This window comes from Scyliorhinus canicula, unplaced genomic scaffold (genome assembly GCF_902713615.1).
Source record: "Scyliorhinus canicula unplaced genomic scaffold, sScyCan1.1, whole genome shotgun sequence".
Classification (NCBI taxonomy): Eukaryota; Metazoa; Chordata; class Chondrichthyes; order Carcharhiniformes; family Scyliorhinidae; genus Scyliorhinus; species Scyliorhinus canicula.
In genome coordinates, this window is record NW_024055654.1 from 97,219 (window position 1) to 168,769 (window position 71,551).

Genomic DNA, 71,551 nt, shown 5'->3' on the forward strand with positions numbered 1-71,551 from the left:
AATATTTTATCCTTACCTGGTCTGGCCTACATGTGACTCCAGATCCACAGGGATGGGTAATAAATGTTGGCCCAGCCAGTGACACCCACAAATTATTCAAATAAAATCCTGGTTACTCCAGTCAGTCAATCCGGGAGAGTTGGCATCCGGTCCAGGCTCGCAATGCACAATAATAATAATAATAATCGCTTATTGTCACAAATAGGCTTTAATGAAGTTACTGTGAAAAGCCCCTAGTTGCCACATTCCGGCGCCTGTTCGAGGACCCCGCCCCTCATTCACTCCAATTGCTTGGAGGACCAGCAGCTCCAGGTCAGTCTTCCAGTCCCACCCCTCCTCTTCCTATTGGTCGTGAGCTGCCATCAATCACCTGGGCATTGTGACGGTACCAGATGGTGAGAGCGGCCACAGGCTCAGGCTGACTCACTGATTGTCCAATAATAAGTGAGAGTCTCAGTGGGACAATCAGACAATAATAGTGGAGATGGGGCCCAGAGGGGAAACAGCAAAGGATTCACTCACTTTGAGAGTAACAAACAGTGTCTGTTCCCTTAATAAGAGTCAGGCTGCAGTGTGTGTGAGTGAACACATCATTGGATCAAATGTAGAATCATGGAATCCCCTCAATGCAGAAGGAGGCCATTTAGCCCATCGAGTCTGCAACAACCCTCTGAAAGAGCATCCTACCTTGGCGAATTCCCCACCCTATCCCCACAACCCCTCCAGTGACAATTTAACACAGCCAATCCATCTAACCGGCACATCTGTGGACTGCAGGAGGAAACCAGTGCATCCGGAGGAAATCAATGTATAGACAGGAAGAATGTACAAACTTCAAAAGTGACCCTAGGTCGGAATTAGTCACAGAATCTGCAGTGCAGAAGGGGACCATTCAGCCCATCGAGTCGGCACCGGTATTACCTGATCTGGCCAACTCAACTGGTTAATTCTGAATTGCACTCTGAAATTGTCTAGCAAGCCACTCAATTTAAGGGCAATTAGGAATGGGCAACCAAGCTGGGCTGCCAGTGACACTCACATCCCATAAAGAAGAGAGAAAATCAAAGGGCTGTTTCCAGTGCCGGTTTCGAAGGAATCAGTACTGGGCCCTTCACTCCTGGTTACATCATTGATTTGAAAGTAAATGTAGGAACATGAATAACAAGTTTACATGTGACACAAAAATGATTAAACACTTGATAGTGAGGAAGAAAGCTGGAGGGGAAACAAGGCAAAGGATTACATGATAAATGGCAGGACAGGACTAGTTAGGCCAGAGCTAGATTCCTCTGCACAGGAAGACTGCACTAAAGAGAGTACAGAGGAGATTTAACAACATCAGCCAGAAATTGACAATGTTTGCTCTGAGGAAAGTTTGGATAAACTGAGGCTGGTTTTTTTGGAACAGAAAAGACTGAGGGGAGACAAAAATGAAATTATGAAAAGCAGCCCGGCTAGCTCAGTCGGTAGAGCATGGGAGTCTTAATCCCAGGGCCGTGGGTGCAAGACCCACGTTGGGCGCTTCAGCTTCTTTAATCTGAGAAGATTGAGCTGAACTGTTTTATGGGTGGCACAGTGGTTAGCACTGCTGCATCACAGCGCCAGGGTCCCGGGTTCAATTCCTACTTGGGACACTATCTGCGCAGAGTCTTCACGTTCTCCCAGTGTCTGTATGGGTTTCCTCCCACAAGTCCCGAAAGACGTGCTTGTTAGGGGAGTTGGACATTCTGAATTCTCCTTCTGCATACCTGAATAAGTGTTACTACCAGGGGATTTTCACAGTGACTCAATTGCAATGTTAAAGTAAGGTAAGCCTACTTGTGACAATAATGAAGATTATTCTAAATGTATAAAATTCTGGGGGATCATGGTGGTACAGTGGCTGTGTGCCTGTGTGATGGGGATCCGGGTTTCATCCTGGCCCCGGGTCACAGTCTACAAGGAGTTTGCACATTCTCCCATTGTCTGTGTGGGTTTCACCCCCACACCCAAATACATGCAGGTTAGGTGGCTTGGCCAAATTAAATTGCCCCTTGATTGGAAAAAAACATAAATTTATATATTTTTTAAATTCTGAGGAATTGAAATAGATTGGATAGGAAGGTCCTATTCTCTTTGATTGAGGGCTACATATAAAAGGGGGCAGAGATTAAGGGAAGGACTAGGATGTTTAGAGGGTGGTGAGGATCTGTGATATGCTGCCTGAAATTATGGCAGAAAGCCTCGTAATATTTAAAAAGTAATTTGGTAAGACATTTGAATTGATGTAACTTAAAAAGCTACAGACCATAATCTGGAATTTTATTTTTTTTAATATACATTCAGAGTACCCAATTTTTTTTCCAATTAAGTGTCAATTTAGTATGGCCAATCCACCCAGCCTGCACATCTTTGGGTGGTGGGGGAAAAGCCCACGCAAACATGGGTAGAATGTGCAAACTCCATACGAACAGTGAGCCAGAGCCAGGATCAAACCTGCGACTTCGGCACCGTGAGGCAGCAGGGCTAACCCACTGTGCCATCATGCTGCCCTCACAATCTGGAAATTGAGATTAGGCTGAATACCTACTTTGTAGCCACAATGAGCTGAATGAAATGCAACAGGAACAATAAATTTTGATAAAATCCGGGATAGTAATTCTCACTACTAACAAGGTCAGCAGTTTGCCCAGTTTAGCTGCCAAGTATGCTAATGTGGCAATTTTAAAATGTAGCTTCACACATAAGAGTACAACAGCAGATTATTTAACTTCCCCAATGTGATCGGTGTAATTAGTCTCAAATTTAACCTGGAATGGTCATTAAAAGTTTTCCAGTCACTCTGATATCTGAAATCTTTGTCCTCAGACAGAACAAACTATTTTATCTCCAAATGATATTCAGGTCTTGATGAATCGAGTAACTCAATCAGATGATGATGATGTGATGTTTGGTTTGAAGTTCCCGTTGGCAAATCCTCCTGTTTCTAAAGGAATTTCACTCTCAGTCCAGGAGAGAAATTAACAAGATTCTCTCCTCCGGCTTCCGGTTCATGGATGCCCGCGCATGCGCCTTGCTGCACATTTCCGCTGAGAAAGATGGCGGCCGCGCAGGCGCCCTGCGGCATATCGCCCACGAAACAGATGACAGCCGTTAACAGGGGCCGATCAGAGAGAAAAACACCGATGCGGCTGGCACATGCGGTACAAACAACGAACGTAATCAAAAGTGCTGGAACCAATTTATCACCCTGAGGAACAAAATGGAATAATGGCGGATAATGCTACCCGGAATGCCCGGCGTGATCGAATACACCCTATCTCCATCTCAGGAGTCAGAACGCGCAGGCGCCAGTTGCCCCGCCCCCGGAAGTCTCCTCTCTGTGCGGAGCATGCGCGGTGCAGCTCCGGCCTGAGCGCAGCCGCAGTGAGAGTGAGTGCGGCTCCCAAAAGCTGAATGAGAGCCGCCGCGAGCGGGGACAATGGTGAGAACCCAAACCCCCCCAATAAGACCCATTGGTTTTATTGTCAGTCTGCAGACAGGAGCTGGAGAACTGAACCCAGGCAGAGGAGCGGGAGGGAGAAAACTGGGAGTGGAGGAAAGAAATGATGCAGATAGTGAGATGGGTTTGGATTTCAGCCCAGGGAGGAGGGAGAGTGTGTGGGACGGGGATTTACAGCTTTGGAGGAACAAGAGAGGAAAAGATGTTCCAGAGAAAACTAGAATTGTCTGTTCAGAATTTCTATCCTGGACTGACAGTGATGACTTTTGTAAAGTCCTTTTACAGGATATTGGAAGTGGAGGATTGGCCGACAGAACCAAATATCACATCGATATCTGACAGCCACTCGATTAATCAGGAGCTGAATATCATCAGTCTTTGAAACTGGAAGGAGAAATATTTGTCTCTTCCGTTTAAGGAAAAAAATGTCAAAGATCAGTGTGACTGGAAAAGCACCGAGACACACACACACTCGAATGAGAGTGTTTCATTGCACTGACTGTGGAAAGAGCTTGAACTAGTTACACAGCCTAAAAGAAAATCACACCATTCACAGCAGGGAGAAACTATACTCCTGCTGCGTGTGTCGACAAGGCTTTAAGTGGGAGAGACATAAGGACACGCTCACCATGGAGAAACCTTGGAAATGTGCGGATTGTGGGAAGGGATTCAGTTACCCATCACAACTGGAAGTTCATCATCACAGTCACACTGGTGAGAGACAGTTCATCTGCTCCATTTGTGGGAAGGGATTCACCCATTCATACAACCTTCTGACACACCAGCGAGTTCACACTGAGGAGAGACCATTCACCTGCCCTGTGTGTGGGAAGGGATTTACTCGGTCATCCCACAGTGTGACTCATCAGCTTGTTCACACTGATAAGAGACCATTTACATGTCCTGACTGTGAGAAGAGTTTTAAATGTAAAAAGGATCTGCTGACACATCAACGTATTCACACTGGAGAGAGACCGTTCTCCTGCTTCGTGTGTGGGAAAGGATTCATTCAGTCATCCCACCTGCAGACACATCAACTTGTTCATTCTGATAACAAATTTTTTAACTGTCCTGACTGTGAGAAGAGCTTTAAAAACAAAAAGGATTTACTAACACACCAATATGCTCACACTGGGGAGAGGCCATTCACCTGCTCGGTGTGTGGGAAAGGATTCAGCCGTCCATCTGCCCTACTGAACCACCAGAGAATTCACACTGGGGAGAGGCCATTCAGCTGCTCTGACTGTGGGAAAGGATTCATTAATTCATCCAACCTTCTGATACACCAGCAACTTCATACAGGGGATAGACCGTTCACCTGTCCTGAATGTGGGAAGGGATTCACACGTTCATACAATCTTCTGACACATCAGCAGGTTCACAATGAGGGGAGGCCGTTCACTTGCTCAGTGTGTGGGAAGGGATTCAGTCAGTCATCCAACCTGCTGACACACCAGTGAGTTCACAGTGGGGAGAGGCCGTTCACTTGCTCCAAATGTGGGAAGGAATTTTCTCATTTATCTTATCTTCTGAAACACCATCGCATTCACACTGGGGAGCGGCTATTCAACTGTAATGTCTGTGGGAAGGGATTTACTCAGTCATCCCACCTGCTAACACACCAGCGAGTTCACAAGAAACCACAAGGTTTAGATTATACCCTTATTGATGCTGTTACTCATGTACAGGACTGAGTAATGTTCACTCTGACAGTCTTAATCTGCTGATGAGGTTTATTATTCTGAATAAATGTGTTTGAAACGTTGTTGCAGATTTTTGTCTTTCCGAACTGAACATCACCTGTCTGGAGCTCAGAAAGGACAATCTGGGGGAGGATCACACGGCAGGAACAGAACTTCAGCCTGGACACAGTCCTTCAGGGTCACACTGAGAGGGACAAACAACACTTGGGTCTTTCTCATCTCTCTTCACTGACAGCAAAGTCCCCGTGTGGGTTAATCCTGAGGCATCTAAGAAATGTGGTCCAGCCGCTCTCTTCCATATCTCAGAACCCCTAGACACGGAACAGAAGCTCCTTTACAACAAGTCTGCGTTAAAATAGCAGCTGTTAACTGCTGGGACAATTAGACAACAGTTTCATTCCTGGATAAAGAAGGAGCTGCAATCTGTGTCCAAGAATGCCCAGTTTTATTGATGTGTGCTTCCCACATTCTGTCCTTTTAAATAAACCTAACCCCTACGGGCCTTTAACAATCAGAAAAATAACAGAGAAAAGGGCGGAGCTGTGTCTGCCCCTTTAACTGGGAGCTGAGCAGTGTCAGAGCCCCGACTATTCCTTTAAGAATGAGTGATGTGCTCAGCTGAAGATTCCTATTGGCCGTTTTCTGGGTGATCTCCTTATTCTGATCATTCTCAGTGATCCTCGGGTATGTGAACCTGCTCTCCTGTCTCTCATTCACTAGGCATCTCCCTTCTCTCTCAGTTTCTCACTTCTCTCCACTCTCACACTCACTCATTCCACATACCTCCCACCTCTCTCTATCTTTCTCTCTGACACTCTCTCCTTTAACCTTTCTATTTCACAGAGCGCCTAAATTCACTAAACTTTTCTCTCTCTCATTATCTCTCTCTGAAGAACACACTGAACCTCTGCGCTTTCTTTTTTTTCTTTTTTAAATTTTAGAGTACCCAATTAATTTTTTCCAATTAAGGGGCAATTTAGCGTGTTCAAGCCACCCACCTTGCACATCTTTTGGGTTGTGGGGGCAAAACCTATGCAAACACGGGGAGAATGTGCAAACTCCACACGAACAGTGACCCAGAGCCGGGATCGAACCTGGGACCTCAGCGCCGTGAGACTGCAGTGCTAACCCACTGAGCCACCGTGCTGCCCTCCTCTCTGCTTTCTGAGTGAACATCTCATTTCTGGAGACTCAATCCTTTCTCTCACTTTCTCTCTCTCCCTGATTGGCCCTGACTCACTTTTAATCTCCTATTTTCTAATAACCCTCTTTGAGGAAAATTTAAGTTTCTGTGATGTCCCCTCATTTCTCCCAGTGATATCCTCAGTCCATCTTCCAGTTCAGTGAAAGTGTTAAAAATCTAAATAACCTCATATTTTGATGTTTAAAATTGGAATGGAGGTGAATGTAATGCTGAGGCCGGCAGCAATCTGTGTGGGTGTTCTTGATGCTGTCAGAGTGAGTTCACCCTCACAGGCAGGAAGACTGTTCACGGTGATAACATGAAACTGACGCCTGCTGTTTCATTCTCAGGTAACACAACTTCCTGTTTCTCTGCTGCCGGTTCCAAACCGCACATCTCACTTCTGAGCAGAAAATAAATCCAGGGACCACAATCTGGTGAGAACATCTGTCAGTGCGGCCTATATCTGTCCACAGAGTCAGGGCAGAGTCACACAGATCACATTGTGGTGACATTTACAAATGAACCGGTTATTTCTGTTCAGAGTCTCCATTCCCGGACAGAACCGGCTGTGTCTGACTTATTATTGTAACAGACACTGTGTTGGTTACTCTCAAAGTGAGTGAATCCTTTGCTGGTTATCCTCTGGGCCCCATCTCCACTGTTATTGTCTGAGACCCTGTGGTTTTATAAGGTTTAACGACTGTCATATGATAAAGGCAGATAATTATAACTTTTTTATTTTGTGTTTTGAGTTTTGTGAGTGATGACCTGCGATGTTTATCTCCCCACAGCAGGAGTATATTCTGCATCCGCCACTTAGTCTGGCGTGATACACGGTGTGAAAACTAAGTAAAGGAACAAACATTAACAGATGGACAAAACAAAGGGGGCTGTTCCCAAACAACAAATGGAGCACAGCCCAAAAGGAACTGGAAAGGAAACAGAAACTTAACAAAACCCATCAAATCAAAGTGTGAAAATCAGGGTCTATAAGGCAGCCCAACCCCTGCGGCTCCCACCGAGCACGGAAGGCCTTGAGTGTGCCCGTGGACACCGCATGCTCCAGGGACACCCTGCGGCTCCCACCGAGCACGGAAGGCCTTGAATGTGCCCATGGACACCGCATGCTCCAGGGACACCCTGCGGCTCCCACCAAGCACGGAAGGCCTCGAGTGAGTGAGCCCGTGGACACCGCACGCTCTAGGGTCACCCGGCCGCGAACAAGGCTGCGGAAGAGGGGCAAACAGTCAGGTCGGATGACCCCCTCGCTCGCCCGCTGCTTGGACCTATTAATGGCAAGTTTGGCCAGGCCCAGGAGCAGGTTCACAAGGAGGTTCTCCGCCTTCCCCGCCCCCCTCCTCACCAGGTATCCGTACATCAGGAGCGTGGGGCTAAATTGCAAACAAAATTCCAACAAGAACATTGTCAGGAAAGCAAAAAGGAAGTGCAGCCTGGGACAGGCAACATACACGTGCTCCACGGTCTCCACCAGGCCGCAAAAGTGGCAGGTCTCTGGGGAGGCCATGTGGTGGCTTAACTTTACTTAGTTTTCACACCGTGTATCACGCCAGATTAAGTGGATATACTCCGGTTGCACGGCACTGCCCTGTGCAACAGCCTCCACCCCAAGTCCCCAAGTTTTATGGGGAGGACGTGTCTGAAGAGGGTCCTCCACCGCCCGACGGCAACACGGCACACAAAGACGTGTCCGGACGGCGGGCGAGGGCAAGGAGGTGGAAAGTATCTCCCCGTGTTTGCGCGGGTTTCACCCCCACAACCCAAAGATGAGAAAGTTAGGTGGATTGAACACACCAAATTTCCCTTTAATTGGAAAAAAAAATGAATTGGGTATTCTACATTTATTTTTTTTAAAAAGAGGTGGAAAGTGTGCAATTGCAGGCCGTACAGGAAACCCCTTCCCGCGGTGCGAAAAGGAGGGTATTTTCACAAGGCAGCTGAGGTGGTGGGGCACCGGCGCCCGGGAGGGGGGGATGGGGGGTCCAAGCTGGCATCCACCCAGATGGGATGCCCCTGGACAACTGCACCGCCTTGTGTTTAAGTGTGCCCACGGGGCTGAGCATGACTGACTTGAGGCCTCGGATAGCTTTGGCCGTGCGCTGGACGGACACAGCTCCGCACTCCGCAAGCTCGTAGGGCATTATCCAGCCCACTCCTCCACCACCCAGCACGTCACCGATCCTGGTCACCCTGGCATCCACAGCCCTCCGCTCTGCCAGCCACTGGAATGTATATTGGCGGAGGTGCGGATTCCTGAGCAGCAGCTCCCTTACGATAACCACTACTCCTAACGGGGGAGAGCTGTGGGGCATCGCGACCATGTTCCAGACTTTGAGAAGGTCCTGGTACAGACGGGCAGTGCCAACAATGAACTTCGAAGACCTTGCTGGTCAACGAACAGAAGCTGCACATCGTAGTTCAGGTCATACACTTGGCAGAGGAAATACGTCACAAGGGCACACCATCATGGAGAAGGCTCAACGTACAGGTAACGCTGCAGACTCTGAAGGCGGAAAGTCACTACCTGGGTGCAAAGGCACACCAGCACCTGACCGCCCTCAGCAATCGGGAGATTCAAGACCTCTGCAGCGACCCAGTGCACTCCATTGTCCCAGAAAAACCGAATCAGAGTTCTCTGGATGCGACAAAGTCAGGGGGAGGAGTCAAAGTGACCAGCCGGTACCACAGCATGGAGGCAACCAGCTGGTTTATGAAGAGAACTCGACCCCTGTAGCACAGCACTCGGAGCAGTCCTGTCCAGCGTCCCATGCGAGCGGTGACCTCAGTCTCTAACTCCTGCCAGTTCGCCGGCCAGGCTTCCTCTGCTTGGTAAAGCTGGACTCCCAAGTAGAGGATGTTGGTCCGGCTCCAGCTGGAGGGCCTGCGTTCCTCTGGAAGGGGTTCCATTTGCCACGGACCAAACAGGCGTCCGGAACATTTAGTCCAGTTCATCCTAGCAAAAGACGCGGCGGAGTACACAGCCTGGCACTCTTGCATCCTCCGCAGGCCACCGGGATCAGTGAACATGAGGAGCATGTCATCAGCGTCAGCCGAAAGAACCACCGACGTGGTTGGTTCCTGCAGAACCAGCCCCAACAACCTCCTCCGCAGGAGGCACAGGAAAGGCTCCACGCAGAGAGAATAAAGTTGGGCGGACAGGGGGCAGCCCTGACGCACTCCTCTCCCAAAGCGAAGGGGCGCCGTCAGGGACCCGTTAAACTTAATCAGACACTCCGAGGCGGCGTACAGTAATCGGAAGTGCGTCCCGAACCCGAAAGCTCGCAGAGTCCCGAGCAGATACTCGAACCCACCCTGTCGAACCCCTTCTCCTGGTCAAGGGACAGGAAGGCGCTCGACATATCAGTTCTCTGCTTTGGACTCGAGGAGCAGCCCCAGATTTCTCCAGATGTCCAGGTCCAGCCGCGCACAGTCCCGGTAACCATGATGCTTTTCAAAAATGCCCGGAAGGGATGAGGGGAGACTCGGTGCCGGGCATGAGGCTGCCCTCTGCCTCACTGCAGACAGCATCTAAATCCTCCTCCTCACCCACCACTGAGCAGCATTCCTCCTCCGAGCAGTCACTTCCTGAGCCCGAGCCCCCGTAGCAGGCGCTGCGGGGCCATCGACATGCCCTTGACCCAAGTAGGCCGGGGCTGGTTTAGCACAGGGCTAAATAGCTGGCTTTTAAAGCAGACCAAGGCAGGCCACCTGCACGGTTCAATTCCCGTATCAGCCTCCCCGAACAGGCGCCGGACTGTGGCGACTAGGGGCTTTTCACAGTAACTTCATTTGAAGCCTACTTGTGACAATAAGCGATTTTCATTTCATCCCACCCCCATGATCGTCCTGAGGTGGGTTCCCTGCAGCCCCCCCCCCCCCCCCCCCCCCACGATTCAGGGTCCGTGGATGGCGGCAGCTCAGACCCGCCTCCGCTGTCGATGCCGGGCCCTTGGAGAGACCACGGAAGACCCCCGGGAACAGCTCTAGGATGGAACCTGGCATCATCTGCTTGGGTGTTATGAGCGGGGAGCCTTCCTCGCCGCCGCCCGCCCATGAGCCGAATATATAAGGACACTGGTGGCTGCCGCCAGCCCCCAGCGATGAACAAAAGGAGGTGACCGGGGAGTAAAATTGTACCGGGCGGGACGAGGCCTCGGGGGTCACGTCTCCCCCCGACCCCAGGCCTCCCTGCTCAGGGGACGGCAGAATGGGCACCTCAGTGGCCTTGGAGACCACCTTGACCTTCATTTTTAACAGGGCTGGGCATCAGAATGATGGGAATAAACACAGGAGACACCCAACCCCGACCGCCTGGGGAGGGGGTAGCAAAATCCTCCGGCCCGGACAGGCGCCGCTTGTGGGGGGCAGGGTCACCTCGCTGCAGGGTCTCCACTGCTGGAGGGCCCTCAGCAGCATCCCCCCCCCTCCCTCCCTGCACGCCCAGCCCCTGGGATTGTGGCGAGGCTGTAACAGCCTCCAGCCCGGGGCCGTACACAGGGTCCCCACCATCCTCCGGAGCCTGTGTGGAGGTCTCTCCAGGCGAGGTGGCAGTGGTGTCCTGTGGTGAGGTTGCGGCCTCCAAGTTGGTTGGGATGGGCACGGGGTCAGTACCCATGATGGGGCCAAGGTGTGGATGGGCCCGGTCTGACCGCCGTGCCGTCTTCCATTTGGCCTTTTTATGCTGCCTCTGGTCTAGCGGAGGCTCCCTCTCCTCCCCCCCCCCCCCCCCCCCCCGCCCCCCGCCAGCAGCCACGGTGTTGCCAGGGGCCGGCTGCTGGGCAAAGAGGTGGCAGAGGAGAGAGGCGGCAGTGCCAGCTGTGGCCACCCTGGAGGTGGTGTTGGTGGTGGCCGTTAGGGTGGGGAAGTTCCGGCGAATATCCTCCAGCCCTCTGCAGGCATGGCACCGCAGGCCATCCACAGACCAGAACACTTTACGGTCCTTCCCTTGGTGGGAGACCACAAAGCCTCCCTCTGTGACCTCCTCCCGGGTCAGGCGGACAAAAACTGATGCCAGAAGGAGTATACATGGCGGAGGGGCAGGTCCCGCAGGCCGAGCGACAGCAGCGCCACCCCGGACCTGACCTCCCCCAGGAGGTTGAGTTGGGGAGGAGGAGCTCGGTGGGGATGTAGGGCGGGACATTTGAAATAACCACACATTCGGCGATGGACTCCAGCGGGTCCACCGCCACGTGTGTCCCGCACACCATGAGCCCCCTTTCCAGGACATGGTGGACCGTCTGCTCGGCCCGCAGGAAAAACACGACCTTGCCGTACATCCGGAAGGCGGCTACGATGGTCGAGGGGCCGAAGACCCCAGCCATCGTACGAGTGCCCACCTCGAAGGTCATGGTGGGGTGGGCATAACATTTGGCCCTACGTTGCCGTGTTAGTAGGTGGAAAGGCGAGGGCGCCGCGGAGGCAGCGGAGGGTCGACAGGCTCCCGTCCCCACAAAGGTTCTTGGCTGCCCTGCCCCTGGCAGAGTGGAGGATGCCCCTGGGGTACTGGCCATGCCCACCCCTGGTACGGTCTGGCTGTCTATCTAAGACCAGGGTAGTAGGGAAAGGATGGGAGGAGGGGGATGGACGTGGCACCACAACAGCAGGTGCCACAAGGCAACAGCAGAGCGGGGCAGCATTCTTCAGCCCTGGAGGGGCCTAAAACAATATCCCAGGCTGCCCCACACCCGCCACAGGCGGTGAAAGGCAGGCGGACGGCGCTCTTCAGCCCTGTGGGGCACAAAACAAAGCCCTTGGTCTTCACTCCCACCTCAGGCAGAGGGGCGGGAGGACGGAGGGCAGCAGGATTGGGGAGGGGGAGGGGGAGGGGCAGAGACAGGAACAATCAGGGAGTCATCCTGAGCCTGTGGCCGCTCTCACCGTAACAATGCCCAGGTGATTGACGGCAGGTCCCGACCAATAGGAAGAGGAGGCGGGTCGAGAGGACCGAGTGACGGTAACTGGTCCTCCAACCAATCGCAGCGAATGAGGGGCAGGGCCAGGCTGTGATCGAAGCATGCGCAGTGTGGGTAATGACGAAGGAGAAGGACGTCTTTTTCAGATCGGAAATTGGTGAGAGGCGTTTAACAATATGGAAGGAGCGAGACAGCACGGGAGTGGGCGGAAAAGTCGTGTAAAACTGTTGTGAGCCGCAAATCGTGGAAAAAAGTTTCCGGAACCGAGCAAAACTGCAACTCCTCATTTCAGCTCACGTTAACGGCCGCCATCTTTATTGGATGTGCAGCAGGGCGCATGCGCGTTTCTCATCTTTGTCGGGGCGATGTTTCAATGAGTGGGAGGGGCTTGTTACCCATTGTTCAGAATGGAGACAACTTGTCCATCAAACTGGATTAGTCTTTGAGTCCCAATCTCTTATTGATGATGCAAAGCGGTGGCAGAGATGGAAAGAAAAGGAAGCCAATCCTGCTCTCCGGATTTCACTGTCTCATTGGACATCCTGCCCCATGTGTCCAAAGCTCTGTGGCTCTGTTCAGCCACATGAAGACCCAGGGCAGAAATTCACAATCCTGAGTAGACGTCACCCTCAAATCAGGGGACTGCTGATGACAAGAGGGTCAGTGTGCAGTGGGGCGGGGTGGGGAGGCATGAGCTGTCATCCTGGACCAGGGAGCAGGAGGGGCGAATGTTGTGAATTTCTATCCTGGACTGACATTGATTAATTTTGGAAACTCCTTTTACAGGGGATTAGTAGGGTAGGATTAACACACAGCAAATGCAAACCAGGAGAATTGTTTATCTTTCCTGAATATCATTTCTGGACTGACAGTGATGCCTTTGTAAACTTCTTTCACAGGAGCTTAGAAAGGGATTCACAGACAGGAAACTCACAACCAATCCTCACATCAAATTCTGACAGCACCATTCGGGTTATCAGGACCTGGAGATTATCGACCTTTGTGTGTCGGCATTGAGTTCAGATCATTATCACTCTGTGTAAAATCTCCCCAGTAGATCTTGCTCCCAATCTTAAATCTGTGTCCCATAATCCTTTTACAGTCTGCTATTGAACAGCTTTTCTTTATCTTTTGCTGGGTTTGCTGTTGTCATTCCGGTGCCTGGGTCGCTGCCGGGTGGTCCGTCTGATTTCATTTGCTTTTCCTGTATTTGTAGGGGATGAATGGGCTTGGACCCGTCCATTTTAGGGTCCAGTACGCAATTGATGTTTGCTCCAAGAATCAATTGATGTGTATCCAGGTCTGGGGTGGACCCCAACAATTTTTTTCACAAATGAACATTGTCCCAGTTAGGGGCAACGACCCACTGACCACCACGCATCTCCCATTAGTGTCCGCAATGATCTTAGATACCGAAGATACTGTTTATCGATTAGAATTGCAGCATCTCACGGGCAACACGGTGGTGCAGTGGTTAGCACTGCTGCGTCACAGCGCCGAAGTCCCAGGTTCGATCCCGGTCCTGGGTCACTGCCTGTGTCACGTTTGCACATTCTCCCCATGTTTGGGTTTAGAATTGGATATTCTAAATTTATAAAATAAAAGAATTGCAGCACCTTGAGCCCTTCGTCAAAGCCGAGTGAAACACTTGGCTCCCCGCTCCGCAGTCAGGTCTGATCTCTAACCCTTAGTCAAAGCCCGAGTGAAACACTTGGCTCATCGCTCCGCAGTCCGGTCTGATCTCTAACCCTTAGTCTGCCGTGGAATCAGCCGTGAGGGACTATCCAGTAAATCTTCAAAATGTACAACCAAGAGTCCACCCAAGATGGCTGCCACACACCCACCCATACACTCACAGAGAAAACACAACAGTTCTTTAGTCATCAGGTAGCTCACCCGTCTTCCTACCCCCGCATATATCTACATTGTGCTTCATAAAGAAATTCTCCCTTCATCCCCAAACAGAAAAGCAGATTTTATCAGAAAATATCAAAACTAGATAGAGGATATCACAACACCCATCCCATCCCACAGGAAATGTAGATCTTGTCCAATACAGATAACTGGACCCCAGTCCATGCTTTACAATGACGGCATTCACCTCCTCCTGTGTCTCAAAATGGAAGTCTTTGGACTCTTATGCGAGCTGCAGCTTTGCCGGGTATACCATCCCGAATCAAACTCCTTTCTTACATAGAGCAGCCTGAACTTTATTAAAGGCTGCTCGCTTCCGCACCAGCCCGGCTCCCACATCCTGGTAAATCCTCACTGAGGGACTCCCTTCCCACACTCAGAACAGGTGAATGGTTTGTCGCGGGTGTGACGATGATGAATTTCCAGCTCACTGGGAGATCTGAATCCCTTCCCACAGTCCCCACATTTCCATGGTTTCAGCATGCTGCTGGTGTCCTTGTCCCTCTCCAAGTTTGACGATTAGTTTATGTCTTGTCCCCACAGAGAGCATGTGTACGGTCTCTCCCCGCTCTGAATGGTGTGATGTTTTTTCAGACTGTGTGACTGGTTAAAGCTCTTTTCACAGTCAGTTCACTGGAACACTCTCACGCGAGTCGAGTGTGTATCGAGTTTTTTTCAGTCACACTGAACTTGAAAATCTTTTCCGACAGACAGAACAGACAAACATTTCTTCTTCTACATTGACAGGCCAATGATATTCAGGTCCTGATGAATGGAATGATTTGTAATATCCTGCAAAGGAGTTTACAAAAGTCATCACTAGGGGCAGGTACGGTGGCTCAGTGGTTAGCCAAGGACCCGGGTTTGATCCCAGTTCTGGGTCACTGTCCGTATGGAGTTGGCACATTCTCCCCATGTCTGCGTGCGTCTCACCCCCACAATCCAAAAAGATGTGGAAGGTAGGTGAATTGGCCTCGCTAAAATTACTCTTTAATTGGGGTTTAAAAAAAAGAATTGGGTACTCTAAATTATATTTTTTTGTAAAATAAAGCCATCACTGTCAGTCCAGGATAGAAATTTTGAACATGCAAATGTAGTTTCTCTGGAACATTTTCTCCTCTCTTGTTCCCCCAAAGCTGTAAATCCCCGTCCCACACACTCTCCCTCCTCCCTGGGCTGAAGCTGGGTAGCATGTTCTGTGCTGTACTGTTCTATGTTCTATGTTCTATCTGCACCATTTCTTTCCTCCACTCCCAGTTTTCTCCCTCCCTCTCCTCTGCCTGGGTTCAGTTCTCCAGCTCCTGTCTGCAGGCTGACAATAAAACCAATGGGTCTTATTGGGAGGTTTGGGGCCTCCAGCGGGTGTTTGTGAATCCTCCCCGCCCACCTGCCAGGGTTTCCTTCCCTGCCAGAAATCAGAGCCCAACCTAGAACCATGCTAAATTGCCCCTTAATTGGGAGGAAAAAAATACATGAAGGTTCACGGCTCCACAAAGTGTTTCCAACTCCCCCCCCACCCATTTCCTTAACACAGGCATTGTCAAAGTCGGGGGCGCGACCCGCAGGTGGGTTGTGGGCAGGTGTCGGGAGCTGTCTGTCGTGGCGCTCCCAATCACGCAAATCCATGTGCAACAGCCGTAGCGGCCGACTGTTAATAATGCCGGCTGCAAGCGGCCTTCAAAATGGCCACAAACATGTAAGAAAATGCAGCCGCACTGCGCATGCGTGCCCGCTCACCGGTGCACATGCTCAGAGTTTTGCACATGCGCACCGATGAGCGGGGCATGCATTGGCAGTGCGGCAGCATTTATAAAAATCTAGTCGCAGCCTTTCTGAAGGCCGTTCGCAGCCAGCATTGTTAAAAGCCGGCTGCAGAAAGTTCAGGGAGAGTGAGGTGATTGGTTGCTTTCTGAACTTTGATGCTGATGAAATGGAAGTCTCTTTCTCAAAGAATGGTCAGTGATCCAACAATGGTTTCAACCAAGAGATGTCAAGTTTTTAATCTTGATTTTTAAACATTCCAAAACAAAGTGCCTGCAGGTCGTATTTGGAAGCTTTACCAATTAATTGATTGATTTTTAAGTGTCTTTTAATTTTTAACATTTTTAATTGTAATGTTTAGGTGAAATGTGGTGAACCTCCAATTTCTAGATTATCAAAACATTTTCAGTTTCTGCATTTTTTTCCTGTTAAACTTTATCAAATAATCCCCCCAGAAAAAAAAAAGCCGGCTGTTGCCAGCGAATTTGCGCAATCAGAGACGCAGAAGATTTTTAAAAAATGATCTGATGTATTCTTCCTGCCTGAAGAAAGGCAGAGAGCAGGTCACGCCCCCTGAACATTGACATCACGGCTTTGGACACGATTGCGAATCCTCCATTTTGTCAGCAGCAAACAAGGTCAGAGAAAATGGTGGGTCGCGAAGGTCGGTCGGCGTGGGTCGCGAAGGTCGGCCGGCGTGGGTCGCGAAGGTCGGCCGGCTTGGGTCGCGAAGGTCGGCCGGCGTGGGTCGCGAAGGTCGGCCGGCTTGGGTCGCGAAGGTCGGCCGGCGTGGGTCGCGAAGGTCGGCCGGCGTGGGTCGCGAAGGTCGGCCGGCGTGGGTCGCGAAGGTCGGCCGGCTTGGGTCGCGATGGTTGGCCGGCGTGGGTCGCGATGGTCGGCCGGCCTGGGTCGCGAAGGTCGGCCGGCGTGGGTCGCGAAGGTCGGCCAGCGTGGCTCGCAAAGGTCGGCCGGGTTGGGTTCCAAAGATTGGCCGGTTGATAAAAATGGGTATCCAGAAAAAAAGTTTGAAAAACATTGCCTTAACCGGTTGACGCATTTAGTTGACTGACTAAAAGCATGGTGCTTAGCACTGCTGCCTCACAGCACCAAGAGCCCGGGTTTGATTCTGGCCCCGGGTCACTGTCCGTGTGGAGTTGGCACGTTCTCCCTGTGTTTGCATGGGTCTCAGCTCCACAGCCCAAAGATGTGCAGGGTAGGTGGATAGGCCACGCTAAATTGCGCCTTAATTGCAAAAACAAATAATTGGTTACTCTAAATTTATTTCAAAAAAGGATTGTCTCTTTCCTAATGTTCACAATTAAAGGGGTGAGTTCCCCAGGAGATGGCTAACATTTCAGGGCAATTAAATTAACAATGGACAGAAATATCTCAGGTGTTGCTGCATGGTCCAGATTAAATATATTATTTACAGTTTGTAATAAAGTAAATGTATTATTATTTCTCGTCTTGTAATATAAGACTGTAGCTACGTTATAGATTTCCAGTCATCTCTTCCCTCAGAGGGTTGTTAGTCTTTGGATTTCTCTTCCACAGGGACCAGTTATATCTGGGGGTCATTGAATATATTGAAGCACAAGTTTGACAGATATTTTATTGACAATGGAGTTAAGGGTTATGGGGAACAGGTAGGAAAATAGAGTGAAAGCTGAGATGAAGAGGGATTTCTTCACTCGAGGATGTGGTGAAGCTTTGGAATTCTCTATCCCAGAGGAATGTGCAGCCTCAGTCATCAGGTATGTTCAAGCCAAATGTTGCTAGGTTTCTAGATATTGAAGATATCGAGGAATATGGGGATCGTGTGGGAAAATGGTGCTGAGGTAGATCGGCCAAGGATCTCATTGAATGGTTAAGCAGAGTTGGTGGGCCGAATGGCCTACTCTTGCTTCTATTATAATCTCTGTGTCCTGGTCAGGAAGCAGTGAGCTGAGCTGGGATCTGTCAATCAGCCTGAATCGGCCCTTCAGGAGAATTGGGAGGGTGAATATTAGATACAGCAGAATGAGAATGGAGGGAGATTGTGTGGGATGGAGATGTACAGCTTTGGAAGAATGAGAGAAAATTATGTTCCATAAGAACTAGAATTGTCTGTTCTGAATTTTAATAATAATGATCTTGATTGTCACAGGTAGGCTTACATTGCAATGACGTTCCTGTGAATTTCTATCCTGTACTAACTGATGACTTTTGTGAATTTAAAGGATATTGGAAGAGGAGGAATTGTAGACAGAAATTTCAAACACCACGTCTCGATGTGACAAACTCACTCGATACCTCTGACCTGAATATCATTGGCAAGAAGGAGAAATGTTTGTCCAATCTGTCGGCTTCAAAAGATTTTAAACGTGAATGTGACTGGAAAAGCACCAAGACCCACACAACACACACCCGAGTGAGAGAGTTCCAGTGAACTGACTGTAGAAACATCAGTGTGACTGGAAAAGCACCGAGACCCACACAACACACACCCGAGTGAGAGTGTTCCAGTGAACTGACTGTGGAAAGATCTTTAACCAGACACACAACCTGAAAAAACATCACACCATTCACAGTGAGGAGAGACAGTGCACATGTTCTGTGTGTAGACAAGGCTTCCACTGATTGTCCAACCTGGAGAGACACGAGGAGACCCAAAACATGGAGAAACCGTGGAAATGTGGGGACTGTGGGAAGGAATACAGATTCCCATCTGAGCTGGAGATTCATCGACGCAATCACACTGGGGAGAGGCCATTCATCTGCTCTGAGTGTGAGAAGGGATTCATTGATTTATCCACCCTGCGGAAACACCAGCGAGTTCACACTGGGGAGAGGCCATTCACCTGCTCCAAGTGTGGGAAGGGATTCACTCAGTCATCCAACCTGCAGAAACACCAGCAAGTTCACAGTGTGGAGCGGCCATTCACCTGCTCTCAGTGTGGGAAGGGATTCACACGGTTATTCAATCTGCAGACACATCAGCGAATTCACACTGGGGAGAGGCCGTTCACCTGCTCTCAGTGTGGGAAGGGATTTATTGATTTATCCACCCTACAGAAGCATCAGCGAATTCACACTGGGGAGAGGCCATTCATCTGCTCTCAGTGTGGGAAGGGATTCATTGATTCATCCACTCTGCGGAAACATCAGCGAATTCACACTGGGGAGAGGCCATTCACCTGCTGTCAGTGTGGGAAGGGATTCATTGCTTCATCGATCCTGCGGAAACATCAGCGAGTTCACACTGGGGAGAGGCCATTCACCTGCTCTCGGTGTGGGAAGGGATTCATTGATTCATCGATCCTGCGGAAACATCAGCGAGTTCACACTGGGGAGAGGCCATTCACCTGCTCTCAGTGTGGGAAGGGATTCGCACAGTTATCCAACCTGCAGACACACCAGCGAGTTCACACTGGGGAGAAGCCATTCACCTGCTCTCAGTGTGGGAAGGGATTCACACAGTTATCCAGTCTGCAGACACACCAGCGAGTTCACACTGGGGAAAAGCCATTCACCTGCTCTCAGTGTGGGAAGGGATTCACTTGGTTATCCAGCCTGCGGAGCCATCAGCGAGTTCACACTGAGGCGACGTCAATCACCTGCTCTGAGTGTGGGGAGAGATTCTGTGATTTATCCAGTCTGCAGACACACCAGCGAGTTCACACTGGGGAGAAGCCATTCACCTGCTCAAAGTGTGGGAAGGGATTTCTTGATTCATCCGTCCTGCGGAAACATCAGCGAGTTCACACTGGGGAGAAGCCATTCGCCTGCTCCCTCTGTGGGAATGGATTCACACAGTTATCCAGTCTGCAGACACACCAGCGAGTTCACACTGGGGAGAGGCCATTCACCTGCTCTTAGCGTGGGAAGGGATTACATAGGAACATAGAAAATAGGAGCAGGAAGAGGCCATTTGGCCCTTTGCACCTGCTCTGCCATTCATTATGATCAGGGTTTATCATCTAACTTAATAGCTTAATCCCGATTTCCCCTCAACATCCTTTAATTTCCTTTGCCCTCAGTGCTGTATCGAATTGTTTCCTGAAAACATACAATGTATTGGCCTCAACTATTTCCTGTGGTAACAAATTCCACAGGCTCACCACTCTCTGGATGAAGAAATGTCTCCTCATCTCTGTCCTAAATTGGGGCAGCACGGTGGCGCTGTGAGTTCCCCCTGCTGCCTCACAGCGTCGAGGTCCCAGGTTCGATCCCAGCTCTGGGTCATTGTCCGTGTGGCGTTTGCACATTCTCCCCATGTCTGCGTGGGTTTCGCCCCCACAACCCAAAGATGTGCAGGTTAGGTGGATTGACCACGTTAAATTGCCCCTTAATTTGAAAAAATTAATTGGGTACTCTAAATTTAAAAAACGATCTATGTCCTAAATGGTCTCCCCGTATCCTCAGATTGTGACCTCTGGTTCTCTACACTCCCACCATCGTGAAAATCTTTCCTACATCTGCCCTGTCAAGTCCTGTTAGAATTTTATAGGTTTCAATGAGATCCCCCCCTCATTCTTATCAATGCCAGCGAATACAAACCAAATTGATTCAGTCTCTCATGCAACTGTCCCACCATGCTAGGAATCAGCTTGGAAAACCTGCGCTGCGATCCCTCTGGAGCAAGAACATCCTTCCTCAGATTCAGAGACCAAATCTGCAAACAATATTCTCACCAAGACCCTGCATAATTGCAGCAAGATATCCCCGCTTCTGTACTCTAATCCGCTCGCAATGAAGTCTAGCATATCATTTGTCTTCTTTACCGCCTGCTGTAGCTGCATGCTTACCTTCAGTGACTGGTGTACGAGGATACCCAGGTCTCGTTGCACATTCCCTTCTAATTCATGACCATTCAGATAATAGTCTACTTTCTCGTTTTTGCTACCTAACTGGATAACCTCGCATTTCTCCAAATTATACTACATCTGCCATTCATTTGTCCACTCACTCAACTTGTCCCAATCATACTGAAGGATCTCTGCATCCTCCTCACAGCTCATCCTCCCACGCAACTTGCATCATCTGCAAATTTGGAGATATTGCATTTTGTTCCCTCATCTGAATCGTTAATATATAGGGTGACACAGTGGTTAGCACTGCTCCCTCATGGAGCTGAAGACGAGGGTTCAATCCTGGCCCTGGATCACTGTCCATGTGGAGAGAAGTTCTCCCCCTGTTTGTGTGGGTCTCACCCCGATAAACCAATCATGTGCAGGGTACGTGAATAGTTTTTGAACCAGTTTTCTGACCATCTCAATACACTACCCCAAATCCCATGTGCTTTAATTTTACACGCTAATCTCTTGTGCGGGACTTTGTCAAAAGCCATCTGAGAGTCCAAATATACCACATCCACTGGCTCCCCCTCATCAACTCTACAAGTTACACCCTTGAAGAATTCAGTAGATTTGTCAAGCATGATTTCCTCGTCATAAATCCATGCTGACTCTGTCCGATCCTGCCACTGGTTTCGAAGTGCTTTGCTTTAAAATCTTTGATAATGGATTCTAAAATTTTCTCCACTGCCGATGTCAGGCTTACTGGTCTATAATTCCCTGTTTTCTCTCTGTATCCTTTTTAAATAGTCGAATTTCACAAACCACCCTCCAATCTGCAGGAATTGTTCCAGGGTCGATAGAATCCTGGAAGATGACCACCAATGCATCCACTATTTCGAGAGCCTGAAGTACTTTGGTCGCAGATTATCAGGCCCTGGGGATTTTATCAGCCTTCAATCTCATCAATTTCTCCAACACCATTTTTTTTACTAATATTGACCGTCAGTTCCTCCCTCTCACTAAATCCTGCGTTCCCCAACATTTCTGGTATCTGATTTGTGGCTTCATTTGTGAAGACAGAACCAAAGTATGTATTTATTTGCTCAGCCATTTCTTTGTTCCCTATTATACATTCCCCTGTTTCTGACTGTAGTGAACCTACATTTGTCTTCACCAATCTTTTTCTCTTCACATACCTATAGAAACTTTTACAATCAGCCTAATTTCCTGTTTTATGCCATTCCCAACATCACCACTGCAGTTTGGGGATTTCTTTACTAATTTATTTCCACCTTGGTGTTTCTCAGCTCTACCCATTCAGATTCCACATTATCGGAGCTAATATCCTTCCTCACTATTGCATTAATTTCCTCTTTAACCAGCACTGCCACTCCACTGCCTTTTCCTTTTTGTTCAGGCCGTTCCCCTGCCCTCAATGTGCGAAGGGATTCATCGCTCTTTCTGAGACACCAACAAATTCACAACTGATTACAGGGATTGGATTCTGCTGTTATTTTTTCTGTTCTCAATTACATCCAGGACTGCATTTTGTTCATTCTGTTGGTCAATGGGGATGGTCAGAGGGTTTCTTTCTGCTGGACTGGCCAGTCTCACGGCTTCGTCTCCAGTGGGCTGATTCTCTCTGAGCCTTCTTGCGAATATCTGATTGCACATTTCACAAGGATCAAAGATTGAAAGGGTGTTTGGAGGTTAGACTATGTTTCATTACCATTTCTGTTTGGAAACCCCCAAAATCATGCCACATTGCCATGAAGATGGGCTATGGTGGTTACATAGTTCTTTTGTTTAATATTTCTTGGTGGTCCTCAAGAGAAGAAAACTATCAGGGTATGAGGGGCATGTTGTCTGAGGTGCACTGGGAAACTACAGTAAATAGTACGGTGGGAGACAGGCAATCACTAATATTTAAGGAACTATTACAGATTTACATGGGGATCGGTTAGCTCAGTTGACTGGATGGCTGTTTTGTGCTGAGTGACACCAACAGCACAGGTTAAATTCCCATACCGACTGAGGTTAGCCATGGTCTCTGTCAGTATTGATGCTGCACATTAGCCTCCACCCACCCCTTTATACCCCCCCCCCCCATCAGCATTTCCTTCTATTCCTTTCTCCCTCATGTATGTATCTAGCTTTACGTTCAATAGATTAATGCTGTTGACCTCAACCACTCGCTGTGGGAGTGAGTTCCACATTCTCACCACTCGCTGGGTAAAGAGGTTTCCACTAAAATTCTTATTGGATTATTGAATCCCTTCATAATCTCAAAGACTTTCATCAGTCTTCTCTTTTCCATAATATAGCAGCCCCAGCCTTTCCTGAGTGTTAAATGCTCTCAGTTCTGTATATTATGAATCTTTCTTGCACCTTATCCAGTGCCTCTATTTCCTTTTTCTAAATGGAGATCACCAATGTTGACAGAGCTCCCAGTGTAGTCGAACCATCGTTTTAAACAAGTTGGGCATTTCCTCCGTGCGTTTCAATTCTATCCCTCAAGAATGGAACCCTATATATGGGTCCTACACTTTAGGAAAGATGTGAAGTTCTTCGAGAGGGTGTAGAGGACATTTACAAGAATGGGACGAGAGATGAGGGACTCCAGTTATTTGGAGTGACTGGAGCAGCTGAATTTCTCTCCTGAGAACACAGCATCTGGAGAGTGGGGAATGAGGCCATTCAGCCCTTTTGGACCATGTCGGCTCCCTGTGCATGAAGCCAGTCTGTCCATTGCCCCGTTTTATCCCCGAATCCCTGTGGGTTTATTTCTCTCAATGCCGGTCCAATTTCCTATTGAAATCCTTCTGTCATCTCTGCATCTCCCACCCTCATCGGCAGTAGGTTCCAGGTTGTTTCCACTCCCTTTACATGTACACAAAGCTGCTGGAGCACAGAGGAGTCTATTTGGCCCATTTTCCTGTGCCAGCTCTTTGTACAGCGACCCATTTAATCCCAGAGTTCGACTATTTTGTTTTATTTTTCAGAATGCATCAAATTCCCTTTTGGAAGTTACAGTCCAATGAGATTCTGGCACCGTTTACAGATAGTCCATTCCAAATCACAACAACTCGCTGTGTTTTACAACAGCTAATTGTGGATATGGCGTGTCTGGAGTTTCACAGAGTATTCAAAATGGTGTCAATGCCATTGTTATGACACAAAATGAAGACTCAGTCTTTATCAATGATTCTGGTGAGGACACGGAGTGTATTATATCCTAATTTGTGAATAATTAGAACAAATGTCCATTTCTGTAAAATCTCTCACTACCACTGGACCTCCCAAAGTGTTTTAAAGCCAATGGAGTACTTTTGAAATATATTCATTGTTGTAATGTAGGAAGCTGTAAGTACGCATGTGTAATCACATTTAGTTCTAAAATTGTTATTTTCATAGTACTGTCATTAGTAACAAGGTCAAGGAAGCCCTTTTATACTTCTAGCAAGTGGCTTCCTGCAGCCATTTTCACCTTCTGTACCTTTACTATATTAACATTTGATTTCATAGCAAAAAACAATCATTAAATTAATGATTATTCAGTAGTGAACATTGATTATCATTAGCAAATTGGTGTATTGGGTAATTCTATTGCAAAGACTCGATCTTTATTTTTAAAAATAACACGATCAACCAAAATGTTTCCAGAAACTGCAGAGCTGTCAGAATTTGTTTGAAGAAATAAATTGCTTTATAATTTTGAGAAGTTACTAGACATCATATTCTGCCAAGTCTATGTGGGTTAGGCAGAGGCGTAATGGTATCGTTACTGAGCTAGTAATCCAGAGACTCAGGTTAATGCTGGCGTTCTGGGATCGAATCTGGCTCCAACAGATATTGTAATTGAATAAAAGTCTCAAATTAAAAGTCAAATGTTGACATTGTGGCTTGTTGTAAAAACCTGTCTGGTTCATTAATGTCCTTCAGGAAACCTGCTCTCCTTACGTGGCCTGGCCTACACGTGACTCCAGATCTACAGCAATGTTGTGGTTGACCTGAATGTGCCCCTGAAATTGCCTCAAAAGACACACCGTCCAAGGACAATTGGAATGAGCAGTAAATGCTGGTCCAGCCAGTGACACTCACCTCCCATGAGTGAATACTTTTTAAGAAGGCTCTTTGTTCAGTTTGAAGATGAGTAAGAAACTGTCTCTTTGATTGGATTTCATTTATTATCACTCGTACCGATGTACAGTGAAAAGTATTGGGGCAGCACGGTAGCATTGTGGATAGCACAATCGCTTCACAGCTCCAGGGTCCCAGGGTCGATTCCGGCTTGGGTCACTGTCTGTGCAGAGTTTGCACATCCTCCCCGTGTGCGCGTGGGTTTCCTCCGGGTGCTCCGGTTTCCTCCCACAGTCCAAAGATGTGCAGGTTAGGTGGATTGGCCATGATAAATTCCCCTTAGTGTCCAAAATTGCCCTTAGTGTTGGGTGGGGTTACTGGGTTATGGAGATAGGGTGGAGTTGTTAACCTTGGGTAGGGTGCTCTTTCCTGGAGCCGGTCCAGACTCGATGGGCCGAATGGCCTCCTTCTGCACTGTAAATTCTATGTATTGTTCTGCGTACAGTCCAGTCAGATCATTCCATACATGAAAAAATAAAGTGAGGATCTTGGCAGTTTGCTCAGTTCACAAAAGAAGTTAATGGCTTTGTCGACGCAGATTAATATTTTAATCACCATCCAAAAGATATTGAATGGTAATGTGTGCTCACATAGACAGAACTGAAATGGAGGAAATAGCAGAGATTTAACTGAACCACATTTTTGAAAGTTTCGGCCTTAATGACAGAGAAACAGGAAAAGCCACTCAGGGAGATGAGGAAATCCTGGTTCAGTGCGGATTTGCTGTCACCCCTCCTTTCTTATCCATGAACGGGATTTAGGCTGCAGAATGTTTCACACCAAAACACAGGGGCCAAATATAAGCAACACATAATTCACAATTCTCTTACATTTAACTCTATTTAAATTTGTTTAAAAGCTGACTGTGGTGAAACTCGACAAAGATTCATGGGATTTGTATTACCCAGTGACAAGCTTTCTTTTCTTGGTCAGTCATGTGTTCAATTCAATGGTGTATATTTCAGAGTTATTCAGTGTGAAGACTCGAGAGCTATTCAATTCAAAATGAAGTCATATATAACAAATAAATAAACTGACGTTCAACATTGAATAACAAAACATATTGAGTAAAATTGGTGGAAGATAAGAATGATGCACTGATGATTGAACAGAAAACATTGTTCCGTTAGATATTTACTGAACAAATGCTAAAGTTCAATATAAGTCCGATATCTTATTGTCTTACAAGTTGAGACATTGGTTTTAAAGGAACAGCTGTCTTCATGTGATCAGTGACCTGGCCTTCCAGCCGAACCATTGAAATCTACAGCAAGACTGTGCAGTTGAATGTTGCACAGGTCCATTGGTACTGTGCTTCCAGCTATTTCTGTAGCATGTACTGCCAACTGTTTCTGTAGTATAGCAGTTTTTACATTCGCCTAACATGTGAAAGGTGCCTGGTTCGAAACTGGCAAAAGCATTAAATGCTTTTCATTTATTTAAAATAAATTTTGAGGGTGGGGGGCAATTTAGCGTGGCCAATCCACCTAACTCACACATCTTTGGGTTGTGAGGGTGAAACCCACACAGACACGGGGAGAATGTGCAAACTCCACACAGACAGTGATCCAGGGCCGGGATTTGAACCCAGGTCCTCAGCGCCGTAGGCTGCAATACTAACCACTGCCACGTGCTGCCCTAAATGCTTCCCATACATGATGTGGCAATGCTGGCGTTGGACTGAGGTGAGCACGGTAAGAAGTCTTACAACACCAGGTTAAAGTCCAACAGGGTTGTTTCGAATCACTTGCTTTTGGAGCACAGCTCCTTCCACGGGTAAATGAAGAGGTGGGTTCCACAAACATACATAGAAAAATTCAATGATGCAAGACGTTAATTTGAATGCGAGTCCTTGCAGGTAATTTAAGTCTTTACAGGTCCAGATGGTGCGACTGGAGAGGGGGATAATCACAGGTTAAAGAGGTGTGAATTGTATCAATCCAGGACAGTTGGTAGGATTTTGTAAGCCCAGGACAGATGGTGGGTGGTGAATGTAGTGCGACATGAATCCTAGGTCTTGATTGAGGCTGTTGTCATGTGTGTAGAACTTGGCTATCAGTTTCTGCTGAGCGATTCTGCATTGCAATGCGTCCTGAAGGCTGCCTTGTAGAACGCTTACCTGAAGATCAGAGACTGATTGCCCTTGACTACTGAAGTGTTCCCGACTGGAAGGGAACATTCCTGCCTGGCAGTTGTCATGCTGTGGTTTAGCTCAGTGGGCTAGACAGCTTGTTTGTGATGCAGAACAAGGCCAGCAGCGCAGGTTCAATTCCTGTACCAGCTTACCCAAACAGGCACAGGCTTTTCACAGTAACGTCATACAGTGTCTGCATTGTCCCGCCAATGTACCATGCTCGGGACATCCTTTCCTGCAGCACATGAGGTAGACAACGTTAGCTGAGTTGCACGAGTATGTACCGCGTACCTGGTGGTTGGTGTTCTCGCGTGTAATGATGCTACCCATGTTGATGATCTGGCACGTCTTGCGGAGGTTGCCATGGCAGAGTTGTGTGATGTCGTGGTCACAATATCCTGAAGGCTGTAATTTGCTGCAAACAATGGTCTGTTTGAGGTTGCGCAGTTGTTTGAAAGCAAGTAGTGGGGGTTGTGGGGATGGCCTTGACAACATGTTCGTCTTCAACGATGTCTCGTTGAAGGCTGCGAAGATGATGTCATAGTTTTTCCGCTCCCGGGAATTCAGCAAATAAGGCTCCGGGAGTTCTTCTACAGACCCCAGGAGGCCGACAGTGAACCCAATGAGACAACCAGTGAACTGGAACAGCAGACCGAGATATCTATGGGACTGGAAGATCCAGCCAGCAGGAAGGGACTGGAAAACCCCACGCATTGAAACAATCCGATCAGTTGATTCTGCTGCTCCTCTTCCACTATTGCCTCGAAAGTCCTTTCTCGTCCAAATTCTGAACTCACATCTTTCTCCTCTTTTCCTGCTATCTCCCATCATGCTCTCTGAGCTCCTCTTGTCTCTGATACTTACCCTTTGCTCCTTTGGCTCGATTCTCATTCAACTGTTGAGCATCCAACTTCCACAATCTCTACGTTTCCATGGTATCTCCATGGAGTCAGTGTCTTTGTGCATTTCCTCTTTGGACAATCAAGTGAAGCTTCGTCCTCACACAGAACATGTGTATGGTTTCTCCCCTTAGTGAACGGTGTGGTGTTTTTTCAGGCTGTAACTAGTTAAAGCTATTTCCACAGTCCGTCCACTGGAACACACTCACTCGGGTGCGTGTGTGTCTCAGTGCTTTTCCAGTCACACGTATGTTTGAAATATTTTCCCACAAACAGAACAAACATTTTTCATTCCACATTCATAGTCGAAGGATATTCAGGTCCTGATCAATTAAGTGACACTGTCAGATCTTAATGTGATATTTGGAGTTTATAAAGGTCACACTATCAGTCCAGGTTAGAAATTCAGAACAGACACTTCCAGTTTCTGTGGAACATTTTTGTCTCTCTTCTTTCCCCAAAGCTGTAAATCTCTGTCCCACACACTCTCCCACCTCCCTGGGGCTGAAATCCAAATAAAGTATTAGATCATTATTTCTGTATCCTTTTACTGTACCAATGTTATATAATTAGAGGTACGAATATGCGTTATAAATCACTTCATTCATGACTTTCATTCATGACAGACATTAATGTGAATCACCCTAACTGAGCAGACAGAATAACAGATGTTAACCTTGTGTCCAGAACTGACCATGTGGAGACTTGATGAGCAATCGCGAAGGTCTTCTCTCCAAATCTGGTTCTCTTCCTGCTTCCGAAATAAATTCAATCAAATATGGAGAAGACTGAATCCACTCTGAAGTCCCTGCTCCAACCTTCATTCCTGACATACTGACTCCATCCCTCTCCCTGGCAACAGTCTGAGACTTAGCCAGTCTCTTTGTAAACTTGGTTTCACATTTGATCCAATATGAGCTTCTGACCTCATAGAATTTACAGTGCAGAAGGAGGCCATTCAGCCCATTGTGTCTGCACCGGCCCCTGGAAAGAGCACCCTAGCTAAGCACACACCTCCACCTATCCCGTAACCCCACCTAACCTTTATAGATACGAAGGCAATTTACCATCGTCACCTCCAGATTCGACAATTCAATTACACAACTGGCTGCTCTCCCACATTCTACCTTTGTAAACTTAAATCTATCCAAAAGTTTGCGACCCATGTCATAATTCACAGCAAGTTTCCTTTCCCCTATGATCCCTATGCTCTGAGACTTGCATTCGCTCCCAGTCAATTCTCACCCTTGTTTTCAAATCCCTCCATGGCCTCGTCTCTCCCTGTGTCTGTCATCTCCTCCAGCTCCACAACCCCCTGAGATATCTGCACAGCTCTGATCCTGGACTCTTGCACATCCCCGATTCTAATTACTCTGCCATGGTTTTAAGTTCCCTCGGCCCCAAGCACTGAATTCCCTCCCTAAACCTCCCCGTCTCCACCTCACTTACCTGTCAGACTCTTTAAAACTCACCTCTTTGACCAAGTTTTTGATCACCTGTCCTAATATCTCCTTTTGTGTCTGTGTCTCACTTTGTTTTATAATGTTCCTGTGAAGTTGACTGGGATGATTTATGATGTTAAAGGTGTTATATAAATAGAGGTTGTTGTTGTTGACTGTAACCCTGGGGCTGGTTTAGCTCACTGGGCTAAATCGCTGGCTTTTAAAGCAGACCAAGCAGGCCAGCAGCACGGTTCGATTCCCGTACCAGCCTCCCCGGACAGGTGCCGGAATGTGGCGACTAGGGGCTTTTCACAGTAACTTCATTGAAGCCTACTCGTGACAATAAGCGATTTTCATTTCATTTTTTTTCATTTCATGAAGCCTACTCGTGACGATAAGCAATTTTCATTTCATTTTCATTTCATTTCAACCCTGACCTCCTGTTTTACAATATCCCATTGGTTTCACATCAATCTCTATCTCTGATGTTTTGGCCCCTGCGGGTTGGCAGCCTCTATAAAGACGGCGGCCGTTAACTCAGGCCTGTCACCGGGAGCTCGATGCAAACCCGGGCCCGGAAACTTCTTATTGGGGTTTGGAACCTACATCGGGTTTCAGCGAAATCTCCCGGCCGAGTCCAGCATCGGCACTGCGCATGCTCCAGCTCACCATGCCCAGGGAGTGATTGACGGAAGCTCTGGGCCAATAGAAAGAGAGGGGCGGGATTGGAGGACCGAGTGGTTGCAGCGAGTCCTCCAACCAATCGTAGTGAAGGAGGGGCGGGGCTGATCCCGGTCTCGGACGTAGGCTGGAGCATGCGCAGTACCGTTGAGGTCTCACGATTCAGGTGGTCAGGTGGAAATCCTGATCCGATCAAATTCGGTTTGGTGAGTCATGGGGGAGGGATGGAGCCGGAGGGTGCAGCGGGAGGCTTCATAAACACTCCGTAGCGGCCCAAAGCCCCGAATATGAAGCTCGGATATGGCAGCTGAACCGGCGAAAGCTGCTCGGGCTTTTCCCTGAGACAGGCCTGGGTGGCCGGGCGCTGCGGAGGGAGCGTGAGCCCCGGCTTTGCTCCGCCTCCCATTCACTCTGATTGGCTGGAGGACCAGCCGTTCTTGTTCGGTCTTCCAGCCCCGCCCACTCTTCCTATTGGTACGAACCTGCCGTCAATCAGTCCCCGGGCATTGTGAGCTGGAGCAAACCCTTCACCATCATTGTCAGCTCCCTGGTTTGCAGGAAACTGGGAGTGGAGGAAAGAAATGGTGAGATGGGTTTGGATTTCAGCCCAGGGAGGAGGGGTGTGTGGGACTGGGATTTACAGCTTTGGGGGAACAAGAGAGAAAAAAATGTTCCAGAGAAACTAGAATTGCCTGTTTAGAATTTCTATCCTGGACTGACAGTGATGGCTTTTGTAAACTCCTTTTATGGGGGGTTAGAATTGGAGAATTTGCACACAACAAACTGAACCCAACGGAAAGGTTTGTCTCTTTGTGAATTCTATCCTGCATTGACAGTGATGACTTGTGTAAAATGAGAGATTACAGCTCTCAGGAAAGATTAAATGGAGTGGGGCCCTATTTCTGTCGACAACAACAAATTAAGCATTGACCTGCTATAAATCTTTTAAATTATCAGTAGTTTGGAGATGGGCGATGTGAGAGAGTGACCATCAATAAACAACAAGTCATAAATGCAAGAAAGTTACGAATAAATCCAAGTGAATAATACAGACAAAAGTATTTATCACGGGTTCAGAATGTGCAACTCGTTACCATGGAAAGGAGTTGAGGGAAAGTGCTGAGATGTTTTCAAAAGGAAACGGGACAAGCACATGAGAGAAAATGGAATCGAAAATCAGCTGAAAGGCTGAGATTTGATCGGTGTGACAGTCGGAGATATGCGCCGAGTATTGACAGCAGCAGAATCTGTGACAGAATGGCCTGGTTGTATCTTATATATTCACAGTAATTCAATGTAATCTCCTTTTACAGAATATTTGCAGTTGCAAACATCATGTTGAGATCTGACAGAGTCACTTGATTCATCAGGACCGGCCTTTCAACGTGGAAGGAGAAATGTGTGTCTGTTTTGTCTTTCGGAAAAAAACTCAAAAATCCCTGTGATTGGAAAAGCACCAAGACACAGACATCGAAGTAATTTTCCACAGTTAGCTGGAACTGTGCTTTAACCAATCACACAGCATGAAATTAAATTGCAGCATTTACATCAGGGAGACACCGTACTCAGGCTTCAACTGATGATCCAAGTTGGAGAGACATAAGGACATTCGCACCAAAGGAATCAAGAAGCAGCAATAGGACATTCAGCCCCGTGAGCCTGTTCCACCATTTAATAACATCACGGCTGACCTGATAGTGACCTCAAATCTGCATACCACCTACACCTGATAACTTGTCGATAACCATGGAGAAACCGTGGACATGTGGGGACTGTGGGAAGGATTGACTTACCCTTCTGAATTGGAAACTCATCAAAATATTCATACTGGGGAAACGCTATTCACCTGCTCAGTGTGTAGGAAGGGATTCACTTGGACATCATACCTCCTCACGCACCAACTTGTTCATACCGATCAGAGACCGTTTAAATGTGCTGACTGTGAGAAGAGCTTTAAACGCAGAAATAATTTACTGACACATCAACGCACTCACACTGGGGAGAGGCCATTCACCTGCTCCGTGTGTGGGAAGGGATTCACCCTGTCATCCCACCTCCTGGAACACCAACTTGTTCATACTGATCAGAGACCTTTCAAATGTGCTGACTGTGAAAAGAGCTTTAAAAGTAAAAAGGATTTACTGAGACACCAACGCAGTCACACCGGGGAGAGGCCATTCACCTGCTCCGTGTGTGGGAAGGGATTCACTCAGTCATCCCACCTCCTGGAACACCAACTTGTTCATACTGATCAGAGACCTTTTAAATGTGCTGACTGTGAGAAGAATTTTAAAAGTAAACAGGATTTGCTGAGACACCAACGCACTCACACTGGGGAGAAGCCATTCACCTGCTCCCTGTGTGGCACGGGATTCACTCAGTCATCAATCCTCCTGACACACCAACTTGTTCATACTGACCAGAGACCTTTTAAATGTGCTGACTGCGAGAAGAGCTTTAAAAGTAAAAAGAATTTACTGGTACACCAACGCACTCACACTGGGGAGAGGTCATTCACCTGCTCCATGTGTGGGAAGGGATTCACTCAGTCATCCTACCTCCTGGAACACCAACTTGTTCATTCTGATCAGAGACCTTTTAAATGTGCTGACTGTGAGAAAAGTTTTAAAACTAAAAAGGATTTACTGAGACACCAACGCACTCACACTGGGGAGAGGCCATTCACCTGCTCCGTGTGTGGGAAGGGATTCACTCAGTCATCAATCCTCCTGGAACACCAACTTGTTCATACTGATCAGAGACCTTTTAAATGTGCTGACTGTGAGAAGAGCTTTAAAAGTAAAATGAATTTACTGAGACACCAACGCAATCACACTGGGGAGAGGCCATTTACCTGCTCCGTGTGTGGGAAGGGATTCACTCAGTCAAACCACCTCCTGGAACACCAACTTGTTCATAATGATGAGAGACCTTTTAAATGTGCTGACTGTGAGAAGAGCTTTAAACGCAGAAAGGATTTACTGACACATCAACACACTCACACTGGGAAAGGCCATTCACCTGCTCCGTGTGTGAGAAGAGATTCACATCTTCATCCCAGCTTCTGCAACACCAGCGAGTTCACACTGGGCAGAGGATGTACTCTTGCCCCGTGTGTGACAAGAAATTTACTCAGTCATCCCACCTGATGACACACCGACTTGTTCACATTGATCAGAAACCTTTTAAATGTTCTGACTGAGAAAAGAGATTTAAAAGTAAACCGAATCTGCTGAAACACCAGCGGGTTCACACTGAAACAGAATAATAGAATTTACAGTGCAGAAGGAGGGCATTCGGCCCATCGAGTGCACCGGCCCTTGTAAAGAGCATGTTACATAAGCCCATACCTCCAACCTAACCCATAACCCCACCTAACCTTTTTGGACACTAAGAGCAATTTAGCATGGCCAATCCACCTAATCTACCCATTTTTGGACTGTGGGAGGAAACTGGACACCCGGAGGAAACCCACGCAGACATGGGGAGAACGTGCAAACTCCGCACAGACAGTGAGCCAAGCCGGGAATTCTGGGACCCTGGAGATTTGAAGCAGCAGTGCTAACCACTGTGTACCGTGTGGCCCACACGTGGGAGCGATTCTGGGGAGAGGCTGTTTAACTTCTCCGTGTCTGGGAGGAGATTCACTCAGTCAAATAACCTACACAGACATCAGCAAGTTCACAGGCAACAGCAGGGTTTGGATTCAGCTTTGTTGCTGCTATTAGTCACATCCAGGACTGAATGATGCCTGGACGTCTGTTTCCAGTGGGGCTCCACAGTTTTCTGTGATATATCAATGATTTAAACTTAAATGTACACACCAGGATTATACAAAAGTTGCTGATGTGTTTTAGACAATGAGGGAGAAAGCCATGGACTGGGTCAGGTGGACAGAAAAGTGGTGAATGGAAATTTAGATAATGAGAGGTTAGGAACACACTTCAGTCAACTCCCAATAGAAATAAGGTCACTTCAGGATAATGGAAAAAAAACTGATTGGTGAGGAAGCAACAAATAATCCTTTTTTAAAAAAAAATAAGTTCAGAGTACCCAATTATTGTTATTTATTTTTCCAATTAAGGGGCCATTTAGCCTGGCCAATCCACCTACCCTGCACATCTTCGGGCTGTGGGGGTGAAACCCATGCAGACACGTGGAGAATGTGCAAACTCCACACGGGCAGTGACCCAGGGCCGGGATTCAAACCCGGGTCCTCAGCGCTGTCGTCCCACAGCTAACCACTGCTCCACGTGCTGCCCTAGCTACAAATAATTCTAATAACTTTCTTGAACAGTTCTCAAATGGAAAGGCACTTGACCACACGGAAACTAAGGATCTGTGATCGACATTTGATCTAGCAAGTCATATTTAGGGCATAGTTAGAAACAGAGGGCATTCATTTAAAGTGATTAGAAAAATAAGCAATGCTGAGCAAGGTGAGGAGAGTGGGCAAAGAATACAATGTGGAACAGTGTGAAGTTATGCACTTTGGAAGGAGAAATGGAGCCTAGACTATTTTCAAAATGGGAAAATGCTGAGGAAATCACAAGCACAAAGGGACTTGGGAGACCTGCTTCAAGATTCTCTTCAGGTTAACGTGCAGGTGCACTGCAGCCTCACGGCGCCGAGGTCCCAGGTTCGATCCTGGCTCTGAGTCACTGTCAGTGTGGAGTTTGCACATTCTCCCCGTGTTTGCATGGGTTTCGCCCCCACAACTCAAAGATGTGCAGGGTAGGTGGATTGGCAACGCTAAATTGCCCCTTCATTGGAAAAAATGAATTGGGTACTCTAAATTTAAAAAAAAGTAAAAACAAAAGGTTAATGTGCAGGTTCAGTCGGCAGTTAGGAAGGCAAATGCAATGTATTCATGTCGAGAGGGCTAGAATACAAGACCAGGGATGTACTTCTGAGGCTACATAAGGCCCTGATCAGACCCCATTTGGAGTATTATGAGCAGTTTTGGGCCCCGTATCTAGGGAAGGATGTGTTGGCCTTGGAAAGTGTCCAGAGGAGGTTTACAAGAATGATCCCTGGAATGAAGAGCTTGTCGTATGAGGAACGGTTAAGGACTCTGGGTCTGTTCGTTGGAGTTTAGAAGGATATGGGGGGATCTTATTAAAACTTACAGGATACTGCGAGGCCTGGGTAGAGTGGACATGGAGAAGATGTTTCCACTTGTGGGAAAAACTAAAAGCAGAGGACACAATCTCAGACTAAAGGGCGATCCTTCAAAACAGAGTAAGAAGTCTTACAACACCAAGTTAAAGTCCAACAGGTTTGTTTCAACTCACTAGCTTTTGGGGCACAGTTCCTTCCTCGGATGATGAGGAGGAATGAAAACAGATGAGGAGGAATTTCTTCAGCCAGAGGGTGGTGAATCTGTGGAAGTCTTTGCCACAGAATGCCGTGGAGGCCAAATCACTGAGTGTCTTTAAGATAGAGATAGATAGCTTCTTGTTTATTCAGGGTTTATGGAGAGAAGGCAGGAGAATGGAGATGAGAAAAATATCAGCCATGATTGAATGGTGGAGCAGATTCGATGGGCTGAGTGGCATAATTCTGCTCCTATGTCTTACGATGTGAATAGAAACATTCTGTGCTGCATGTGGGATCATGAATGCACTGCTCAAAAATGTGGTGGAGGCAGATTCAGTTGATGCCTTGAAAAGAGAATTGGACAACTATCTGTTACTATCTGATCAACCATGACCTTATTAAATGGTGGAGCAGACTGGGCTGAATAGCCAACTCCAGCTCCTTGCTCATCTGTTCGTATCTTTTGAGGAGAAAAATATCTGCAGAGTTCAGGGCCAATGACAGGGGATTGTGACTGTTGCAGAAAGTTGGCACAGATACAATTTGTTGAGTGCCTTTGTTTTGTGCTGTCACCTTTCTATGCCACTGTGTTATGAGGGAAATGCAATGCACCAATGCAAGAGAGGCAGATTGCTCCCTCGATTTGGATTGGATTTGTTTATTGTCACGTAACCGAGGTACAGTGAAAAGTATTATTCTGTGAGCAGCTCAAACAGATCATTTTGTACATGAAAAGAAAGTAAACTAAAAAGAAAATACATAATAGGGCAACACAAAGTACACAATGTAAGTATATAGACAAAGGCATTGAGTGAAGTGTACAGGAGTGTAATATTAATCAGGTCAGTCCATAAGAGGGTCATTTAGTAGTCTAGTAATAGCGGGGAAGAAGCTGTTTTCAATCTGTTTGTGCGTGTTCTCAGAGTTTTGTATCTCCTGCCCGATGGAAGAAGTTGGAAGAGTGAGTAAGCTGGGTGGGAGGGGTCTTTAATTATGCTGCCCGCTTTCCCAAAGCAGCGGGAGGTGTGGATAGAGTCAATGGATGGGAGGCAGGTTTGTGTGATGGACTGGGCTGTGTTCATTACTCTCTGAAATTTATTGCGGTCTTGGGCCGAGCAGTTGCCATACCAGGCTGTGATGCAGCCAGATAGGATGCTTTCTATGGTGCATCTGTAAAAGTTGGGAAGAGTCAGTGTGGACATGCCAAGTTTCCTTAGTTTCCTGAGGAAGTATGGGCGCTGTTGTGCTTTCTTGGTGGTAGCGTCGATGTGCGTGGACCAGGACAGATTTTTGGTGATGGAAGCCCTATGCCCCAGTGCAGGAGAGGCTGGATGTTGGGCAGTGTGAGCTGAACATACATGGCTGGATAAAGACTGAGGCAGATGTCAAGACCCTTGGAGTGAAAACAGGTCTGGAGGGAGTGGGTCAAAAAACCTGGGGAGTTGCATTTTGCATGAATTGTGAGTGTGATCCAGTCACAATTATGAACAGTAAACAAACCTATCACTGGTTTGACGAGATAATTTACCCTGTCCCAGGTGTTGTAAATACTGTACATACTGTAGATCAGCCTGCTTGCTGCCCATGTCTAAGTGATATCTTATCAGAATAATGTGCTTCTGTATTAAATAAAGTATCCAAACCTCTCATTGTGCTTCATGTCCAGCATCTTGCCTAACTGTGGATCTTCTGTTTTGCTAACTGGGAAATAGAACCTCCCTGTTTACTAATTGCTCTATGGCGGCTGTGTTACCCAGAATCCCCCGGGCTGCAGTAAGTCCCCTATCAGTGAGTGTACGAGGCCAGTGCACAGGTGCAGTGTGGGTGTGTGCTCTGAGCATGCTCAGTGTCAGTCATGGTGAGAGAGTGAGGAGGAGCTGGTTGAACACAACAGTGAGCTGTACCCCTGTGAGAAGGGCATCTCCCAGTCTCTGTTTGACTCTCCTGCAGCTTCCTGTCATGGTTGAGTTGGACAAGGAACTCTCATCATTTGAGCTGGAAAAGGCCATTGATTGCTGAGCAAGCAGAAAGGTGCCCGGCAAGGATGGAATTCCAGCTGAACTGCTCACACACAGAAAGTCCCATCGACTGTCACACCTTCCTGCCCTCCCCTTTTGGGCTGTGAGACTGGTCCATGGAACATGTGTGATGCAATAAAAACAGCAGTGACAGAGGAGACAGCATCAACTACAGGGACATCTCACTCCTTAGAGTCAGGGGAAGACCTTCACTTGGGTGATGTTTAAAAGATTCATCTGCTTGGAAACTGTGTTTATCCAGAATCACAGTGCGGTTTCTGTGCTGACAGATCTACAGTGAACATGATCTTCTCCACACACCAGCTACAAGGGAAGAGAACAATTGGGATTTGATCTAAAGTGTTTGTGCTGAGAAAGTGAAATGTTCTAATTACTGAGTGAAAGTAAACCTTTCAGTGTGAATCACAATTTACTGGGACAATTAGGAAAAGGCACCAAACGTTTCAATCTCTGAAGATAAACTTCAGCCTTGAAGTTATGTTTCGGAGCTCACAAGCTGTGGGAAGCTTTGTGAATGTTTCCTCTTCCCTTTTGTAAACAAGCAAAGAAGTTAACCTTTTCCCCTGACAGCACGGCAACAATTTGAAAGAAAGACTTTGACTTTTAAAGATTTGGCTTCACCCCATTTGTTAGGATCGTATTTCCAGCCGTGGGAATCATCCTGGGCGGGATGGAAATTTGCTGGAACATTTTTTTTTTTTATAATCATAGAACATAGAATGATACAGCGCAGTACAGGCCCTTCGGCCCTCGATGTTGCACCGACATGGAAAAAAAAAACTAAAGGCCATCTAACCTACACTATGCCCTTATCATCCATATGCTTATCCAATAAACTTTTAAATGCCCTCAATGTTGGCGAGTTCACTACTGTTGCAGGTAGGGCATTCCACGGCCTCACCACTCTTTGCGTAAAAACCCACCTCTGACCTCTGTCCTATATCTATTACCCCTCAATTTAAGGCTATGTCCCCTCGTGCTAATCCTAATCTTTATTGTCATAAGTAGTCTTACATTAACACTGCAATGAAGTTAGTTAAAAGCCCCTAGTCAGCACATTCCGGAGCCTGTTCAGGTCCACAGAGGGAGAATTCAGAATTGTCATGTGAGAGTACCTTTAAGAACTGGGTGTTTATCAAATAGCTGTAGTGGGTGTACCTTTAAGAAATGGGTGTACCTTCAAGAAATGGGTGTTTATCAAATAGCTGCAGGGAAGACAGACAGCCCAGCTCCACCCACACTCTGATATCACTGCAGCTATTTGATAGACACCCATTTCTTAAAGGTACATGCACTACAGTATTTTGATAAACATCCAGTTCTTAAAGGTACATTTACTACAGCTATTTGATGAACATCAAGTTCTTAAAGATACATGCACTACAGCTTTCTGATAAACACCCAGTTCTTAAAGTACTCTCACATGACAGAATGTCCAAATTACCTAATACCACGTCTTTCTGGATTTGTGGGGGGAAGCCGGAGCATCCGGAGGAAACCCACGCAGACATGGGGAGAACGTGCAGACTTCGCACAGTGACCCAAACCTGGGACCCTAGCGCTGTGAAGTAACTGTGCTAATCACTGTGCGACTGTGCTACCCCATTAAACGTCCTTTACCTTGGGCGGGAATTTCCAGTCTTGGGTTGGGGGAGGCGGGGTGGGGGGGGTGGTTGGGGAAGGAGTGGGGGGGATGGGGGACGTGCAACCGGAAAAAAATCCCTTCCCACTCTCGGAGCAGTGAACGGCCTCTCTCCAGTGTGAATGCGCTGGTGTTTCAGCCGGAGGGACTGCTCAGTGAATCCCTTCCCACACACGGAGCAGGTGAACGGCCTCTCTCCAGTGTGACTGCGCTGGTGAATCAGCAGATCCATTTTGCTGTTGAAGCTCTTCTCACAGGCGGAACATTTAAAAGGTCTCGTGTCAGAGTGAACACATTGGTGTGAATCGAGGTGGGCAGACTGAGTGAATCCATTCCCACACTCCAGGCAGGTGAATGGTCTCGCCCCAGTGTGAACACGCCGGTGTCTCATTGGGATTGATAACTGAGTGAATCCCTTCCCACACACAGAACAAGTGAATGGTCTCTCCCCAGTGTGAACTCGCTGTGATCCAACAGTTTGCGTAACTGCGTGAATGTCGTCCCACACTTGGGGCAGGCAACTGGTTTCTCCCCAGTGTAAACTCGCTGGTGTAACAGAAAGCTGGATAACTGAATGAATCCCTTCCCACATTCAGAGCAGGGATAAGGCCTCTCCCCGGTGTGAACCCGCTGGTGTATCAGCAGATTTGCTTTTTTAAAGCTTTTCTCACAGTCAGAACATTTAAAAGGTCCGGTGTCAGAGTGAACAAGTTGGTCTGTAGTGAGGTGAGTTAGTCGAGTGAACCTCTTCCCACACTTGGAGCAGGTGAATGGTCTTTCCCCAGTGTGACTGCGCCGATGAATTTCCAGCACAGGCGGGATATGAATCCCTTGCCACAGTGTGGGCTGAAGTTAGAAATAGGAAAGGAGCGGTCACCTTGTTTGGAGTTTTCTATAGGCCCCCAAAAAGTAACAGAAGAGGTGGAGGAAGAGATTGCAATGCAGATTTTGGATAGGTGCGGTAGTCACAGCGTAGTTGTCATGGGTGACTTTAACTTTCCAAATATTGATCGGAACCACTATAATTCAAATAGTTTGGATGGGGCTGTTTTCATCCAGTGTGTGCAGGAGGGTTTCCTCACACGATATGTGGATAGACTGACAAGAGGCGGGGCCACATTAGATTTGGTACTGGGTAATGAACCGGGCCAAGTGTTAGATTTCTTTATGGGAGAGCACTTTGGAGATAGTGACCACAATTCAGTGATTTTCACTATAGCAATGGAGAGGGATAGGAACAAACGGCAGTGCAAGGTTTATAACTGGGGGAAGGGTAATTATGATGCGATTAGGCAAGAATTGGGGAGCATAAGATGGAAACAGGAACTGTCAGAGATAGGCACAATTGAGATGTGGAGCTTGTTCAAGGAGCAAATACTGCGTGTCCTTGACATGTATGTCCCTGTCAGGCAGGGAGGAAATGGTCGAGTGAGGGAACCATGGTTTACAAAAGCGGTTGAATGTCTTGTCAAGAGGAAGAAGGGGACTTATGTAAGGATGTGAAAACAAGGTTCAGTTAGGGCACTTGAGGGATACAAGATAGCTAGGAAGGAGCTCAAGCAAGGGCTTGGGAGAGCTTTGAGGGGGCATGAGAAGTCCTTGGCGGGTAGGATCAAGGAAAACTCCAACGCTTTTTACGCTTATGTGCGGAATAAAAGAATGACCCAGGTGAAGTTAGGGCTGGTCAAGGACAGTAGTGGGAACGTGTGCATGGAGTCTGAAGATGTAGGAGAGGCCCTGAATGAATACTTTTCTTCAGTGTTCACAAAGGAGAGGGGCCATGTTGCTGAGGAGGATAGCCACAGGTAAATTATTGGAAAGTGTCCTAAGGGATAGGATTTATGATCATTTGAAAAGATATAGCACAATCCAGGATAGTCAGCATAGATTTGTGAGGGGTAAGTTTGATTGTATTCTTTGAGGAGGTAACTAAGTACATAGATGAAGGTAGAGCAGTTGATGTCGTATACATGGATTTTAGTAAGGCGTTTGATAAGGTGCCCCATGGTTGGCTCAGGCAGAACGTAAGGAGGCATGGCATAGAAGGAAATTCGGCCAATGGATCAGTAACTGGCTATCACATAGCAGACAGAAGATGGTGGTAGATGGTAAATTTTCATCCTGGAGCCCAGTTACCAGCAGTGCACCACAGGCATCAGTGCTGGGTCCTCTGCTATTTGTGATTTTTATCAATGACTTGGATGATGGAGTTGAAGGTTGGGTTAGTAAATTTGCTGATGACACCAAGATTGGTGGAGTAGTGGATAATGTGGAGGGCTGTTGTAGGCTGCAAAGAGACATTGATAGGATGCAGAGCTGGGCTGAAAAGTGGAGTTTAACCCTGTTAGGTGAGAGGTGATTCATTTTGGTAGGACAGATTTGAATGCGGATTATAGGGTTAACGGCAGGGTTCTGAAGAATGTGGAAGAGTAGAGAGATCTCGGAGTTCATGTCCATAGATCTCTGAAAGTTGCCACCCAAGTGGATAGAGCCGTGAAGAAAGCAGATAGTGTGTTAGCGTTTATTAACAGGGGGATTGAGTTGAAGAGCCGTGAGGTTATGCTGCAACTTTACAAGACCTTGTTTAGACCACATTTGGAGTATTGTGTGCAGTCTGGTCACGTCATTATAGGATGTAGAAGCATTGGAAAGAGTGCAAAGGAGATTTACCAGGATGCTGCCTGGATTGGAGAGTAGGTCTTATGAGGAAAGGTTGAGGGAGCTAGGGCTTTTCTCATTCCAGTTTTCTCCCACTGTCCCAAGATGTGCAGGTTTGGTGGATTTGTTATGCTAAATTGCCCCTTGGTGATCAAAGGTGAAGTGAGGTTACGGGGAGAGGGCAGGGAGGGTGCGCCAGCATTGGGGGGGGGGGGGGGGGGGTGCACATTTGTAGGGTTGGTGCAAACTCGATGGGCCGAATGGGCTCCTTCTGCACTGAAGGGATTCTATGATGCTGCCAGACATGTTATGTTCATCCAGCATTTTCTGTTTGTACTCTATATCACACACATTTTTAATTCACTAATTTTACTTACTGAACCACTCTACCATCAACTACTGGAAGCAGTGTATTGGTGTTGCAGCTTTTCTATAGAACTTTCTCTCAAGTCTGATCTAATGGGAGGCAGAGGCAGCTGATCGGATTGACTCAATCTCAGTCACAAAGAAGCTCCACAAGGTCCTCACACTTCTTGTTGGAGGTGAGGTTGGAAGAGACACGGGGAAGCGAGAGAACTTCAAAAGGAACTAACTTGTGTCAGAGATATTAACAAGTTTCAACACGCTGCATATTTAACAAAAATATAATTTATCTGACTTTTAGCCAGAATATTAGCCACTGTAAATGGGGTGGAGTTTGTTATCAGCAGAAAGAGACCCAAATTAATATGTTTCAGTCCTGAATGTGAGGAACAGCAAAATCCAATTACTGTCGTTACTTGCGGCCTCGTTGGTGCGTCAGCACATGTAATGACTGAGTGAATCCCTTCCCACACTCTGAGCAAGTGAACGATCTCTCCACAGTGTGAATTTGCTGGTGCTTCTGCAGGATTGATGACCGAGTGAATCCCTTCCCACACTCTGAGCAGGTGAATGGTCTCTCCCCAGTATGAACTCACTGGTGTCTCAGCAGTTCGGATGACTGAGTGAATCCCTTCCCACACTTGGAGCAGGTGAATGGTCTCTCCAGGTGAATGGTCTCTCCCCGGTGTGAACTCGCTTGTGTCTTAGCAGTTCGGATGACTGAGTGAATCCCTTCCCACACTTGGAGCAGGTGAATGGTCTCTCCAGGTGAATGGTCTCTCCCCGGTGTGAACTCGCTTGTGTCTTAGCAGTTCGGATGACTCAGTGAATCCCTTCCCACACTTGGAGCAGGTGAATGGTCTCTCCCCAGTATGAACTCGCTCGTGTCTTCGTAGGGCCGATGACTGAGTGAATCCCTTCCCACACTTGGAGCAGGTGAATGGTCTCTCCCCAGTATGAACTCGCTGGTGCTTCTGCAGGGTTGATGACCGAGTGAATCCCTTCCCACACTCGGAGCAGGTGAATGGCCTCTCCCCAGTGTGAATTCGCTGATGTACATTTAGGTCAGATGATTGTCTGAACCCAGTCCCGCAGTGAGAGCAACTAAATGGTCTCTCGCCAGTGTGAACACGTTGATGGCTCATCAGTGCCCCAGAACTTTTATAGCACTTCCCACAGTCTGGACATTGAAACGGTCTCTCATCAGTGTGAACTCGCTGGTGACTCAGCAGGTGGTCTGAAATAGTAAATCCTTTCCCACACTCTGAGCAGGTGAATGGTCTCTCCCCAGTATGAACTCGCTGGTGTCTCAGCAGTTCGGATGACCGAGTGAATCCCTTCCCACACTTGGAGCAGGTGAAAGGTCTCTCCCCAGTATGAACTCGCTCGTGTCTTAGCAGGTTGGATGACATAGTGAATCCCTTCCCACACTTGGAGCAGGTGAATGGTCTCTCCCCAGTGTGACTGCGTCGATGAGTTTCCAGCTGGGATGGGGAAGTGAATCCTTTCCCACAGTCCGCACATTTCCACGGTTTCTCCTCAATCTGACTGCATTTGTGGCTTGTGAGGCCTGATGATTGACTGAATCCTCGTCCACACACACAACACGTGTACGGTTTCTCCCCAATGTGAACGATGCTCTTTCCTTCCATGTTCAAAATCCTATGATGTTCAGGATATGATAAATTGAGGGTGTGATGTTTTGGTTTGAGATTCACGACCTTTGAAGCCTCCCCTTCGAACACCCTGCGAAACAGATTCAAAACAGAAAATAGGGAATGAGAGAGAACCCACAAAAACACAAAAGCAGGTTGTGAAATTGAGCTGAATGAATCTGGTCATTTGTGGGGCCGGCACTAGGAAAAAGTGACCATGAAAACTGCTGGATTGTCATAAACACCTAACTGGCCTCTTTGGGAGGAGAGTGAAAGAGGTGAAGAGGGATTTTATATATCTCCAAGACATACTAAGAGAGCAGTTGGCAAAGCAAATTCGATCTTGAGCTTCATAAACAGTAATATTGATACCAAAACTATGCTTCTGGTGGCACAGTGGTTAGCACTGTTGCCTCACAGCACCAGGGACCCAGGTTCATTTCCGGCCTTGGTGACTGTCTGTGTGGAGTTTGCACTTTCTCCCCGTGTCTGCGTGGGTTTCCAGCTCAGGTTTACTCTAACAGTCCACAGAAGGGAAAGTTAGGTGGATTGGCCTTGATACATTGCCACTTAGTGTCCAGGGATGTGCAGGTTAGGTGGGGCTATGGGGTTACAGGGACAGGGTAGGGGTGTGGGCCGAGGCAGGGTGCCCTTTCAGAGAATCAGTGCAGACTCGATGGGCTGAATGGCCTCCTTCTGCACTGTCGGAATTCTATGGTTCTAATTCTATTCTATGAATCTTTATAAAGCTCTGTCCACCACTCTTCAGGAAGGATGAGAAGATGCAGAGGAGATTTACCAGAATGGTTCCAGCAAAGGAGGTTGAGGGAGATTTGATTCAGGGACACAAGGTTATGCCAGGTTTCCATAAGGTGGACAAAGAAACTATGTTTCCATTCACTGATCGTACAAACAGTCAGGACACAGATTTAAAGTTTTGGGTAAAACCTGGATTGAACGATATAAGATAGAACATAGAACGATACAGCGCAGTACAGGCCCTTCGGCCCTCGATGTTGCACCGACATGGAAAAAAAAAACTAAAGGCCATCTAACCTACACTATGCCCTTATCATCCATATGCTTATCCAATAAATTTTTAAATGCCCTCAATGTTGGCGTGTTCACTACTGTTGCAGGTAGGGCATTCCACGGCCTCACCACTCTGCGTAAAAAACCCACCTCTGACCTCTGTCCTATATCTATTACCCCTCAATTTAAGGCTATGTCCCCTCGTGCTAGCCACCTCCATCCGCGGGAGAAGATCCTGAGGGGTTTTGACAGGGTGGATGTGGAGAGGATGTTTCCTCTTGTGGGAGAATCTGGAACAAGGGGGTCACTGTTGTAAAGTGAGGGGTCACCCAGTTCAGATGGGGATAAGATTCTGTTTCTCGAGGGTTGAAAGACAGGGGGTGGCATAGTGCTTAGCACTGCTGCCTCACAGCACCAAGGACTCGGGTTCAATACCCACCCTGACTGTGTGGAGTTTGCACTTTCTCCCCGTGTCTGTGTGGGTTTCCTCCGGGTGCTCTGATTTCCTCCCACAGTTCAAAGATGTGCAGATTAGGTTGAATTGGTTAGGACTGTATTCGCTGGAGTTCTGAAGAATGAGGAGGGATCTCATAGAAACCGATAAAAAATGGGTGGTGCAGTGGTTAGCACGGCTGCCTCATGTCACCAAGGACCCAGGTTCCATCCCGACCCCGGGTCACTGTCTGTGTGGAGTTTGCACGTTCTCCCTGTGTTTGCATGGGTCTCACCCCCACAAATCTAAAGATGCGCAGGGTAGGTAGATTGGCCACGCTAAAATTGCCCCTTAAGTGCAAAAATAGAATTGGGCATTCTAACAAAAAACAGAGTGAGACAGAGTAGATTCAGGAAGGATGTTCCCGATAGTGGGTGTGCCCAGAAATAGGGGTCACAGTCTGAGGATACGGGGTAGACCATTTAGGACAGAGATGAGGAGAAATTTCTTCACCCAGAGAGTGGTGAGCTTGTGGAATTTGTCGCCACAGGAACTAATTAAGGCCAAAACATTGCATGTTTTCAAGAAGTAGTTAGATACAGCACTGAGCGTGAAGGGGATCAAAGGATATGGGGGGAAAGCGGGATTAGGCTATTGAGCCTAATCAGCTCTGATTGTAATGAATGGTGGAGCAGGCTCCAAGGGCCAAATGGCCTCCTGCTCCTATTTTCTACCTTGCTCTGTATCTGTGCATGTAAATGGTCCAGGAGGTGTGAGGAAGAATGTTTTTACGCAGCCAGTGGCAATGACCTTAAACTTGCTGCCAATGACGGAGTTTGGAAATAGACACAATAAATGATTTTTTTTTTAAAAACTGGATAGAAACCTGAGAGAAATAAAGCTGTTTGGATACAGAGACAGAGCAGGAGAATGACTCTGACTGGATTGCTCCAGATAATAATAATATTTATTAGTGTCACAAGTAGGCTTACATTCACACTGCAATGAAGTTACTGTGAAAATCCCCGAGTCGTCACACTCCGGCTCCTGTTCGGGTACACAGAGCGAGAATTCATAATGTCCAATTCATCTAACAAGCACGTCTTTCGGGACTTGTGGGAGGAAACCGCAGCACCCGGAGGAAACCCACAACAGACACGGGGAGACTGTACAGACACCGCACAGACAGTGACCCAAGCCGGGAACCGAACCCAGGTCCCTGGCGCTGTGAAGCAATGGCTAACCACCGTGCCTACTAGAGAGCTAGCATGGACTCAATGGCCCGAATGCCCGTCTCTGCCCATAATTTATACATTTTTAAAAATAAATTTAGAGTACCCAATTCATTTTTTCCAATTAAGGGGCAATTTAGCATGGTCAATCCACCTCTCCTGCACATCTTTGGGTTGCGGGGGCGAAACCCACGCAGACATGGGGAGAATGTGAAAACTCCATATGGACAGTGACCCAGAGCTGGCTTAGAACCTGGGACCACAGCGCTGCGAGGCAACAGTGCGACTCACCGCACCACCGTGCTGCCAGCTGACTCTGCCATTTCTGTCTCATCTCACCTTGTAATTTAACCCCGGAGCGGTTCACATATCACTCAGGTAAATCTGTGCTACACTCCCTCCGAGGCCATTCTATCCTTCCCCAGGTTTGTTGCCCAGAACTGAACACAGTGAGGTACTGAGGAGGGTATCAAGGTCGCAGGAGTGTACCAGCAGACAGAAAGGTGGGTTGAAGTGTGTCTATTTCAATGCAAGGAGCATCCGGAATAAGGTAGGTGAACTTGGAGCGTGGATTGGTACTTGGGACTACGATGTTGTGACCATTACGGAGACATGGGGAGGAATTCTCCGACCCCCCGCAGGGTTGGGAATCGCCTGGGGCTGGTGCAAATCCCGCCCCCGCCATGGCCGGAATTCTCCGCCACCCGGGAATCGGCGGGAGCGGGAATCACGCCCCGCCGATCAGTGTGCCCCCCGCGGCGATTCTCCGGCCCGCGATGGGCCGAAGTCCCGCCGCTGACAGGCCTCTCCCGCTGGCGGGAATTGGAGCACCTCTGGTGCCAGCGGGAGCAGGCGGCGTGAACGGGCCCCGGATCCTGGGGGGGTTGTGGGGCGATCGGACCCCGGGGGGGTGCCCCCACGGTGGCCTGGCCCGCGATCGGGGCCCACCGATCGGCAGGTGGGCCAGTGCCGTGGGGGCACTCTTTTTTTTCCGCCGCTGCCACGGCCTCCACCATGGCTGAGGCGGAAGAGACCTCCCCCTACCGCGCATGCGCCGGTGGTAACGTCAGCAGCCGCTGAGGCACCGGCGCATGCGCAGACCGGCGAAGGCCTTTCGGCCAGCCCCGACGCCGGGCGCCAAAGGCGGTTGGCGCCGGTTTTGGCGCCAGCCGGCGCTGCGGAAACCACTCCGGCGCGGGCCTTGCCCCTAAAGGTGCGGAGAATTCTGCTCCTTTGGGGAGGCCCGACGCCGGAGTGGTTGGCGCTACACCGCAACGCCGGGACCCCCCGCCCCGCCGGGTAGAGGAGAATCCCGGCCATGGTTAGAACAGGGACAGGAATGGTTGTTGGAAGTTCCGGGGTATAGAAGTTTCAGTAAGAGTAGGGAAGGTGGTAAAAGAGATGGAGGAGTATCATTATTAATCAAGGATAGTTTAACGGCTGCAGAAAGGCAGTTCGAAGGGGATCTGCCTACTGAGGTAATATGCGCCAAAGTTAGAAATAGGAAAGGAGTGGTCACATTGTTAGGAGTGTTCTATAGGCCCCCAAATAGTAATAGAGATGTGCAGGAAGAAATTGCAAAACAGATTATGGATAGGTGTGGAGATCTCAGGGTAGTTGTCATGGGTGACTTTAACTTTCCAAATATTGATTGGAAACTTTATAGGTTGAACAGTTCGGAGGGGGGCAGTTTTTGTACAGTGTGTGCAAGAGGGTTTCCTGACACAATATATGGATAGGCCGACAAGAGGGGGGCCACATTGGATTTGGTACTGGGTAATGAACTGGGCCAAGTGTTAGATTTGTTTGTGGGAAAGCACTTTGTAGATAGTGACCACAATTCGGTGTCTTTCACTTTTGCACTGGAGGGGGATAGGGCCATACGGCAGGGCAAGGTTTATAATTGGGGGAGGGGTAATTATGATGCGATTAGGCAAGAATTAGGGAGCATAAGATGGGAACAGATACTGTCAGGGAAAGGCACAAATGAAAAGTGGAGCTTGTTCAAGGAACAAATACTGTGTGTCCTTGATAGGTATGTCCCTGTCAGGCAGGGAGGAAATGGCCGTGTGAGGGAACCATTGTTCACAAAAGAAGTTGAATGTCTTGTCAAGAGGAAAAAAGAAGTGTATGTAAGGATGAGAAAACAAGGTTCAGTTGGGTCGCTTGAGGGTTACAAGGTAGCAAGGAATGAGCTAAAAAAAAAAAGGGCTTAGGAGAGCTTGGAGGGGGTATGAGAAGTCCTTGGCGGGTTGGATCAAGGAAAACCCCAAGGCTTTTTGCACTTACGTGAGAAATAAAAGAATGACCAGGGTGAGGTCAGGGTTGGTCAAGGACAGTAGTGGGATATCGTGCATGGAGTCAGAAGAAATAGGAGATGCGTTGAATTAATACTTTTCTTCAGTGTTCACCAAGGAGAGGGGCCATGTTTTTGAGGACGAGTATGCGATACAGGCAGGTAGGCTGGAGGAGATACATGTTCTGAGGAAGGATGTATTAGCAATTTTGAAAAACTTTAGTGTCTACAAGTCCCCTGGGCCAGATTGGATATATCCAAGGATTCTTTGAGAGGCAAAGGATGAGATTGCAGAGCCTTTGGCTTTGACCTTTGGGTCCTCACTGTCCACGGCGATAGTGCCAGAGGACTGGAGAGTGGCAAATGCTGTTCCTCTGTTCAAGAAACTGAATAGGAATGACCCTGGTAATTATAGGCCGGTTAGTCTTACCTCGGTGGTTGGCAAGTTAACGGAAAAGGTCCTGAAGGATAGGATTTATGACCATTTGGAAAGTCTTAATCCGGGATAGTCAAAACGGGTTTGTGAAGGGTAAGTCTTGCCTCACAAATTTGATTGAATTCTTTGAGGAGGTAACTAAGTGTGTAGATGAAGGTGGAGCAGTTGATGTCATATACATGGATTTTAGTAAGGCGTTTGATAAGGTTCACCATGGTCGGCTTATGAAGAAAGTAAGGAAGTGTGGGATAAAGGGAAATTTGGCCAATTGGATAAGTAACTCGCTATCATATAGAAGACAGAGGATGGTGTTGGATGGAAACTTTTCAGACTGGAGACCAGTTACCAACGGTGTACCACAGGGATCAGTGATGGATCCTCTGCTATTTGTGATTTTTATTAATGACTTGGAGGAGGGAGCTGAAGGGTGGGTCAGTACATTTGCTGATGACACCAAGATTGGTGGAGTAGTGGATGAGGTGCAGGGCTGTTGTAGGCTGTAAAGAGACATTGATAGGATGCAGAGCTCGGCCGAAAAATGGCAGATGGAGTTTAACCCTGATAAGTGCGAGGTGATTTATTTTAGTCGAAAAAATTAAAGTGCGGATTACAGGTCAACGGCAGGGTTCTGAGGAATGTGGAGGAACAGAGAGATCTTGGGGTTCATGTCTACAGATCTCTGAAGGTTGCCACTCAAGTGGACAGAGCCGTGAAGAAGACCTATAGTGTGTTAGTGTTTATTAACAGGAGGTTTGAGTTCAAGAGCCACAGGGCTATGCTGCAACTGTACATGACCCTGGTGAGACCACATTTGGAGTATTGTGTGCAGTTCTGGTCACCTCACAAAAGGAAGGATGTGGAAGCATTGGAAAGGGGGCAAAGGAGATTTACCAGGATGCTGCCTGGTTTCCAGGATAGGTCTTATGAGGAAAGGATGAGGGAGCTAGGGCTTTTCTCTTTGGAGCGGAGGAGGACGAGAGGCGACTTAATAGAGGTTTATAAGATGATGAGGGGGCTAGATAGATTGAACGTTCAGAGACTATTTCCTCGGGTGGATGTCGCTGTTACAAGAGGGCATAACTATAAGGTTTAGGGTGGGAGATATAGGAGGGATGTCCGAGGTAGGTTATTTAGTCAGAGAGTGGTTAGAGTGTGGAATGGACTGCCTGCTGTGATAGTGGAGTCGGACACTTCAAGAACTTTCAAGTGGTTATGGGATAGGCACATGGAGCACACCAGAATGACAGGGAGTGGGATAGCTTGATCTTGGTTTCGGACAATGCTCGGCACAACATCGAGGGCCGAAGGGCCTGTTCTGTGCTGTACTGTTGTATGTTCTATGTGCAGTTCTCCAGGTTCGGTCTAACCAGGGTTTGTGAATCTCGGGGCTTTTCCAGTCACACTGAGACCTGAAATCTTCCCTCACAGACAGAACAGACAAACCTTTACCTTCCACACCCAGATGCTGCTGAAATTCAGGTTCTGATGAGTTGAGTGACTGTCAGATCGCGATGTGACGTTTGGTTTGCGTTTCCCGCCTGTTAAATCTCCAATTCCAGTATCCTGTAAATTTACAGAAATCTCACTGTCAGTTTAGGATAGAAATTCACAACATTCTCTCTTCGCCAACTTTGATTCAATGTATTCCTGGAGGTTTGATCACATGACCTGCCCCCATTAATCGGTCAAAACATCCATCGTTGTGACACACTGCCTTCCTCGGCCAATTGGGAAGCAAAAGGACTCATTACCTTACATTTTCAATATCTGAAGAGAAATATTCAAAAATCTTCTTTACTGTCCCAATGGTTTTCCAGACACCCAGGTATGAATCTCACCAAGGTAGAAGGCAAAAGTTTAATTCATTGAAAGTTTACTGATGATCATGAAGCCATTGTCAATTATTGCAAAGACCGATCTGGTTCACTGATGTCCTTCAGTGAAGGAAATCTTCTATCCTTACCTGGTCTGGCCTACACGTGACTCCAGATCCACAGTCAGCTGGTCGACCCTTAAAATGCTCTCTGAGACACACTCAGTTCAGGGGCAATTAGGGCTGGGCAGTGAATGCTGGCCCAGCCAGCGACACCCACATCCCGAGAATGAATAGAAAAGAAAATCTGCCATCCTTACCTGGTCTGGCCGACACGATTCCAAACTACAGCAATGTGGTTGACTCTTTAAATGCCCTCCGAGATGGCCGAGCCAGCCACTCGGTTTGAGGGAAATTAGGGATGGGCAATAAATGTTGGCTCAGCCAGTGACTCCCACAAATGATTAAAATATAATCCCGGAGACTCCAGTCAGTCAATCCGGGAGAGATGGTATCCGGGCCAGGCTCACAGCGCATGCACCCTGAGGCACCTTGTCCTCTGTAAAGGTGGCAGCCGGTAACCCGGGCCTGTCACCGCTCAGCTCTCACTCTGTTCGGTGCTGCTTAAGACGAGACCATTAACATTTTACTCGGGAGTTGAAGCCTCCACGGAGTATTTATTTATCTTTTTTTTTAAACATAAATTTAGAGTACCCAATTCATTTTTTCCAATTAAGGGGCAATTTAGTATTGCCAATCCACCTAACGGGCACATCTTTGGGTTGTGGGGGTGAAACCCACGCAAACACGGAGAGAATGTGCAACCTCCTCACAGACAGTGACCCAGAGCTGGGATCGAACCTGGAACCTTGGCGCCGTGAGGCAGCAGGGCTAACCCATTGTACCACCATGCTGCCCTCTCCATGGGGTATTTATGAAGCCTCCTGGCTCACTCCGCAGCTTCTATCGCTCCCCGGCCACCCACCGGCTCCAGTCCTGAAAGTCGCTCGAATGTTTCTTTCCCGCTCCTCGCATCGTCAGCGACAATCTGAACTGTGCAATCTGAACTCTCCAGTCACAGCCGGACTCTATGCATGTGCGTGGAGCGTTTGTCCTGTGGCTAGAGCACATTCTCAGCTGCTACGCATGTTGGGTAATAAACCCACCATTGAAATGGATATTTCTGATATAAATTATGCTTTATGAACTGATTACAATTAGTAACATTGGGCCAAGGTAACACCCACATCCCAAGAACAAATAAAGGAAAGTTGGCAGTTAGAAAGGCAAATGCAATGTTCGCACTCATTTCCAGAGAGCTACAATACAAGATGAATGGGGATGAGAAGCATATCAGCCATGATCAAAAGGCAGAGCAAACTCGAAAACTCAATGGGCTGAATGGCCTAATTCTGCTTCTCTTATTTTTTTTTAATGAGGGGATCTCAAAAACATTTGTAAAAAAATTGTTGGAATCCATCGCAGACCTGGATACAGATCAATTGATTCTTGGAGGAGACTTCAATTGTGTTCTGGATCCTAAATGGACTGGTCCAAGCTGATTCAACCACAACAAAAACATGAAAAAGGAATGAAACCAGACGGACCACCCGGCATCGACCCAGGCATCAGAAACAACAACGGCAAACCCAGCAAAAGACTTTCAAAAATTGTTCCCATCAGTAGATTGTAAAAGGATTACGGGACACAGATTTAAGATTGTGAACAAGATCTACAGGGGAGATAGGAGGTAGTCATTTTATACAGAGTGATAATGATATGGAACTCAATGCTCACACACAAAGGTCGATAATCTTCAGGTCCTGATAACCCGAATGTGCTGTCAGAATTTGATGTGAGGATTGGTTGTGAGTTTCCTGTCTGAGAATCCCTTTCTAAGACCCTGTGAAAGAAGTTTACAAAGGCATCACTGTCAGTCCAGAAGTAATTCAGGAAAGATAAACATTTCTCTCGGTTTGAATTTGCTGTGTGTAAATCCTCCCCGACTAACCCCCTGTAAAAGGAGTTTCCAAAATTAATCATTGTCAGTCCAGAATAGAAATTCACAACATTCTCCCTTACTGCTTATGGGTCCAGGATGACCGCTCATGCCTCCCACTGCACACTGACCCTCATTGTCATCAGCAGTCCCTGATTTGATGACAATGTTGACTCAGAATTGTTTATTTCTGCCCTGGGTCTTCATGTGACTGAACAGAGCCGCAGAGCTTTGGACACATGGGACAGGATGTCCAATGAGACAGTGAAATCCGGAGAGCAGGATTGGCTTCCTTTTGTTTCCATCTCTGCCACCGCTTTGCATCATCAATAAGACATTGGGACTCAAAGACTAATCCAGTTTGATGGACAAGTTGTCTCCATTCTGAACAATGGGGAACAAGCTCCTCCCACTCATTGAAACATCGGCCCGACAAAGATGAGAAACGCGCATGCGCCCTGATGCACATCCAATAAAGATGGCGGCCGTTAACCCGAGCCGAACGTGAGGAGCTGCAGCTCCGCTCGGTACAAACTGGGTCCCGTAAACTTTTCCGACTTTTGCGATTGCAACAACTTTACACAACGGTTCCGCCAACCCCTGCGATCTCTTGCTCCCTCCATATTGTTAAACACCTCTCACCAATTCCGGATTTAAGACAGCCCCTCACCTTCGCCATTGCCCACACTGCGCATGCGTCAATCAAGGCGGGACCCGCCCCTCGTTCACTCCGATTGGTTGGAGGACCAGCCGCTCCCGGTCGGTCCTCCAGTCCCGCCCCTCCTCTTCCTGTTGGTCCGGAGCTGCCGTCAATCACCCGGGCATTGTGACGGTGGCAGATGGTGAGAGCAGCCGCAGGCTCCGGCTGACTGGCTGATTATCCAATAATAACAGTGAGAGTCTCAGTGGGACAATCAGACAATAATAGTGGAGATGGGGCCCAGAGGATAAACAGCAAAGGATTCACTCACTTTGAGAGTAACAAACACAGTGTATGTTCCAATAAGTCAGGCTGCAATGTGTGAGTGAACACATCTGTGTCTGCACAGATTTCCTGTTGGTGCTCATGTTTCCTCCCACACAGTCCAAAGATGTGCAGGTTAGGTGGACTGGTTCTGTTAAATTGTCCCTGGGAGGGGTTACGAGGATAGGGTGGGAGATTGGCCCAGGTTGATGATCTTTCAGAGGGCGGTGCAGTCTCGATGGGACAAATGGCCTCCTTCTGCACTGTAGTAATTCTATGATCATTGAATCCAATGTTCCACCTTCTCCTCATAACCCTCCTAGGGACAATTTACTTAGCCAACCCACCAAATCTGCACATAGGATTTGAGGCACTCGGTGTCAGGATCTGGTGGGCTGTCGGGGTCGGAGTCTGGCACAGCCTGTGTATTGATTTTCAAAGGGCGGCGTAGAGGCCAAGCTTGCCACACTGTAGACAGCGTTGTGATTTTGCCGGACATTTCCGCTTTAAATGGGTGGAGCCACAATTCGAACACGTCATGACGCTGACGTCAGCGCGTTCCGTGCACCAACGCACATGCGCAGTGTGGTGGAATGACGTATGCACCTGCACAGGCCGGTCGCTGGTCTCGCCGTCCCCTTGGTCGTGGCGTGCATGCGCTGGAGCTGGGAAAAGCGCGCAAAATGGCCACTCTCATCAAGACTCAGGCCCTGCATTTGTGTGATGGCCTGCACTCGTTCTGCCTCCTGGGGGTTTAGCTTTGCCATTTCTGCCGCCCTGGTGTGGGAGTACCGGTTGTTATCATGCTCGTGGAGAACGCATGTTTCAATAGCGATGGTGAGGGTGAACTGCTTGACTTTCAGAAGCTGCTGCTAAGGGAATCGGATTGGACCCCGAAAACGATCTGATCCCGGATCATGGAATCAATTGTCGAGTCACAGTCACATGTCTGCGTGAGGATGCGGAGATGGGTCAAAAAGTATTGAAAGGTTCATCCTTACCCTGAAGCCTCTGCTGGAAAACGTACCGTTCAAAGCTCTCATTCATCTCAATGTTGCAGAGGCTGTCGAACTTCAGCAGGACTGTTTTAAATTTCGTCTTGTCTTCGCCTTCAGCAAATGTAACGGAGTTGTAGATGTGGATGGCATTTTCCCCGGCTGTGGAGAGGAATAGAACGATACAGCGCAGTACAGGCCCTTCGGCCCTCGATGTTGCACCGACATGGAAAAAAAAACTAAAGGCCATCTAACCTACACTATGCCCTTATCATCCATATACCTATCCAATAAACTTTTAAATGCCCTCAATGTTGGCGAGTTCACTACTGTTTCAGGTAGGGCATTCCACGGCCTCACCACTCTTTGCGTAAAAAACCCACCTCTGACCTCTGTCCTATATCTATTACCCCTCAATTTAAGGCTATGTCCCCTCGTGCTAGCCACCCCCATCCGCAGGAGAAGGCTCTCGCTGTCCACCCTATCTAACCCTCTGATCATTTTGTATGCCTCTATTAAGTCACCTCTTAACCTTCTTCTCTCTAACGAAAACAACCTCAAGTCCATCAGCCTTTCCTCATAAGATTTTCCCTCCATACCAGGCAACATCCTGGTAAATCTCCTCTGCACCCATTCCAAAGCTTCCACGTCCTTCCTATAATGAGGCGACCAGAACTGTACGCAATACTCCAAATGCGGCCGTACTAGAGTTTTGTACAACTGCAACATGGCCTCATGGCTCCGGAACTCAATCCCTCTACCAATAAAGGCCAACACACCATAAGCCTTCTTCATAACCCTATCAACCTGGGTGGCAACTTTCAGTGATCTATGTACATGGACACCGAGATCCCTCTGCTCATCCACACTACCAAGAATTTTACCATTAGCCAAATATTCCGCATTTCTGTTATTCTTTCCAAAGTGAATCACCTCACACTTCTCCACATTAAACTCCATTTGCCACCTCTCAGCCCAGCTCTGCAGCTTATCTATGTCCCTCTGTAACCTGCAACATCCTTCTGCACTGTCTACAACTCCACCGACTTTAGTGTCGTCTGCAAATTTACTCACCCATCCTTCTGCGCCCTCCTCTAGGTCATTTATAAAAATGACAAACAGCAACGGCCCCAGAACAGACCCTTGTGGTACGCCACTCGTAACTGAACTCCATTCTGAACATTTCCCATCAACTACCACTCTCTGTCTTCTTTCAACTAGCCAATTTCTGATCCACATCTCTAAATCACCCTCAATCCCCAGCCTCCGTATTTTCTGCAATAGCCGACCGTGGGGAACCTTATCAAACGCTTTACTGAAATCCATATACACCACATCAACTGCTCTACCCTCGTCTACCTGTTCAGTCACCTTCTCAAAGAACTCGATAAGGTTGTGAGGCATAACCTACCCTTCACAAAACCATGCTGACTATCCCTAATCATATTATTCCTATCTAGATGATTATAAATCGTATCTTTTATAATCCTCTCCAAGACCTTACCCACCACAGACGTTAGGCTCACCGGCCTATAGTTACCGGGGTTATCTCTACTCCCCTTCTTGAACAAAGGGACCACATTTGCTATCCTCCAGTCCTCTGGCACTATTCCTGTAGCCAATGATGACCTAAAAATCAAAGCCAAAGGCTCAGCAATCTCTTCCCTGGCTTCCCAGAGAATCCTAGGATAAATCCCATCCGGCCCCGGGGACTTATCTATTTTCACCTTGTCCAGAATTGCCAACACTTCTTCCCTACGCACCTCAATGCCATCTATTCTAATAGCCTGGGTCTCAGCATTCTCCTCCACAATATTATATTTTTCTTGCGTGAATACTGACGAAAAGTATTCATTTAGTATCTCGCTTATCTCCTCAGCCTCCACACACAACTTCCCACCACTGTCCTTGACTGGCCCTACTCTTAACCTAGTCATTCTTTTATTCCTGACATACCTATAGAAAGCTTTTGGGTTTTCCTTGATCCTACCTGCCAAAGACTTGTGTGTGAGCATTGCGGGAGGAGTGGGGGGGGGGGGGGGGGGGGGGGCGCACTAATCACTTTCAGATGTTTTGGTCCTGTCCAAAGCTGGAGGAGTACTGGAAGGAGGTTTTTAGGGTAATTTCCAAGGTGGTGCACGTGAAACTGGACCTGGGTCCCCGGGAGGCCATATTCGGGGTGTCGGATCAGCCAGGGTTGGAAACGGGTGCGGAGGCAGATATCATAGCCTTCGCCTCGTTGATCGCCTGAAGGTGGATCCTGCTGGGGTGGAGAGCGGCCTCTCCACCCTGTGCCCTGGCGTGGAGACCTGTTGGAATACTTGAGAAGGTTAAGGTCGAACTGAGGGGAAGCTCAGAGGGGTTCTACAAGTCATGGGCACTATTTATTATGCACTTTCAAGAACTGGATAACATCGAACATTAATTTGGGCGGGGAGGGGGGGGGCTATGTATATTAAAGATGGCTATGGGTAATCCCTGATTCCTTTTTTGTCATTTGTTTATGTTAACATGAGGGTTGGTGTTTGGGGGTTGGTGGGAGGATGGGATTGTTGTTATTGTTATGGGGTTTGATATATTTGTTGTTGATTATTGTTTGTTGCTGGTGGGTGTAAATTCGGGAGAAAAATTGTGAAAAGGAAGAGAATAAAAATATTTTAAAAAAACATTGTGAACTCCTCATCTATTCTACCTTTGACCATCTGATTTTTCCAGTCTATAAGTAGACTAAAATCCCCCTTGATTATCGCTGTACCTTTTCTGTCAAACTCCCATTATCTCTTCCTTTACACTCTGTCCTACTGTGCAGTTACCATTAGGAGGCCTGCACACCACTCCCAGAAGTAAATTCTTGCCTTTAGCATTTATCATGTCAAACCAAACCACTCCTACATCCTGGTTTCCTGAGCTTAGGTCATCCCTGTCTAATGTGCGGACACCATCAATAATTAACAGAGCCCACTTCATCCCGGGTGATGTCGTCCTGAAGGACTGGGAATCGGAATCGCCCCTCCTCCCCCGCCCGCGATGCCAGTCACAGTGGGACCGTCCGGGCAGTCACAGCCCAGCTGCTTCAACAGAGTTCGAATGGGCTTCCTGATGGGCTGTGCAGTTGGCATGGCGGCCGGTGCACTTTTTGGCAGTTTCTCATGCCTGCGGCTGGGACTGAGGGGGCGAGAGCTGCTGGGTGGTGTGGGGAAGATCATGATGCAGAGCGGAGGCACATTTGGAACCTTCATGGCGATTGGAATGGGAATCAGATGCTAATGACCATTCTTCTCTTTCTGCTGAAATTTCAAGACTTGCAGATAATGTATCACCGGTCTCTGTCCCTTTGATTACCAGCTGTATAATAACGGAGATTAAAGTGTATAATTTACTAATGCACAATAAATAATTAACAGAGCCGCTCTTCCACCTTTTCCGAGATTTGGGCTGGGCAATAAATGTTGGACTGGCCAGCGACACCCACATGCCATGAATGAATATAAAACAACTCAGGTCCCAATCTGTGTCTCTGAATTGCCATCAGATCGTACTTACTTATTTCTATAGGTGCTGCCCAATTCATCAGTTGTGTTTCAAATGCTACTTGTGTTTTGATACAGAACCTTTAGTTTTGTGCTTTTATTTTCGTAGCATTGATCTGATGTAATTTTAAATGTGTTCTCTCTGTCTCTTTCTGCCGCAGTCGGTTTATCATTTCCCATATTCTTATCTTTTTCTTTGGTCTTAATCTTTCCTTTACCACATCTTCCAAAGTAAATCAGAAAAGACCCAACAATGGAACAGTCGGTAACAAGACATCAATCAGTCTCCTCCTATTTTCGAGAAATCAAGGACTGAACACTGTTGTTAACACAAAGCTAATTTTATTAATCTATATCCATAATGTTAAACTTCAACCAAGTCACAGGGCAGCATGGTAGCATGGTGGTTAGCATAAATGCTTCATAGCTCCAGGGTCCCAGGTTTGGTTCCCGGCTGGGTCACTGTCTTTGCGGAGTCTGCACGTCCTCCCCGTGTATGCGAGGGTTTCCTCCGGGTGCTCCGGTTTCCTCCCACAGTCCAAAGATGTGCGCGTTAGGTGGATTGGCCATGCTAAATTGCCCATAGTGTCCTAAAAAGAAGTAAGGTTAAGGGAGGGAGGGAGGGGGGGGGGGAGGAGGAGGAGGAGGGGGGGGGGTTGTTGGGTTACGGGTATAGGGTGGATACGTGGGTTTGAGTAGGGTGATCATTGCTCGGCACAACATCGAGGGCCGAAGGGCCTGTTCTGTGCTGTACTGTTCTATGTTCTATGAATGATCAACATCAACTGAAACAAACTCCAACTGTCAGAACGAACATGGTTCAGTCCTGGATGTGACTAACAGCAGCAATGACAGAATCCAACCCCTTGTGAACTCACTGGTGTTTCTGTGGGGTGAATGAACGAGTGAATCCTTTCCCACACACAGAGCAGATGAATAATGTCTCCCTGGTGTGAATGTGCCGGTGTTTCAGCTGGAGGGAATGCTGAGTGAATCTCTTCCCACACACGGAGCAGGTGAATGGCCTCTCTCCAGTGTGACTGCTGCTGGTGAATCAGCAGATCCATTTTCCTTGAAAGCTCTTCTCACAAGCAGACATTTAAAAAGTCTTGTGTCAGAGTGAACACGTTGGTGTGAAGTGAGTTGGGCGGACTCTGTGAATCTCTTCCCACATTCAGAGCAAGTGAATGGCCTCTCCCCAGTGTGAACTCGCTGGTGTGTCAGAAGATTCAATTTGTTTTTAAAGCTCTTCTCACAATCGGAACATTTGAAAGGTTTCATGTCAGTGAACAAGTTGGTGTGCAGTCAGATGTGTTAGTTGAGTGAATCCCTTTCCACACTCGGAACAGGTGAATGGTCTCTCCCCGGTGTGACTGCGGTGATGAGTTTCCAGCTCAGAAGGGTAACTGAATCCCTTCCCACAATCCCCACATTTCCACGGTTTCTCAATGGTGCCGGCGTCCTTGTGTCTCTCCATTTTGGACAATCAGTTGAAGCTTCTTCCACACTCAGAACATGTGTACAGTTTCTCCTCACTGTGAATGGTGTGGTGTTTTTCAGGCTGTGTAACTGGTTAAAGCTCTTTCCACAGTCAGTTCACTGGAACACTCCCACTCAGGTGTGTGTGGGTCTTTGTGTTTTTCCAGTCACACTGATGTTTGAAAACTTTTCCCACAGAGAGAACAAACATTTGTCCTTCCAGACTGTCAGATCTTGATGTGATGATTGATTTGAGTTTCCAGTCTGTCAATCCACTCCTTGTAACCCTGTAAAATCAGGTAAGAAATTCAGGACAGATAAGTCTAGTTTCTGGGGAATAATTATTTATTTTGTTTCCTAAAGCTGCAAATCCCAGTCCCACACACTTTCCCCTTTCCCACAAACTCACCACAATGGTTTCAAGGTCATTAATACTGAATGGAGCTTTGAATTCCAGGTTATTCACTGAATTTTAATTCGACCATTTACATTACAGTGTGAGTGCAGGATAGAAATCCCCCCCCCCCCCCCCCCCCCCATTCTCTCCTCCTGCTCCAGGATCAGTAACGTGAGTTAAAGATAATTTCTCCTGAACAAATCCATTGCTGCATTTCCTTCCTGAAGCCACATTTGTCCACTGGGGCCTGGCACCGGGAGAAAGCGGCAGCTGCCATTGTGTTGGGTGTTGAGGTGGTGCGGCTAGTTTGTTATTGGGGGTGTTGAGGCCCCCACTGGGTGTTTGTGAAGCCTCCCCTCCCACCCACTGCCCCTAACGCTGCCTCCACTTATCCGCCTCCTTCCCGCCTGAAGATGAGACATGATGTGGAGATGCTGGCGTTGGACTGGGGTGAGCACAGTAAGAAGTCTTACAACACCAGGTTAAAGTCCAACAGGTTTGATTCAAACACGAGCTTTCGGATGTGGAGATCACCTGAGGAAGGAGCTGCGCTCCGAAAGCTCGTGTTTGAATCAAACCTGTTGGACTTTAACCTGGTGTTGTCAGACTTCTTACGAAGATGAGACAAACAAGCGTCTGTCCCTTGACGCCATAATGCCCGGGGAGTGATTGACAGCGGCTTTGGGCCAATAGGAAGAGGGGGCGAGACTTGAGGACCGAGCGGGAGCGGCTGGTCCTCCAACCAATCGGAAAGAATGAGGGGGCAGGGTAGGGCTGTGAGTGACGCATGTGCAGTTCCGGTTCTGGTGATGTAATGGTGACGGTTGTTTCTTCAGTCCGCCAGCGGTAAGCGGAAAATTGCGGAAAGTAGGCACCAATCGATCTGCCAGGTGTGTGGAGTATTTTTTCTAAACATGTTGTGCAAGCACAAACTTCGGAAAAAGACTTCCCAGTCTCCCATTTGAACCGAGTTGGTCCTCTCCGGCCCGTTTTAAAGACCGCCATCTTTCATAGGGGCAATTGCAGCAGGACGCATGTGCAGTCGCCATCTTTGTACGGGGCAAAGTTTTCATTGAATGGGGTGCGTAATAATATCACAGCGAAAGAGAGATCATTGTAATCACATCATAGAATCCATACAGTGCAGCAGGAGGCTATTCGGCCCATAGAGTCTGCATCAACTAACTGAAAGACCACTCTATGTAGGCCCACGTTACCTTTGGGCACTAAGGGTCAATTTAGCAAGAAGCAAATCCTGCTCTGATTCCCACTCCCTCTTCGGATGTCCTGCCCCATGTGTCCAAAAAACTGCAGGTCTGTGCAGTCACATGAAGACCCATGGCAGAAACACAGACCCTGAGTAGACATCATCCTCAGATCGAGGGACTGCTGATGACTACGAGGAAATGAAATGAAAATCGCTTATTGTCACGAATAGGCTTCAAATGAAGTTACTGTGAAAAGCCCCTAGTCACCACATTCCGGCACCTGTTCAGGGAGGCTGGTGCGGGAATTGAACCATGCTACTGGCCTGTTTGGTCTGCTTTCAAAGCCAGTCATTTAGCCTTGTGCTAAACAGCCCCTGCAACAGGGGAAATGTGCAACAGGGAGTAAGAGCGGTTATCCTCGACCAGACAGCCAGAGGAGAGAATATTGTGAATTTCTCTACTTGACTGAGCGATAGTGGAACCGGCTGTAAGTCATTAGGAGAGTTAAGTCCCGAAGTATCAGAAGAATGGATGACAATCTCAGCAGCAAATGAACTGAGACTGAGATAGTGATCATGTGGATATGTGGCTGGTAGCTCAGTTTGGTCGAAATATTTTGCCATGACTGAACAGTCTGGTTCAGACTCAGACAGTTACCAGGGAGAGAAATTGAGTCGTTGGTTAAGGTGTGGACATTTTGTAGAGGGGACTGATGACAATGTCTTTGGTCTTCCCAATATTTATTTGGAGGAAATATTTGTTCATCTAGTACTGGATGTCACAGAAGTCAGGACGGTGTGTGAGTTGGAGAAAACCTAGAGGTGATGGTTTTCACATCCACCTGATAGCCTGGTCCTCTGGGTGGTCAGGTTGAGGGTTTGTCAAAATTCTCTCAAGAGATAAATAAAATCCTCCTTTGCCCCTTGGTTCTTACACATGGCCTCTTCTCTCTCTTGTCCTCTTCTCCCACATATTGGCCAGAATCCTGTGTGGGCCAAGACCGGGTGGCAGAATTACTTCCCTGAAAGACATTTATGAACCAGCTGGGTTTTTTTTTTGACAATCCAGCAGTTTTCATGGTCACTTTTTCCCAGTGTCAGCCCCACAAATGACCAGATTCATTCAGCTCAATTTCACAACCTGCTTTTGTGTTTTTGTGGGTTCTCTCACTCTGTATTTTCTGTTTTAAATCAATTCCACAGGATATTAGAAGAGGAGATTTGCAGTTGGGAAACTGAAACCAAACATCACATCAGGATCAGACAGAATCGCCCGTTTTATAGGGACCGGAATATTATCGGATTTTGAACATGGGGGGTAAAGGAATCATTCCCAGTGGGAAGAAACTGAACATGTGTTCTGTGTGTGGACGAGGATTCAGACGATCATCTGACCTGTTGATACACAAGCGCAGTCACACTGGGAAGAAACCGTGGAAATGTGGAGTGTGTAGGAAGGGATTCCGATCTCCATCTCATCTTGAAAAGCATTGCCGCATTCACACTGGGGAGAAACCATTCACCTGCTCTGACTGTGGGAAGGGATTCACTCAGTCAGCCAACCTGCTGAGACACCAGCGAGTTCACACTGGGGAGAGGCTGTTCACCTGCTCAGAATCTGGGAACAGAATCCCTCACTCATCCAACTTGCTGAGACACCAGCGAGTTCACTCTGGGAAGAAGCCATTCACCTGCTCCGAGTGTGGGAAGGGATTCACAAGGTCATCTAACCTGCTGGCACACCAGCGGGTTCACACCGACGACAGACCCTTTAAATGTCCAGAGTGCGGAAAGTGCTATAAAAGTTCTGGGGAACTGATGTCCCATCAACGTGTTCACACTGACGAGAGACCGTTCAGGTGCTCTCGCTGTGAGAGTGGGTTCAAGACATCTTACGCCCTCACCAAACACCAGCGCACTCACACTGATGAGAGACCGTTCAAGTGTTCTCACTGTGGGGCAGCGTTCAGGCAATCGAGTGACCTCGCTGTACACCAGCGCACTCACACTGGGGAGAGGCCATTCACCTGCTCCCACTGTGGGAAGGGGTTCTCTCACTCATCCAGCGTGCTGAGACACCAGCGAGTTCACACGAATGAGAGACCTTTCATCTGCTCCCAGTGTGGGAAGGGATTCAATCAGTCATCCATCCTGCTGAGACACCAGCAAGCTCACACCACTGAGAGACCATTTAAATGTCCAGACTGTGGGAAATGCTACAAAAGTTCTGGGGAACTGATGCGCCATCAACGTGTTCACACTGACGAGAGACCGTTCAGTTGCTCTCACTGTGGGAAAAGGTTCAAGACATCGTCTACCCTCACTGCACACCAGCGCACTCACAGTGAGGAGAAACCTTTTAAATGCCAGGACTGTGAGAAATGCTATAAAAGTTCCAGTGAACTGATACGCCATCAACATGCGCACACCGAGGAGAGACCTTTTAAATGCTCAGACTGTGAGAAGTGCTTTAGAAGTTCCACCAATCTGATGTCCCATCAACGTGTTCACACTGACGAGAGACCGTTCAGGTGCTCTCACTGTGGGACTAGGTTCAGAGAATCAGCTCACCTCACCGTACACCAGCGCACTCACACGGAAGAGAGACCGTTCACCTGCTCCGATTGTGGGAAGGGATTCAGTCATTCATCCAACCTGCGGGCACACCAGCGAATTCACAAATGCCGACAGTAATTGGATTTTGCTGCCAGTTACATCTAGAAATGAACCATGTTCATTGTGCTCTGTTTCTGCTGATGTTAGCAGGGTAATATCTGCCAGTGGCAGCACGGTAGCACAGGTGATTAGCCCTGTGGCTTCACAGCACGTGGGTCCCAGGTTCGATTCCCTGCTGGGTCACTGTCTGTGTGGAGTTTGCACTTTCTCCCAATGTCTGCGTGGGTTTCCCCCCCACAGTCCAAAGTGCAGGTTAGGTGGATTGGCCAAGAGAAATTGCCCTTAGTGACCAAACAATGTTAGGAGGGATTATTGGGTTACAGGGATAGGGTGGAAGTGAGGGTTTAAGTGGGTCGATGCAGACTCAATGGGCCGAATGGCCTCCTTCAGCATTGTATCTTCTGTGTTAACAAACTTCAGCCAAGTTAATATTCTACATAAATGTGAAATAAATCGGATTTGTGTTAAATGCACACTATGGACATTCCTTAAAGGTCTCTCCCTCTCCCCAGTCTCCTCCACCGTCACCTCCAACAACAAGTGTGATGAACTCATGGAGCATCTTTGTCACGAAGAGTGAGACAATCCGATCAGCTGCTTCCCCCCTTCCACTCGCCCATGGGACAAAACTCTCTCTCGTTCCTCCTTGACTGACTCTGTGAACCCCTTGCCCATATCGTCAACAGCTCAATAGAGTCAGGGATTGTTCCGAGATTGGAATATAGCTCACGTCGTTCCCATTTTCCAAATCAGAGCCAGGGAACAACAGTTCATCAGTGTGACCTCGATTACAGGGAAGAAGCTTGAAGGAATCCTAAGAGTTACTGTTTCTGATCACTGGGGAAGAGAAGGAACCATTAGAGCTGTTCTAGTGTCCAATCCACTGAGCAAGTCTTGGGACCTGTTCTTCAGCTAAGACTCACAATGCACATCCGCATGTTAGTTAATCCACGCCTAATAAATAAATCTGCCCACTCACACTGGTATCGCATTATCATGCACACGTTCCCTATGATACAACCCATTCATACACTTTCAGGTGATCTTATCAAAAGTTCAAGGTGGTGTCTGTCTCGAGATCTTTGTTTATCTTAACAGGTTAGAGGGATATGGGGAACAGGTAGACAGGTGGATTTGACACCAGGAAGAGATCAGCCATGATCTGACTGAAAGGTGGAGCAGGCCCAAAGGGCTGAATTGCCTCCCTCTGCTCCTAATTCCTATGTTCTATCTCCATCTGAATGGTCCCAGTATAGAACAGTACAGCACAGAACAGGCCCTTCGGCCCTCGATGTTGTGCCAGGCAATGATCACCCTACTCAAACCCACGTATCCACCCTATACCCGTAACCCAACAACCCCCCCCAAACTTACTTTTTAGGACACTACGGGCAATTTAGCATGGCCAATCCACCTAACCCGCACATCTTTGGACTGTGGGAGGAAACCGGAGCACCCGAAGGAAACCCACTCACACACGGGGAGGACGTGCAGACTCCGCACAGACAGTGACCCAGCCGGGAATCGAACCTGGGACCCTGGAGCTGTGAAGCATTTATGCTAACCACCATGCTACCGTGCTGCCCAGTATCTTGGTTAGTGGCCAGGCTCACTGTAACGAATGCAGGATTTTAGATATATTAGATTATAAACATTTCACAATTTAAGGGTTAACAGCTTGGGTTAGTGTGTGTCTGACTGCTGTCATGTTTTAAGAATAATCTTGTTTTTTACAAGACCAGAAAACTTTTCGGAGCCAGAGGTGACATTAACCAGAGTAATGTGTTTTCACCCTGGGGTAATGCAATGTTGTTTAACTAGGGGGAATCCCTGGGGAGTTAATGTCTTTTTAGTCCGGGGAGTTAATTTGTTTTTAGCTTGGGACATGATATCATTGCTGGGTGGTACGGTTTTCAGACATTTAGCGAAAGCATTTTGAGTTGAGGTCTGATCTGGCTACCATTTGGACCACAGGAAAGGTATTTTGCTCTCACTTTAAGATAGTTAAAGAAGAGTAATAGTATTTAATGCAGAGCAGAATTGTATGAGGACAAGGGAAAACAAACCATTTGAAACAGCTTTTTGAAGAATTCTTGCCAAACGACATCCAGCCAGGCTGGCACGGTGGTTAGCACAGCTGTCTCACAGCGCCAGGGACCCGGGTTCAATTCTGACCTTGGGTGATTGTCTGTGTGGAGTTTTCATTTTCTCCCCGTGTCTGTGTGGAGTTTTCACTTTCTCCCCGTGTCTGTGTGGAGTTTTCACTTTCTCCCCGTGTCTGTGTGGAGTTTTCATTTTCTCCCCGTGTCTGTGTGGAGTTTTCACTTTCTCCCCGTGTCTGTGTGGGCTTCCACTGGGTGCTACAGTTTCCTCCCACAGCCCAAAGATCTGCAGGATCGGTGGATTGGCCAGGCAAAAATTGCCCCTTGGTGTCCAGCGATGTTCAGGCCAGGTGGGGTTACAGGGATAGAGCGGACAAGTGTGGCTAGGTAGGGTGCTCGTTCAGAGAGTTGGTGCAGACTCGTTGGGCCGAATGGCCTCTTTTTGTACTGTGGGGATTATATAATAGAGTCTGCAGGGGTTCTAACAGGAGTCAAATCTGTTCCGGCAAACTAATATTACTCTGTGCCATTGGGAGGTGGGATGGATTGAGAGCCGTCGGGTTTTCCTTTCTTGTTATTTACTTGGGAATAGAGATGGTAATTCAGGGTATTTATTGTGTTGAGTTGTGTTGTTTAAGGGGTCATTGGAAGCTATTTTCGGCTGTGATGTTAAAGAGTTTAATGTTGTGTTAATAATAAAGTTTTATTTTAAAATACCAAATTCCTATTTCTTGTGCAGTCACTCCTGTTGCAAAGTATTTTTTCTGCACAGCCTTACAAAATAAACTAAAATATTGGGGTTTTGGTCCAGTATCCTAGCTGTTGCTGGGGTCTGGTCTGGGATTGTAAAATAACAAATGTAGTTTCCTTTTAAAAATGATTGTTGACAAAGATACAAACTTCTTCAAAAGAATACTTTCAATTTATTCATCTCATTTACACTTTCCTTTCACTGGAACGTACATTAATACCAGATTGAGATGTTACATTGAATTACATTCATTTGCTGCTGTGATTTTCCTGTCTCTTCCCCTATCCTCACTCACTTCTCAATCTGACACATCTCATTAATTTCCATCCTCTCTCATTGATGAGCTCTGGATAAACATTCCTGTCCACTACAACATGCTCAGAAAACCTTTAGATCAGAGATCCAACATCCCCATTTAATTCCAGGTATTAGTATATTTTCTTTGTTTGTTTTTAACTTTAACCCATTATAAAAGCTCCTGATGTTTTATCATTTCAAAATTATCCTAAATTCAAATGGGATTTCTGCCAGACATCCTTTAAGGCTGAAGATTATCCTTTGGGAAACAAACATAAACCTTTTCACAGTTGTAATTTTACTGTTTAATTTTTCTCAGTACAGAAGCTGTCAGCATTTTAGATTAAATAACAATTGTTTCCAAACTTCTTCCTCAAACCAATTTATTTTTGATTTTTTTTACTGTTTATGTACACCACTCTTCTTTAACAATGACCGGACGGTGTTTTGAGTGTCTGGCGAACTCTCAGCAGGGAGAGGGTACTGCTTCATGAGACACTGTGTCGGTCCGCTAATATCTTCGAGTTTAGACACGTCTCCATGACAGCGTTTATGGGTTGTGAATACACCCGGCACAGACTCGAGAACTGCCGGGAGTTCAGGATCATCAGCGGTGACTGGTTCACACTCTGCTGCACAGCCTGGGAAAACCTGGAGCTCAGGATCATCAGTGGTGACTGGTTCACACTCTGCTGCACAGCCTGGGAAAACCTGGAGCTCAGGATCATCAGCGGTGACTGGTTCACATTCTGCTGTACAGCCTGGGAAAACCTGGAGCTCAGGATCATCAGTGGTGACTGGTTCACACTCTGCTGCACAGCCTGGGGAAAACCTGGAGCTCACCCTTCATGGGGTCAGAGTGAGGATTGGAGATGATGGTGATGGGGGAGTCAGAGTTGACGAATATTAATTGCTGATGGCCGCCATTGTGGGAATGGTGAAGCAACTCATCCCAGGGCATCGTCATAATGTTAGAAATGCTCAACATGCTGCAGACTCATGGCTGGAGCCCTTTCAGAAAGAGAGCCTTGAAGCTCAGGAAGTGAGAATGGTTCATCAGTCTCACAGCACAGACAGACAGATGATGCAGATTGAGAGCTGGGCTCCGTAGCTGATGGCGGTCGTCTCCTCTGAACCTTTAACTGACAGAAGCCAATGTGTTGGTATTGGGCTGAAGCTCATCCTCCTGGCAAAGTGGTATTTTTCCATGCGAAAGCCAGTTTTAACCTTTACTGAGTCAAACCACAGGTAGTTGGTTTACTATAGGTCATGAGATCCAATTGTATTCAGCTTAGAAATGACTTTTCCAGGGCCTGTGCTAGAGACATGTCCTTAGAATACAGACCTATCCTGTGTTTGTCGGCCAGCAAGCTGCTGTGGAATCTGTCTTTATAAGACCATAAGACATAGGAGCAGAAATAGGCCATTTTGCACGTCGAGTCTGCCCCATTCTCCTGCTTTCTCCTCATAACCCCGATCCCCTTATTAACCAAGACACTCAGTGATTTGACCTCCACAGCCTTTTGCTGCAAAGAGTTCCACAGGTTCACCACCATCTGGCTGAAGAAAGTCTTCCTCATCTCTAAGGACCATCCCTTCAGTCTGAGGCTGTGCCCTCGGGTTCTAGCTTTTCCTATAGTGGAAACATCCTCTCTCCCTACACTCTACTGAAGCCTCTCAGTATTCTGTAAGTTTCAATAAGATCCCCCTTCATCCGTCTAAACTCCAATGAGTACACACCCAGAGTCCTCAGCCATTCTTCATTTGACAAGTTCTTCAAGAGAGAGAGAGCTCTTTCTATAATACTCAATAAAGTTCTGAAGATTTTATAAGATTATTAGACGGTGATTTCTTGCAGTCCAGTACTTGAATTGAACGTGTCTCCATTCCTGTGCTCAGGGGCTTCTGCACCAAACAGGAGGGGTAACATTTGGAGACTCTCGATTCTCCACCAATTCCTATTCCCCTTCTTTCTGCTCGATAATGGAGGTGTCTCTGTGTGTAATGTACAAACCAATAAAAATTGTCAGCAACGATCAATCAGCACTTTCTAATCGGAGATGGTCATCAGTATCATCTTCCAGATATTGAATTATAAATGTATCAAAGATCAATTTTACAAGTGAAGTAAAAGTTAATCTAAACTCATTTCTGTTGAATGTTCCTGAATTATATGGAAGGTCACAGATAGCGGAACTGCAGCCCCAGGAACACAACCAGCCCAGTTACAGGGAGTATCAAAACAGCAGAAACAAACATGAACTGTCAGAATGAGCATGTTTCAGTGCTGGGTGTGATTAAGAGAAGAATCCAATCTCTACAATCACTTGTGAATTTGTTGGTGTGCCAAAAGGTCAGACAAATTGATGAAACTCTTCCCACACTCGGAGCAGGTGAATGGTCTCTCTCCGGTATGAACACGTTGGTTGAAATGAGGTGTGAAGAACTCCCGAACCTCTTTACACAGTATGTGCAGCTGAATGGTCTCTCCTCGATGTGAGTTTGTTGGTGTGACAGGAGGCAGGATGAATCAGTAAATCCTTTTCCACACGCGGAGCAGGTGAATGGTCTCTCCCCAGTGTGAACCCACTGGTGTATCAGTGTGGCGCTAACAATTATACTCAAAGCCGAGAGACTAGTACAATAGAGGCTTTATTGCTGTACGATGTTGTCCCTCCATCTGCAACAGTAGACTAAGGGTCTGAGCAGCTCTCATACATTTATACATAAGCTCCCTTTGGGCGGAGCTAGCCGGCAGGGGCTGACCGGAGGAACCTGTATTACAGGTACAGGCATACATCCCCCTACTGCAGTACACATAACTACAGTGGTTATCTCACCACATTCACCCCCTGTAAAAATGAGTCCGGCGGGGGTGACATGTAACTCTAATACAAAGGATGCTATTTACAAGAGGGTCCAACAAGGAAAATCAAGAGTCCATCCGGTTAGCAGGTTACAGGTTGAGCCGAATCGGTAGTCGGACGTTCCGCTGTGATCGGCGTAGCTGTGGTGGTGACGTCGGCACAGGCGGTGATGGCCCCGATGGTGCAGGTGCTGGCGGTGTTGGTGCTGGCTGCTGGCGGGATGACTCCGAGAGCAAGCCGAAATCTTCCGTGTCCTCCAGGGTGGGCAGGGGGATGAGGGATAGACCTGATGGGGACGAATAGGGGGGCGCTGGGGTTGGAGCAGGAAGGGGTGTGGGCATGGGATCGGCACCTGAGGGAGCCAGGTCCCGGAGCGAGACTGTGTCCTGGCGGCCGTCGGGGAACTCCACGTAGGCATACTGAGGGTTGGCATGGAGAAGGCGTACTTTGTCCACCAGGGGTTCCGCCTTGTGGTGCCGTACATGCCTACGGAGAAGGACTGGGCCCGGAGTCGTGAGCCAAGTCGGGAGCGACACTCCGGATGTGGACTTCCTAGGGAAGGCAAAAACACGTTCATGGGGTGTACTGTTAATTGCGGTGCATAGTAGTGATCGAATGGAATGGAGCGCGTCAGGGAGGACCTGCTGCCAGCGAGCGGCTGGGAGGTTTCTGGACCGTAGGGCCAGCTGGACGGCCCTCCATACCGTCCCGTTCTCCCTCTCTACCTGTCCGTTACCCCGGGGGTTGTAGCTGGTCGTCCTGCTGGAGGCGATACCCCTGCTGAGCAGGAACTGACGCAGCTCATCGCTCATGAATGAGGATCCCCTGTCACTGTGGATATAGTCGGGGAAACCGAACAGGGCGAAAATGGAATCCAGGGCCTTGATGACGGTGGCAGACGTCATATCTGGGCATGGGATGGCAAAGGGGAACCTAGAAAATTCATCGACCACACTAAGGATGTAGGTGTTGCGGTCGGTGGAGGGAAGGGGCCCTTTGAAGTCCACGCTGAGGCGTTCAAAGGGGCGGGATGCTTTCACCAGGCGCGCGCGATCTGGCCGGTAGAAGTGCGGCTTGCACTCCGCACAGATCTGGCAGTCTCTGGTGACTGTCCGTACTTCCTCGACAGAGTAGGGCAGATTGCGGGCTTTGATCAGATGGTACAAGCGAGTGACCCCCGGATGGCAAAGGCTGTCGTACAAGGCACGGAGCTGGTTCACTTGTGCACTGGCACATGTACCTCGGGAGAGGGCGTCTGGGGGCTCGTTGAGCTTGCCGGGGCGATACAAGATCTTGTAGTTAAAGGTGGAGAGCTCGATT

At 47.8% G+C, this 71,551-nt stretch overlaps 3 protein-coding genes, 1 non-coding gene and 1 pseudogene across 5 annotated transcripts; 4 read left to right on the forward strand and 1 right to left on the reverse strand.

Moving 5' to 3' along the window:
• The first annotated feature begins 1,448 nt into the window (after nucleotides 1-1,448).
• Nucleotides 1,449-1,521, forward strand: trnak-cuu. The gene has a single exon. It is a non-coding gene; the product is annotated as a tRNA-Lys (tRNA).
• Nucleotides 1,522-3,119: 1,598 nt separating this feature from the next.
• LOC119960573 (zinc finger protein 774-like) lies at nucleotides 3,120-6,159 on the forward strand. Of its 2 annotated transcripts, none has more exons than XR_005459456.1 (2): nucleotides 3,120-3,463; nucleotides 5,254-6,159. XR_005459456.1 is itself a non-coding variant. In XM_038788240.1 (2 exons), the coding sequence occupies exon 2, from the start codon at nucleotides 4,111-4,113 to the stop codon at nucleotides 4,939-4,941; it is 831 nt and encodes a 276-aa protein (XP_038644168.1). In that variant the 5' UTR covers nucleotides 3,120-3,463; nucleotides 3,767-4,110; the 3' UTR covers nucleotides 4,942-4,992. The 2 variants fall into 2 exon arrangements, 1 of the variants encoding a protein (XP_038644168.1); XM_038788240.1 differs by lacking the exon at nucleotides 5,254-6,159 and adding an exon at nucleotides 3,767-4,992.
• A 12,564-nt stretch (nucleotides 6,160-18,723) lies between these two features.
• Nucleotides 18,724-32,037, forward strand: LOC119960577 (oocyte zinc finger protein XlCOF6-like; the record flags this gene model as incomplete). Its single annotated transcript, XM_038788247.1, has 2 exons — nucleotides 18,724-19,730; nucleotides 31,971-32,037. Coding segments are annotated over 2 exons (1,074 nt in total), but the record flags the coding sequence as incomplete, so codon positions are not given.
• A 10,302-nt stretch (nucleotides 32,038-42,339) lies between these two features.
• On the reverse strand, nucleotides 42,340-43,554 carry LOC119960576 (annotated as a pseudogene).
• Nucleotides 43,555-57,922: 14,368 nt separating this feature from the next.
• On the forward strand, nucleotides 57,923-58,310 carry LOC119960578 (reactive oxygen species modulator 1-like). Its single transcript, XM_038788248.1, has one exon. The coding sequence runs from the start codon at nucleotides 57,953-57,955 to the stop codon at nucleotides 58,190-58,192; it is 240 nt and encodes a 79-aa protein (XP_038644176.1). The 5' UTR covers nucleotides 57,923-57,952; the 3' UTR covers nucleotides 58,193-58,310.
• Nucleotides 58,311-71,551: the final 13,241 nt, after the last annotated feature.

Excerpts from the sequence above, each read along its gene's own strand:
- LOC119960578 (XM_038788248.1), top strand. The coding sequence starts at position 57,953 with ATGCCAGTCACAGTGGGACCGTCCGGGCAGTCACAGCCCAGCTGCTTC.
- LOC119960573 (XM_038788240.1), top strand. The coding sequence starts at position 4,111 with ATGGAGAAACCTTGGAAATGTGCGGATTGTGGGAAGGGATTCAGTTAC.